Consider the following 72,089-nt stretch of genomic DNA (forward strand, 5'->3'; position numbering starts at 1 on the left):
TGACGTTCTCAACCTAATTAGAAGTGCGTCGTAACATCACAAATGTGGCGGTTTGTTCGTGAATGTTAGCGCACTGATGTGATGTCACTACTGTGTGCTGTTATTGAGCGCAAACACTAGTTGCACCCATGTGCCATCACTATAATGTGCTGTTACAGCCGCCGACAATATTTTTGTGTGTGAATATCAAGTTGTGGTTTCAAAAAATGTTACTACACAAATTGAAATTACAATCAATTAAGATAGGGAAAGATAATCAGCATGGGGATAGAAAATAGGGGATTTGGGAAGTTGTATATGCACGTGATTGGGGGAAAGAGGTATAGAAATGTCACCAAACCATTTATCGCTGAAATCCTCTAGTATTGATTGGGGTAATGTTGAGGACAAGCGTTACAGGAACAAGTAGGACAATGAAAATAAATATTTCTACTTACATGATATTTTACATATGTACAAAGCTCAGCAAGTTGATTTTTTATTTGATTAGAACCGATGTATAATTCATTTACTTGATTTTCTATTTTACTAATCTTTTGTCGATAGTTGCTGTAAGCACATATGTAAGCAGATAAATTTGATTATTTTGTCATTATTTACCATTTGCAGGTTCTTCCATATCATTCATATCTTCCTTTGGGAAATACAACTCAATCCATTCCAGAGTGCTTACCATTTCAATTACGAAATACTGTGTTTATATATAGTTATATAAAATATTCCTACTCTTAGTGGAACAAAAGAACAGGGATGAGTTACTAACAGCATCAAGAAAATCCAAAAACGAACCACTAATAGGGTTTGTCGCAAGGTTCTCTACACAAAGCAGTGGCATAAAATCAATAATTAAGAAACACTGGCAGGTATTGTCTTGTGACCAGAGAACCAAAGAATTATTCAAAGAATATCCCACGTTTGCTTATCAAGGCAGCAAACATTTTAGAGACCGTTTGGTACAGGCACGCCAGCCAAGAAAACAATTGGACACCAAATGCATCAGAATCTTCCTGTGTCTGCAGTGCAATAACTGCAGTTATGTACATAAAGGAAGTGTGATCACCCTCACATTGGTAAAAAAATCATGTTGAAATGTGTTGCCAAATGCGACACACCCAATATCATCTATGCAATCAAATGTCTGTGTGGACAGTATTATGTTGAACAGTCACAAAGTAAAGCCAAACTTCATTGCAACGAACACCGTTCCTGTATATGCAACAAAAACATGAATTCAGCTGTCGCAAGACATTGGCTTAACCAGAGACACAACTTGCTGCAAATTTGATTCCTTATAATGGAGGTGGTTCCGAAAAATGAGCCATGTGAAAACATTCAGATTAAACTTGACAGAAGCGAATGTTTCTGGATCGAATATTTGGGAACTTTGACTCCCCGAGGATTGAACAAAGAGATCAATTGGGCATGTTATTTGTAACACAACCATTAATGATATTCCAGACACAATTGCTCAAAATCTATATGTATAGCACCAATGTATCATGTATCATACAGCTCACTGTACTTCATAACATTTCATACACAACATCTGATACTTTACATATTATTTTAGTTGTGTCAGTAACTTAATGAATCTATTTCTTACATACATTCCCCCTGTGGTTCCACACTTATGGTCTTCCATATGCCCTCATTATACAATTCATTTTCCTACTCACATTACATACATCAGATATGGCAGTGCACCACTGAACCTTTTTCACATACGACACACTGCAGGATCATTCAGGCGCCTCTCCCGCCCTGTTCCCATGGAGATAATCAGGACGTACAGCGTCAGCACGAACATTTCACCTCTACTAATTGTGATTCCACATATTTACAGGCGATCCTCTTTATTTTTCATTACACACCTTTTTTTAATTTCCATACACTCACATTATACACACCAAGAGTCGCAGTGCACCATTGGACTCCTTCAATAAACTAAACGCTGCAGGAACACATAGGAGCCCCACCCGTCCTGTTCCCCATTTCCCATAGGGTACGGGATGTGAGGTGTTGGAACGTCAGCAGGCTAGCTGCCGTTCCTCAATGCCACGTTGGGTTGCCTAGACTACCATACACAAGATAATGATCTTCACAAACGGGGCGCACGCATACACGAACCAGCGTTTGTCTTGTTAATACTGTCTCAAGCATGCATCGGTAAGCTTTAATTTTGTAATTGAATACATTTGCATTGTTTGTTAGATTACGCGACCAATTCGCTTTCTATGACCGTACTAACACCACGTTACTTGTGCTCTAAAAGCATAGCTATTTGAGAAAGATGGTTTCATACAGAAGCAGTTTGAAACCCAATGAAGAATTACTAAGGTACTTTAAACTAATGGAGAAATGTGACATGTAGTACATAAAGCAAGGCTATTTTGACTGGTTTATATTGCACAATACCAACCTTAGATTCTCTACGTTTTCTTTTTGCATTTTTCTTTTCTTCAAAACCTCATGCATTCGAACACACGCCCATTATGTATGTATATTCACGTTTATCATTTACCATCATATGTCAATTTACGAACTCCTACAGTCTGAATTGTTGTGTGTGCATTATGATTTATTGTGTTACTAATATCTGCTCTTATATGTTTTTCACCTCATTTCTGGTATGTTTCCTCATATATTTTGAATATGAAGGTGTGGTTAATGCCCTGAAGATGGAGTTGTACTCTTAAATGCATTGGCATTAAAATTAACTATGCACTTACCAGTTTGCCTCATAGTATTTTGAATAGACTTACAAAAAAATACATATACTGGCTCACTGTTATCCAAAAGATTCAGTATCAATTCAATCTGAGTTGAAGCCTAGAAGTTTTTTCAATTTAATTACTCTTGACAGTACTCTTACAGCTCACCACGAGCCTCACAGAGAGCGCCAGACCAAGCTGGATAGTCTTATCCAACTTTACTTTGTACATTGTGTGGACACAGGGTCCAGGTGTCATAGGACCCTATATCAGTCCGGCTGCTCCAGAGGTGTAATCACCTAATTAACTAATTAGAGAATCTCATGGAAAACAAAAGGTGGTGCCCATCTCTTCCCCCACACCTACTCTTAGTGTAGCCACATATTATATGTTTTTAAATAAGAGAAAAAGGTACTCTTTGCCTACTCTTATTAACTTAACATAATATTTTGTAATGCATTAAAACAGTTTAATATGTTGTTCCCTTAAAATTAATATTTCTGATTTTTGTAGACTTTATGTTTCTGTTGGCTTAACCTTAACTCTTTTGTAATTTATTTTTTAAAATAATATCAACTTTTACCCATTACCTGAGTATTTATTCTGCCCATTGGTATAGTTTGTATGAAAATGTGCATTTATTACATCCCCTGAAAAGTAACATCAAAATCCTCCCTGCCTGATGTTATTTTTCAAATGTAAACTGTGCACAGAAAAATTACATCAAAGTAAGCCCAACTTTATTGTCAGTTTTCAAAAGATATACATTGCATAATCTATGAACTGTTAAACTCATACTTGGTAGAGTTTGTGTGAAAAGTGTAAATGTATTCAATCACCTGAAACTTGACATTAAAGTCAGCTGTGGCTTGCAGTTGATGTGAGGTTTTAGATATTAATTGTGTAATGTGTACATTGTGTAAACTCACACACCATTGTGGTAGGAGTATCTGTTGTAAGAGTGTGTGTCATATGACCATGTGTTGCATATGTGCATGTCGCAGGAGTGCATGTTGTAGGAGCATGTGTCCTAAGAGCCTGTGTTTGTAGTAGGAGCACGTCTAATAGCTGCACGTGTCATAGGAGTGTGTGCCGTTAGAGGGTGTCATAGCCATGTTTATCATAAAAGTGTGTATGGTTGGAACATGTGTGGTTGGAGCATGTGTCAACATCCACATGTTATGTATAATAGTTGTGTAGGTAGTGGGTGCATGCGTCATAGCAACTTGTATCACATGGGTGTGTGTTTTAGCAGAGCGTGTTATAGCAGCATATGTCATAGGAGCACATGCCTGTGGAGTGTGTGCAGTAAGAGTGCGCAGTGTTTCATAAGAAGCATATGTCCTAGAATCATGTGTCATAGGAGTGTGTATCATTAGAATGTGTGTTGTAAGAGTATGCAGTAAGTGTGTCATACAAATATGTGTGGTGGGGTAGTGTCTCCTTAGGAGATGTTAATTGTGTAATGTACAAACTGTAAAACTGGTTTGCTCCATGTACAGTATGTATAAAAAGTGTACATTTATTCCATCACCTTAAAACTGATATTAAAGTCAGCTGAGACTTGCATTTTATGTGCATTTCTACGGGATGTTAATTGTGTAAATGTATGAATTGTAACATGCATTTGCTCTGTGTACAGTTCACATGAAATATGCACATTGAATCTGTTCTGTGTACAGTTCGTATGAAATATGCACATTCGATCTGTGCATGCATCATATATAAATAGATTGAACACACTAATATCACAAAATTGGCTATGTCGATTGTCACATTATTTTTCAGTGCACCAATTACAGATGAAGTCTAGGGGCCTGCAAGAAATGGAGGAAATCGAAGCTGGCAATTTTTTGATATTTGGGCCCAAAAAGATATATGTTTTTCCCAAGAGGAAAACCCCATTTTAAATGCTGTTCAAAACATGACCAAATTAAACATTCTATGAAGCTGTTAATGTAATATTCTGAAACATTACATGCACAGACGGCTGCATCGAAATATTACTGTGGAATATTGTCAGATAAACAGAGTGCACAGGCTCATCGACAGGGTACATCCTTCCTACCAACCTGGAAACACACAGCATGGATCATTTTGCCTTACACTGCCACCAAAAGGAGCACTGCACCTTGGGATTACTAGAAAGGAGGTTATTTGTACCTGTTAACCCTGTTATAATGAGATACACCACTCACAAAGGTCTTTGGGCTTGTCAACAGCTGTGGTTCAAGAGATAATGACACCACGGTACACAGTGGAAGCTAAATCTCCTGAAGGTACATTAGGTGCACCAGCTGTGTGTGGCCATCTGCAGTAAATCAAAGCATCCCTATGTGCAGAGGCTTTACATCTGACAACATCTGCTGCTCAGCAGACACAGATGAACCTCAAGTCAGCTTTATGTGACTGAACAGCAAACGCAACAATTATCTAATTCCGTGGACTACCACATGAACTTTAAGTGAACAATCACAAGTCAAGGCACCCAACAGAGCCAGTTGATCATACTGTCTTCAAAATTGTCAACATTGAGCTTAAACCCCCAAAAGGTACATACCTGCACCTTGGGGCACAGGACTGAGTCTTGAACTTTCTGAGACTAAGCCATGCATTGTGACCATCAAGCTGCTCTGAGTCTAAGGCAATACGTGGATGCCCTAATGAAGTGGAAACAACAACCTGTCTGTTCACTGGTCCAATGTCTGTTCAATGGCAACAACTTTAATAGAAGAGTTCTTTTGTGTCAGTATAATCTCATCAAACTGCTTCTCGAACATGTGCAAATCACCCTCAAAACCAGATTGACACTGTTGAACAACCAACACGATTATAAGGTAGTGAACATGGTGGATAGGTTTCATTTGCAGACATGCTAGGCGCTCTGATTCCCAGACCTTACCATGGTGCTTAAATACTGGTTAGGTTAGTATTCCCTACATTGGCCAATGTCATGTTAAAGGGATTATGGGTTGGATTTCCATCTGATGGGGGAATCCTTATTTTTTAAGATCAGAGGTACATAGATACTTTATGAAAAAGAGTTCTGCCAAATAGCCTCACGTTATGAAACACTGTGGGGGTCCTTTTCAACTGAGTGGTGTGGAACATGAAAGCATACAATTTCTTTCATGCTTTGAGTTTCTGCTCCAGCTCATTTTGCAGTGGTAGTGAGGCATAGGAGGGGAGCATCCCTACTTTGCTTACCTCCTCTGTCTCAGGAGAGGACTTCATTTTATGCCTGTATGAGATTTCCATGCAGACATAAAACAAATGGATTGCAACTGAATATGCCTCCAATAGATGAGTCAAAAAAACACCCTTACTATGATTGGAGCTGAGCAGAAGAGGAATCTTCATGCATTTTTTTCTCACAGAATGTATAACAAATAGACTGGATCCAACCCAGGTTGCATTTGTTCTCTAAGTAGGCAATTTTCAATATTCATTCATAAGTAAAGGGAACTTGTAAAGTCTGGGCTTCATCCCAAAGAGACAATTGGAGCCTGGACTGCATGGAGTGATAAAAGCAAAGGAAGGTCATTTCAGTTAAATAATTTGTTTTCATAGAGGCATAATTTGGGCTGGACTAACAAAGCATGGCAGAATCTGAAAAGAAAATACCCCCATCACTATTCTGTAAGGTGCCAGAAAAGGACTGCAGCAGAGGGCCAACACTACTTTAGAGAGTTTCCCCCAATGGATTCCAGAAGGAGGCTTGGAAGTCACCAAGGTCCTCATATAATTAACTTATCAAAGGAGTGGGAGAGTTGCAATCTGTTGGTTCATTGTTGGAGTAATCATTTTCTTAAAGTCTCCCTCCTTACTTAGGAGTTACAAACAACCAAGGCGAGGAGGACACGCCCTTTGCTTAAAGTCCCAAGTGAACAGAAGGGAAACTTGCTGGAAAAGCTTGAGGCTAACCTGCAGCTGAAAACCAAGAAATGAGGACACATTGATACACATAGGGAGCCTTCAGGTACCTCTGTTCACTTTAGTTTTTAATTTGCGGGATATGCAACATAATAAAGGTCCAGGGGTTTGTGTATTTCTGGAAAGGTCCGCCATCACCTTGATCATCTTGAAGTTCAAAAGTGTCATTAATCATCACCCTCTGGACTTGGGGATAACATTGAGCTGCATCATAGTTAAATCAGTGCCTTTTCATCCAGCAAAACATTAATTGAGCCATCATGCCTGCTTCACCCTGTCAAACTAATAGAATGTGCTGAGTATAGCTAACTAACCATTCAATAGAAAATGTAATTGTGACAAGACCATCGAGCCTTGCTACAACCTGTGAGACAAATTCATTACAGAGTACTGTTAAGAAATCTCCAAGCATCATATGGAAGCTTGGACTGATCCAAGAAACCTAGAAGGCAAGTGCTATGCTTTTGAGCCATCAACAAGAGACTGAAGTAGCACATTTGTCTGCTAGGTCTTATTCACACACCTCCCAGAACCCTGCAACCCATGCCTTACCTTGTGCCCTATTTACAGATGTGGTCCCTACTGCTTAACTTGTCCAAATGTATTTAAGAGACTATTAGTAAGTTTTAGAAGCCTTCCAGCAGTACAAGTCACAGTGTTGAAGACCGCCTCTCACCTATTTCTCCCATGTTTTCCCTCGCAGGGGCATTCTGTGAATTCTTTAGGCATACTGTTTGTTTTTAGTGAAGACTGGATTTTTATGAAGCCTTACTTTAAGATTACGTTTGTTTGAATACTTACTGTAGTGCTGTTTTTTGCAAGCTACCACTGTTGATCCACTTCTCTTGAGAATTCATCAGGCCATTGATGCTGTTAGCACCATGGCATCATGCACAGTGTGCTACGTGTGTGTGTGTTTTTTTAAAAGGCAAACAATTCCCTCTGGAGCAAGGGTGAATGAGGCTGTTTGTCGTTTTGTTTAATGAAAATAGACCCCAATAAAGATATGGTGGAAGATTAAATGAGATTTGGTAGGCCAGTGAGGGTGAGTGAGATGGAATAGTGATGCATGTGAGGCAATGGCATGGATGTGGGCTGAGGAGATAGACTGCCACAGTGTGAGGTGGGCAGCGAAGCAGCATTCTCTCTTTAAGTTTGCAGGCCTTAATTGCTCGATCCAGCTATCTATTAGAGGTAGGTGATTATCCAGCTCCCTTACACCAGTTGCAAATATCAATCCTTGTGTGGACATTGCTTTTATTTTAGTACTTATTCCATTGATGTTGTTTGGAAGATTCCGCTGCTGTTCCACACCACTGTGATTACCCTCATGCACTGCTTCCAGAGCTGAAGGAGGTATACTACTTTATGTTGTCTGTTTTCCTTTATAACTGATACACCTCTGTGCCAGGTTGTGGTCCAAGGGTTGGGTTTGGCACATAGATGCCCCTATGACCCCCCCACCCAGAATTCAATATGGATAGAAATGCTTTTTTATCACATTAATAGAACAAAGTAACAAGGACAAGGGCTGTACAGCTCTTAATAAGATAAACCTCGCTCAGAAGTGTGAAAGTACAACATGGTCTACCTGTTAATCAACTAATTGCCAAGTATTGCAAATAATGTTTTCCAATTCCTTAAAGAAGCAAGGGTCATTCAGACAAAGAATACGATAGAAGTAGAAGATATCTTTAAAAGGATACCCAAAAGATTTGGGAGTAAAACTATTACAGGTTAAAAGTCGACAGACCTCCTCCCCATCATAGGCATAGCTGTGCAAACTTATCTCATCCAATTATTTTTGTTATTTGATTTATAAATAACTTTTTCCTGGGGGTTTAGCCCAAAAAGGTTTAGCAAGAGATTTATATTTTCAAATTATGTGTTATTCTATTGCCTGCACTTGATATGAAAGACATAATGCCTAAAACTTTTAATACATTAGAACCTTGAACTTTCTTGTCCTTGACAATTGACCTAAAATTCACTGGAATAATGAGATTGTCCCGGAATGCACCCACAGTCAAGGTGACATTCAGACTCTCACACTACACAAAGGTCTAATTCAGCACTCTATGCTCAATCCTGTGGGTGTTATCTCTAGCTTTAACAGGGTTTATCAATGGCTTCCATATAATATATTTGCAAAGCAGAATTGTTACCACTACCATGGTGATTCTGTTCCATGTGCAGCAACAGCCATTTGTTTAAAGGGGCACTAATTACCGTACGTCTTCCTGTTCCCTATAAAATGTCTCCCATATTTACTAGTGCATGCTTTCATACCCATCCAGTGCACATGTCCAGACCTGGCTTTCTCCTTTTAACATTGAGGGTTTCACACCCCAGCTGACTACCTGCACAAAGTCCCTTTGGTTTGACATCAACTGAAAAGTTTCGTTCAAAGAACAAATCTTGATTGTTCCTAACTTCCCCTCTGGTGGAAAATCAAGCCCTTTATCCAAGAAAACAACTTCAGACATGCTTTCCAAGCCTTGGTCCTCACCCACCTGGATAGTGGCAATGCTCGTCTGGAAGACCATGTGACAACTACCCAGGCACCCTTGAAATGTGTCCTACATGATGCTACACGACTAATCAAAGGACTCTGAAAACTGTATGCTATCACCCTGACCATCAATGAACTGCACTGGCTATTGCTGCAAGCATGTACCATCTTCAAACTCTGCTGCATAATCTACAAGGCATTCATCCTGAAGTCCAAATGCTACCTCACTGAGATGCTCAGCATCTACAGAGGCCTAGGATCCAAAAGAAAAAAAATATGTGCAGACTAGCACTCCACTAATACAGCAAGGAAAGTGCTAGAAGACATGCCCTCTCTGTTTCTGCCACCAGACTCTGTAATACCCTCGCTTTACTTTTCAAGGAATGGCTCCTCCCTAATAGCTAGGTCCATGCACTTGCCACTCCCCAGCTAACCAGAGACTGGGTGTTGTGCTCACCCCATTTCCTCCCTCAGATCTTTTGCTGTCAAATTGTCCACTTTCCTCCTCCTCTGATGTTTGTTCCATGCTCCCTTGTATCCCTGCTTGCTCACTGTGTCCTTCCCCCTATGCCTTGTAAAGCACCCCATAACTTCTCAAAGCTTCATATTTGTTTGTTAAATATTAATAATAATAATACAAGACACAACCAATTCCTTATTTGCATAGCACATTTTTCCACACAAGCAATGGCATGTTAGTGCACCAATGTAGCATTGTAAAGGCACCAAAAGCATGTTCAATCGCCTATCAAACAGCACTGGTGCCTTCATTATTAGAAAAAACTGGAACTAATTAAATAGATTAAATAGGTGGGATGTCCCTTGTAGGGCTGGCTCATTTTCTGTAATATGGCACATATTCTTCATCATGCTCTCGATGGAATCGGAGAGTCTAGAAATTATATGTGCATATCAAAGACAATGCCAATTTTATGGATGATAGCATGATACATGTAAAGACCGGAGGAGGCGTCTGCACTTCCGCTCTCTATATGGTAGAGGGGAGGCACAGTGCAATCAAGGCTTAGCTTCTCAGGAGGTGATGCAAACTGGTTCTTAAGTACAGTGTAGTCCCAGAGCAGCCACGAAGGAATGTCCACACACTGTATTGGTTGAAACACAGTCTTTATATAATTAATATTCAAAGTCATATACACGATCACGATAACTCACTTTGTACTCCGAAAATCAACAATGGTAAATATATACAATTCTAAAGTGGTACCACTAACGTTATTAGATCTCCTTAAAGTGCATACGGTCAGAATAACACACAGATCAAAATAAAGATGAAACCAGCAGTAGAGAGAGGAAGGAAAGCAAGATGATTGAGCAATTGGCAGAATACTAATCCTGCTACCGAGACACAGTTCTGTGTGGAGAACCCCCACCTTGGCAAACTGTAGAAGAAATATACAAGCCAGGTCCATCTATTGTTGACACTAGACTTTCCAATAGTTCTGCAACCCCAAAGTACCTTGGCGTTGTAGCGTTCCTTGTCGGGGAAATCCACAACCCTTCTTGAGTGTCCTCCCTTTCAGGCAGGAGTCACGGTTCGTCGAACGTCCGTCGGAGAACAGGTCAAGCTACGACGGTGAAGTGGCCGCGTCGTTCCTAGCAGTGCTCGTTGATGGGGGAGTGCAAACGTCCTGCCAGGAAGAGGCGTACGGGGCACCGCGGTGTCGATAGTTCTGGACCGCAAAGAGTCGAAGAACTGTGGCCCAGCAAGGGCGTCCAGTCATCGGCGTCTCGGTGGTCTTGGGGTGGCGGGAAACCCACCAGTGGATGCTCCTCGGCACGTCAACGGTCACGCCTTCTCCAGCAGGATACAGCGGCGATGATGTGGACGAGAGCGTCCTTGGATCAATGAAGTTCTTAGGCAATGGGAGCACGGCTGCTCAAGTCGGGGACGGCGGTCGGCGACAGTGGCGGACAACAGTCCGGGTGCTTCTCCTTGGAGTTCCGCAGCAATCCCTGTATCGGGTCAGTATCCTGTCGAAGGTCTGTCTACCAGGGAGCTTAGGCAAAAATCGGCTGTGCACGATGGTCCCTCTTGGCTCGGGAAGAGGGCACCTTACCAGGTCCTCTCTGGGTCAGTCCTTGAAGCACAGCAGCTTTCAGATTGCGAAGGAGAGAAACAGCAATTCTTCTCGTCCAGCAGGGCTCAAGGTTAAGCTTCAGTTACTCCGGTTACTCATCGTAGTGGTCTTCAGCTTCCGAACACGATTCCTAGCAGTAAGAGGTCCCCACATATACTGTTGATCTCCCATTCATTCCGCTGGGTCACATTCAAGTATCCAATCACGACTACGGACATTCATGCAGGCTGGCAGCCAATCAGGCACATGAGGTATTTAGGCCATTCACTTCTCTCCAGACACTCACAACAAGTTATGTGTATTGGGACAAGTACCGAGCCATTCAACACTCCAAGCTGCATTCATACCGGTTTCGGGCAGGGCTCTCTCAACCATTGTGTCAAACACCAGATACTAGACAGCCACAACATAGAATGCATATTCGTCACACACTCCATTCACGCAGGTCCCACCCACAGGCGTACCCACAACATACGGTCATTGAGAAGGCTCCAGACAGCCTGGGCAGCACTTCCCCACGCTACCATATACGGAACTTCCACCCAACAGCCAGTCAGGGGGAAGGGACAGAGGCAGGGCTTCCTGGGACTTCGGGAAGATCAAGGTAACAGGTGATGGAAGGCAAGAGGCTATGGGGGCCATTTAGTCTCCATCAGGAATCTACCGATTCCAATGACAGGGCCTGGGCATCCCAAAATAGAGAACGCTCAGGGCACCAGTCATTTCAGCACAGAGCTGCCACCAGCCCGTACCCTGCTCTGTGGGTCACACACAGGTGCCAAAAACATACACTAGGGGCACAGGGTTGTACCACTACCCATGGGTGCCATAAGGGTATCCCACGGGTCTGTTCACCAAACCAAAAGAGAGAGAGCTGCACCGCCACATGAACTCCGGCGTGGAAAACACGACAGAACACACGATAAAAAGCAGTAATGGACAAGGATACGGAGGCCCTGTCCCTCCGATGCATTTCCAGCATCACAATACAGATCTGCCCTCTGACGTTATCAATAAATAAAAGCTATGTTAACGCCACAAAGAATTAAGGGAAAACCAAAATGCCCATCACTATCTCAAGAATTGCTCACATACATGCCCAAGTTAATGTAACATGACCTTTGAAAAAAATAGAATGGAAGAGCACGTGCTATTTAAACGGGGTTATATTTTATAGGTATTACCTTCTTACACGTTGTATTTAATGCAATTTTCATCACAATATTTATTCAGAAGCACTATTTAAGCTCTTATCAGAGGGCATTTAAATGAAAAATTTCTGCATTTTGCAAACTAGTTTCGCTCAATGGTCTGGCTTCCGTGGGCTAATACCAATCATGCATTTTTATTTTACAGGAACAGGGAGAGGCTAATCTATGTTATGACCTTATAAACATATTTCTATAATTATAATGACAATCTAAAATATACGTGTGCGTGTTTAGCAGATACTGCAATAATTTCAATAATTCCAAATTATATTAAACAATATTTTTGTGGAGATCATTAAAATTACCTTGCTCAGAAATTTGAAAAAAGAAACCAAGAATAAGTGCATTTGAGGCACTTTCATTTCAGCAGAGCATCGGAGGTTTCAGCTTTGGTGCACCCACTGCCAGGTATATGTAATAGTTTATTCAAGAATATGCTTTTTTTGTGTTTAAACGTTTTTATTTAAATCAACTCATACAAGGCATAAAAGGAATCATGTTATATCTTGTATCATTTCTGAACATAGCGAAGTAACAATATAAAACGTAACTATTGAGAGATAACAGAGCCTAGCATGAGTACATGTTCATTAATCATTAAACATTTTGATGTTATGGGGAGGAGGGATACATATACAATCACAAACAAGGACAAAACGTGACAGAAACAGAACATACACAGGAGGAGTGATGAGATTAAGGAGGGGAAGGGGGAATAGGGGAAGAGTGTGCAACAGGTATTATATGAGTGACTATTAAACCACTGGAAAAAGTGCAAGAAATTCAATAAAAGTGTCAATTTTAATTCATGTTTATGGAATAGAGACACATTGGAGGCATTACACCTTTCTAGCGTGTGAGTGTTGCATATTGAATTCCACTACATTTTGTAATGAAGCTCATCTAGATTCTTCCAGTTGTATGAAATTCCTCTGATAGCCAACATAATAAGTAAATATTTTTTTTTTCTTTAAAGTCATGTCTGCTTGTAACATCTTGAACAATGGAACTTCCAGCAAAATGAACTTGAGGACAAAAGTCCACTTAAATGATGAAAATACTTTTCATGGTTTTCCAAATATGAAGCCAAAAGGAAGAGACAAATCTACATTTAAGAGCCATATGTTTAGAAGATCTGGGAGATTGATGACAACCCCAGCAATTGTCATTTTGTGTAAGGCCACACCTGAAAAGAAATGGAGTAATAAATATTCTGTGATGAAAAAAGTACATAGTTTGTAGTATATCTGTCAAAGCTGTGACCATGGACATTGCAAACTGTGTACATTGGAGTTTTGGCGAAGAATTGTATAATATAACGAGGCAGAAGTAGGTGGTTTGTAGAGAGATTGTAACCTATCAGCGTTTGGACAGTGGCTTTGTTAATGCGAGAGCTATATCTTTCAACAATTGGAGCACTGAATCCATAAACAAGTACATCAAAATTAACTAGGTCCCCTTGAACAAATAGCTGATCAATATATTTGATACCCAGAGAGAGCCATGACCTCCAACAAATTGATGTTTTATTGATTCTAATTAAAGGATTAAACCAAATATACAATTAATGAAATTGTGGCACTTGGGAGTTGGGGAAAATAAGTACATTCTGGGGTAGCAGGCAGATAAGATTATACTTGTACATTTAATTTATCTGGTTCTTAGCTTTAATATGAAAGCAATCAGCAACATTTAGGGGGAATAGCATAGCTCTCCCTAAGCATAGCCATTGCAGTGCATCGTCAGAACATTCAGTGGTGAACCATAACTGAACTTGCTTTAACACAAAGGCCATGTGATAGTTCCTAAAATCAGGAAATCCAACCCCTCCAGCTATCCATGGTAGTTTAAGTTTACTGAGAGACAATCTATGTTTCTTTTTCCCCCAAAGAAATTTCATTTTAATGGATTTTAATCTACCCTCACCATGAAAGGAAAAGATGGTACCAGGAATGTGTGTATTCTTCTATCCTAGAGAGAAGGGAAGCAGTGTTGGGTTTAATGATGTCTTTGATAGATGAAGAAATATGTAGACCAAGGTATTTGAAGCCATTTGAACACCATTTCATACCTGAAGCTATTATTTGGAGTTTGGTACAATGCACATTAAGAGGTACATTTTCCAACATATCTTTGTTCCGTTTGTATCCAGAGACAACTGAGAATTGTCAGATGATTTCTCAAATATGTAGTAAGCAAGTATCGGTATCTTTAAGATGTAGTAGGACATCATCAGCATATGCTGCCAGTTTAATATGTAGATCACCAAACCTAAAACTTTTTATAGTGATATTTTGCCTCTTCTTTCTAAGAAGGGCTCTAGGGCTAGGATAAACAGAAGAGGGGACAAAGGGCAACATTGGTGTGTGCCTCTAAATAAAGGAAAAGGAGGTGATGTATGTCCATTGATGAAAATGGAGGACCTCAGATTAGAATAAAATACTTTGATCATTCCTAAGAATGGGGATTGAAAGCTATGCCATTTACGAGCTTCAGACATATAGTTCCATTCGACCCAGACGAAAGTTTCTCTGCACCTAGGGCGATCGCTGTGTATGGAAATTTGGAGCCTTGAATGGAGTCTAAACAATCTACAACCAATCTTACGTTAGAAGAGTATAATCTACTCTTGATATACCCTACTTGATATTGTTTAACTAGTTTGGGCAGTACCAATAGGAGCCTGTTGGCTAAGATTTGTGCAAATATTTTACAATTTTATTTTTATTTTTATTTTTTTATTTATTGCATTTGTTATATGCGGAGGCCCTGAGGTATCACGGCGTAGAAGAATTTGTACATTGAATACTTGTTATGAAACTTGGCGGTTGCAGATACATAGGGTTATACATATTCATGGTTAACTTTACAGTTGCATTACACGTTGCATTACAATGAGCGATACCATGGTACTTAATATAGAAAAAGAGAGGGCAGCCTGAGGATGGATGCCCTGAGGGATAATGTGGTAACTACTAAAGCATACAGAGGAATGAAGGCAATGAGAAATAGCATGGTAATTCATACAGACAAAGAAAGGCATACAGGAGAATGAAACAGTGCTGGATATGACCAGGGGTTGGCCCCTTAAGTCTACCTGTTAGTTCCAGTCTGCGGGTGAGGACTTCAGGTGGTGAGGCTGTCAATACCGAAACAGGGATGGGCGCAGAGGCTGGCAGGCCTGTTGGGCATATGTTGGATTCAATATTTGTTGAATAACCAGGTTTTAAAGAGTTTCTTGAATTTAGTTAGTGATGTTTCATTATTGATGTAGTTTGGAAGGGAGTTCCATACTCTGGGTGCAGCTGTTGGGAAACTAGAGTTTCCTGTTCTCGAATTCTTGAATCTAGGGGTGTGTAGTAGTGTATTCTTGTTAGATCTAAGCACTCTGGTAGTGGTTTTATGGTTGATACTTTTGTTGAGATAGTTGGGTGCGTTATATGTAACACATTTGTGTGTAATTGTGAGGGTTTTGTGCAGAATCCTTGCTTGGATAGGTAGCCAGTGAACTTCTCTTCTGTGTTGAGAAATGTGTTCACTCTTTTTTATGCCGAGAGCTGCTCTTAGTGCTTTATTCTGCAGTAGTTGCAGTTTAATTAGGTTTTTCTTTGAGGTCCCTAGTAGTGGTATGTTGCGGTAATCAATCTTGGCAAGTATTAAGGCTCTGGTAAGAGTGATACAATTTTGTTGTGAAAGGAAGGGTCGGCTCAATGCAATTAGTTTGGCAGTATAAGCAGTGGAAGAGGAGAGGGCACTAATATGTTTATTCATCGTAAAACTGGAATCTAGATAAATGCCTAGATAAATGTCTTTACTTGGCTGGAGATCGGGATGTCGGTGCCGTCTATGACCATGGCTGTGTATTGGGGGTGAAGTTTGGCTAGTTTTTTTTGGGGTGCCTACTATCAGAATTTCATTTAGACAAAGGCTATTTGCTGCCATCCAGTTCTGGATGATGGAATAGATTTTATTAACAAGAATGGTGTCTTGTTCGAGGTTGCCTGAGATTGGGATTAGTATTTGAGTATCATCGGCGAAATTCGTGTATACAACTCCCATTGCGTCTAGGGATGCAAACAGAAGTTTTGTATAAGCATTGTAAAGTGTTGGTGAAAGACTAGAGCCTTGGGGGACTCCCAACGGCACCGGGATGGGGTCGGCTGAGACATCTCCTATAGCTACCCTGGAGGTATGGTCAGATAGGAAAGATTTGATCCATGTGGTTGCAACTTTGGATAATTGAAAGTTGTTTGCTAATGTTAGGCAGAGTTTACTATGATCTACTAAATCAAATGCTGCGGAGAGGTCAAGTAATAAAAGTATGCACAATTTTCCTAAATCCCTGAACGCATCCATTTGGTTTTTTAGATCCAGCAATGCTGTCTCTGTGCTATGACCAGGGTGGAAGCCTGATTGTCTTTCCCCTAACAGATGTTAGTTTTCAAGGTGAGATCGTACTTGGGTGTAGGCAATTTTATCTATGATTTTAAGGAGGAAGGGTACTATGGTGATGGGTCTGTAGTTGGTGGGGATCGTGGGGTCTAGGAATGGTTTCTTGAGGAACGGGGTCACCCAAGCTTCTTTAATGTTAGAGGGGATAGATTTAGTGGCAAAGGAGGCATTGGCGAAGTTTGTGATAGTTGGGGCTAGTGTAGGGGCACAGTCCTTGAATAGTTTTGCTGGGAATGTATCTCCTTTACAGTTGGAGGGTTTGAGAGAGGCTATTGTTTTTTGAACTTGGTTGAGTGTCACTGGGGTGAAATGGAATTCCGGTAGATTGGGAGACTGGAACGAGGTCGGTTCTGTCTCTATGGAGATTCCTAGTGTTTCTCTTTGTGTTGTGATTTTGTTCTGTAGGGTGTTTATTTTAGATGCAAGTGCATCTTGGATGGTTGTAAACCAAGCTTTGTTTATTATGTCTGTGCTAGGAGGGATAATGGGAGTTTCCAGTTCTTTGATGATGGCAAAGAGCTCTTTGCTATTAGAGGTGGCGTTGGTGATGCATTCATTTAAAGAGTTAGCTTTTTGTATATACATTTCTTGTTTGTAGATTTTGGCTATTGCTTGGAATTCTTTTCTTGCATCGATGGTAGGGTTTTTCCTGAAGAGGTGTTCTTGAGTTCTTTTTTTCTTTCTAGATTCAATAAGAGTATCATTGAGCCATATGTTATTATGTTTCTGTTTAAGTCTTTTAGATTTAAGCGGTGCTATTTCATCAATGGCTGATTGTAGGCAGGAGTGATAGTGTGATGCAATGAGTCAGGTTTAGGGCCTGCTGAAGGTTGTTTGTTAATTAGTTTGTGGAGCAGTGGGGTGAGACTTTCGGCGGTGAGTAGTCTTGTGTTTTTCATCATAGTCATGGGTGCTGGGTTGGCCACCGGGGAGGGGTCCCTCTTGGTGGAGATATTAAATCAGATCAGGAAGTGGTCTGTCCAGTGTATTTCTAAGATTTCTTCAATGGACGCTGTTATATTCAAGGTTAGAATCCAATCAAGGATTCGTCCTTTAGAGTGGGTTGGTGCATTGACATTTTTTTTAATTGCATTTCTAGAAAGGCATTGTGAAATCCTGCAGCTTTTTGATCAGTAGTATCTTCAAACCCTAGGTTGATATCCCCTAGAAGGATGAATTTAGTGTTTGGTTTGAGTAGAGGAGAGATGAGTAAGGGCAAGTCTATCTCTGGGTTGTTGGTGGTGCTAGGTGCTCTATAGAATATTAAGAGGCTGATGGTTGTTTTAGGGTCTAAGGCTAACTTGAGTGCTAGGAGTTCATAGACAGGTAGTGATTCAGTTTTACATTCCCTGAACTGGATTGTGGATTTGGAGATGTTGGTGACACCTCCGCCGGTGGTCTCTTGGTGATCTGCTCTGAGTATGGTATAGTCTGGTGGAATAGCTAGTGGGAGCAGTGGTCCTGAGGCTGGGTGCAGCCACGTTTCAGGTATTACTAACAGGTCAAGCTCATGTTCAAGTATCAGGTCATGTATATCAGTGGCGTGGGCTCCTAGGGATCTAGCATTGAGTAATGCTCCTTTTAGTGATTCTGGGGTTAGTGTGCGGTTACTACGTTGGTTTGTTTGCATATATGGGGGAGCGTGGTGGAGCTTTGCAGTTTCCTATGATTATAAGTTGAATTGGTGATGGTTTGAGGATTACTGTCATTGCTAGTGTAGGTGACGGGAATAAGTGTTAATGAGGGAGCTGGGCCTGTAGCTTTGGGAAAGTTCAGGATCTTTACCAAGTTTAGGAAATACTATGAGCATGGCTTCCAAAAATGATCTCCGAGCCCTACAATCTTAGAGAAATTGTGAAAAGAGTCAATTAAGCTTGGGTACTAAAATGTCTTTAAGGTGTGTATAGAAATCACTTGAATATCCATCGTGACCAGGATCTTTTCCTATCTTGAGGTCTTTGAGGGCCTTATGAATTTCACAAACAGATATGGGACGATTGGAGATTGATTCATGGATATGAAGAGTGAGGTATATCATAAAGAAACTTCTGAATGAGGTCATTATTAGGAGACGCTTCAGAAGTATATAGTTTCTTATAGAAATCAGAGAAGACTTTAATGATTGCGTTATCTGAAAACGTTCTTTTACCCAAGCAATTGTGGATTTCCCTTTTTTAAGTTTTTAAGTGGTAAGAATCCAGGAATTTACTATTCTATTAGAAAATTGGTAAATTTTAGATTTGTATTTTAAGAGGTTGTCACAGGAATATTGGGCTACTGTTTTATTGTATTGAATTCTAAGTTTGATGATTGAATTTATGATTACTTCAGAGTTGGTGCGAAAGTATTGAGATTCAAGGGCTTTAAACTCTTTCCAAAATGTTTTACTAAAGCAATATGCCCCGAGCGCAGGGGCATTACCGACTCAGGTAATTCCCTGGGGCCCATAGTTATAGGCCCTAGGGCATTACCAGAGTCGGTAATGCCCCGCCGCGAGGGGCACATAGCTATCAGTACCCCGGCCCGCAAAAACTGCGTGACCGGGTCACTAGGAGCTTTTTGTTGGCAAAGAAAATGGCTGCCGGGAAAGGGAAAACGGAATCCGTTTTCCCTTTCTATGGCGGCCATCGGGAGCGGACGTGCTGGAAACAGAAGCGTTTCGAGCGCATCCGCTCCTGAAATAAATAGAAGGTAAGTGTGGTTGGGAAGGCGGAATGGAGGGGAATGGCCCCGCTCCGTGTCTCCACACGGCAGGAGGCTGCCATCATCCCCCACCGGGACCAAGGGATAGAAGGTAAGTGGGGTGGGGAGGGCAGGGAGGAGGGAGGGAAGGGAAAGAAAATAAAAAATCTTACCTGAGTCCCCGCCGGGGGGCGAAGGCAGCCTCTCAGCCGTGGGGAGGCTCGGAGCGGGGATGGACCCACTTCAAGCGTCCTCATTGGCTGAGGGGCTGCCACGCCCCCCACTGAGGACAAGGCGGCTGGAATCCAGGCCGAGAATCGAAGGATTCCTCGGCCGGGTAAGGACCCGGTGAGAGCCAATCAGAATGCATGTTGCATTCTTCTTGACTCTCGCCAGGTACTAATTTACTTTACTTTCATTAATTTATACCATGCAATACATGGACTCGAAGGCTTAAGGGCACCAATACAAAGAACCAAACCAAAAAACTAAAACAAAGAACAAAGAGAGGTATTGTATGGAGGGGGGACTAGAAAAGTGAGGATAAATTAATTAAAAAGCCCTGTTTTCTATTTCTTTTTAAAAAAACTTTGGTTGATTTAATGCCCCTTAATTCAGGGGGTGTTCCATTCCAGGCTCTTGGTGCCACATTCAGGAAAGCACCTTTGCTAGTTTTGACAGTGTTATATTTGGTTACATTGAGCTGTTCAGTGTTGTTGGACCTAAGACATCTTGTGTGGCTCTTTCTTCAGTTAGGGCCTGCAGATAAGCCTGCATCTTGCCTGACTGACATTTATGCACAATTAGAACACCCTAGAAGGTGTTTGAGGGTTGTGATTGGTCAGTCTGCGGGCTATACAAACTGGTATAGCCCGCAGATTGAATACAGCTCAAAATTACTGGTGTAATTGCTTACCTGTTCCCGCTGGCGGTGCCCACATAAGCCTGCAGAGTTACTGCGTTGGTCTCCGTGTAATTTCAGAATGGAAAGAGTTAACTTTCCATTCTGAATTACAGGCTGCAACGTGTGCAACGCAGCCCCACCCACTTATTGCAAGCCACAAGAAATGTGTTCCACTTTGGTTGCATAAGGAAAGCGTTTCAAGGATTATAAAAGCGCCATGAAAGAAACACTTTTCTTTCTTATGTAACGTGGCATTTTCTTTTTTCACCTCAATGAAAAGAGGGGGAACCTTGCCCTCACTTCCTCACATTGTTTGGTTGTTTGGACCAGCATAGTATGGGAAGTATAAAGGTAAACCACAGCAGACAAATGTAAGTAGGTAGCATGCTAAGGTAATTTATATGCAGAGTGACCATGGTAATGTTTTGTTACTGTGTTTTACGGTGCATTTGTTTATGTAGGAGAAACAAATAACCATATGAAATTATCTTAATTCAAACACTGGGCAGGTATACACACACCTGATTTCTGTTTAATATCATACTCCTCCCACCCAATCACTTTCCACCACCCTATAAAAAATTGAGACATGTTTAATTGAAGTACAAACATTACAAAACAGTTAATACATGTCTGCAACATTTATTTACCATTTAGCTATTTTTTGCACTTCAATTGAACATGTCCCATTTACTCTACTTTAATTAAACAAGAGGGTTAACTCGGTCTCTAAGGCCCATAACGCCTGGTTCAGGTCTATAAAGCTATATCAACAAAAGGCGGTAAAGTAAACTGAATTCAACTGGCAAACAATGGAGGCCACGACGGGTTTCAGAGATATGATCTCTATGAGCAGTGCCTGTTACCACTCTGACTGTGCTGTTTTGAATAACCTGCAGACGCTTACACTCCCCCTTGTTAATCCTCAACAGGAGACTACAACAGTAGTCTATTTTTGCACCTACTTTCGCCCTCTCGATGGTCTTGGCATTCTGTTGGGTAATGACGGGTCACAAATGAGTCAAAGGTTTATACAATAGGCAGATGACGACACAAGGCAACTGACATGAGCCTTCAAGCTGAAATGTTGATCCAGCACAACACCAACTCCTGTTTGACTGCTTTCTTTGTGTTGGCCACAAAGGAAATAATATAATTTGTAGCAGTTCCTGTTGTTAGAGACTGGGATGTCTTGGTTTACATTTTCTGAGAAATGGTAATCATGTTGTTGCGTTATGAAGGGAGTAAATGCTTCATCTTTGAGGAGAGCTGAGTTGAATCTATATCTGTTAGAGTTTCTAAACTTTTGCTGAGGTAATAGTTGAATATGGACGGGTGCGTGATCAAATAATGCTAGACAATCCATTTTGGCATCTAAAAGGAAGCTCGCAAGGGGTTTAGATATAAATATATAATCTTATCTAGATGGGGTTTTATGAGGGCTAGAGAATTCAGAGTCAGAAGAATGCGTAATCCGCCAGGTGTCAATAAGTTGTAATTCTGAAATAAATTTAGGGATTTGGTAAGTTTATAACAACCATTGAATTTCCTATCTAAATAGGGGTCTATGATCTCATTGCAGTCCCCACAAACAATCAAATTATTAAGATTAGAGAGGAAGATATGGTTTTTAATTTTCACCCAGAATGAAGAATCCGGTGATGTAGTCCATAAATGTTAAGGACAGTAAATTCAGTGGAGTCAATTAATAGTTTTACCATCTGCCTATGTCATCAGATTTGTTTGCAAGTACTTGACAATTACATTTCTGAGTTATAACACCATTTTTCTCCCCATTAGCAGCACTTGAGAAGACTGGACCAACCCAATGAGGCTTCAGTTTAGTGGCTTCTGCGTTAGAAAGGTGAGATTCCTGTGTGATTATGGAAACATAAGTGGAAGCAAACAAGTAGGTGGTTTTGACATATCCATGTCATCTCTTCTTTGACTTTGGATGAATTGTCTTAGAGCAATGATGTCTTGAAAAGTATAAGTACGGTCATTAAGAGTCAATTTGGGAATGGCCGGATGTATGAGGCCATATCTCAAATTAAACTGCTTCAGAGCAGATCCAAGAACAAGTAGGTCTTTTCCTCTAGCTGCTGTAGCATTAGGCACGTCTTGGGTAATGAAGATTCTTCTACCATTCCATGCACGTTATCTTATAGATTTGGCTTTCTCTAGGATCAGAAGCACATCAGTGTAGTCTAGTAGAGCAAAAATAATGGTTAACGATTAATTGTTGCTGGTACTGCTGGAGGGCTGTATTGAGTTCATTGGACCAATCCAGTGGGCCCTCTGGATGCTAAGTTGAACTGATGCCAGGAGTTCTAGGACCTTTGTGAGGAGAGTGTTGAGGAACAAAATTGGATTATTTCCTGCAATGCCTTCTGGCAGTTTCCTACTGTTGCTATTCTACACATTTTCTGTATGCCTTCGCAGACATTTAACAGTATTCTCAAATACTTGAACTCTGCCCATGACATCCTCTATATATTTAACTCTCTATTCAACTTCAGTGATCCTTGCTTCAAATGCAGACCACTTGTCATCAATGTGTTGTAATTTGACATTGGTTGCCTCCATGAAGGGTTTCAAAGCTTTTATTTCCATAAGAATGGCTTGCATGGTAGAATCAGGAGCGTCTTCCTTAGGTGTCAGCGATTCACTTTTCTCTCTCTTGTTTGATGGAGAAAGAGGAATTTCTTTAACCTGATTTTTCTTTGATGCCATGTTGAGAAAGGAAATTTACGAGCACATCAATGATATATTGTACACTTGTTCTTCACTTGTCTTTTAATACAATATTTATTTGAGCAGATATCTCTTCCACAAATAGGTTTTCCAAAGATAATAATATGTCATGGCTAATACTCAATGAGACTATAATGGCATCCATTTTGCCACACTTCTCGTTCAATCCTCAATGTATCTTCTCTGAATATAACAGGTTGCAAGAGAGGTAGCCTACTAATGTCCAGCTATTAGTTAATGAAAGCACTTTACTACAATATAATGTGGAAAATATTATGTTGCGTTAATTGCACATTAAATAGTAAACGATACCCTCATATATGGTTATAATTCACTTTCAAAATAGCTCCAATGACTGCGCAGAATCATAGGATAAAGTTACTAGCTATTGTCCATCCAAAGGTTCTTGAAGGTATTTGCCTATCATACTTAGAAATGGAAAACATGCTTCCATATGAGCTTATTATAATTTACCAATTGCACATTTAGAGTAATATGGTGCTTTTATGGCAGGCAAGTCCTTAAATTCTTAATAATGCCTTGGTTCCTGCACAGTTATTTAAACAAGGTAGTCAGCAGAGGATGTGCCGGTGTGTTGAAGGCATTAAACAGCAGTGAGTTAAAATAGCACATAAACTTTAATATAAAGTGATAATATTTTACTAATTGCACTTCAAATGATTGTGTGTACCTTTAAATCCATGTGGTGAAGTTGTTTTAGGAGACCAAGCCTGTGTAGTGAAGAAAAGAGGCTCCCACTTGTTCAGCGTGTCACGCACCAAATGCGAGCCACAACAGCTGACTAGAACGTCGGCTTCAGGTTCACAGGACTTTGCGGCTTATCAGGCACAGCCCACCATCACACGCAGGACTTCGAGAGATGCAACAGCACAGCAAAAGGATATTCCACAGACCACCAGGGAAGTTAATAAGGTACCAGAGGCAAAATAAAAAGGAAATGATGAGCCGGGAGGAGGATATTAATATGTCGGAGAGGGAGTGTATGGATTAAGTGGTCATCTCGCACGGTGCTTGGCCACACCCCCTCAAGTCTATGCTTTAACTGTTGTTAACATGTTCCTGGCAGCTTTCCACTTTCATTGATCTTTAAAAATCACTTAAACTCTATCAAGGTAGGGCTCCGTGAGAGTCGATACAAAGCATAACTTTTCAGAAGTGCAGACTGTTTTTGGCCCCCTAAAGTGATTTCAACTAGCACCAAAGCAAAATCACCTCGGGGGCCCCTGGTACATAGTGTAATAATGGAGATAAGGGTTGCCCCAGATCTGGGCACGCCCCACCTGTTCCTGAGTATGCACAAAGATAGAAGCACATAACTAGTCTATAAACAGTTAGTAAAACACTAAGGGCCACGCAGAATAGGTGTGTGACAGAAGGTATTGCCATTGTTGACCATCATAATTAATAGCCCAGCTGTATGTCATTTTATCCCTGTTTATGATAATTATGACTCTGTAGAGCAATTATCATGCACTTATTATGGCCAATGGCATTATTCAGATTTGGTCATTACAATATAGAATTGAAAATAGCAACCTCATTAAACTGTATAAGACATTCAATAAATCCAAAATATTAAGCAAAATGTCCACTGATTAACTTTTTCAGAAACGTATCATTTTGACTCATTGAGCTGAGTGTATGTCTATTTGACAGGGACGAAAATGACACTTTAACCCAGAGTTGCTAGGATTAGTGGTCAATGCGAAATTTGTTGGAGCAAAAGTATCTGTTAGGATTCAATAAACCATTATCCTAATTTGCCTTCCTTCACATTATCTTCAAAACAGCAAATCATGTACTAATAGGCCAGATGCCCCAATTATATTTCTATATGCACAAACATATTATGACATCCCTGTGGTCAAAGAAATTAGGGTAGATAACTGCTGCAGGAATTTCAAGCAATGGATCTTAGAGAGGTATAGATGTTGAATATCCTTATTGGGCTTTCTTAAACCAGTCCATGTAGCAAGTTGAGACGGGATCCACCTTCCATCTTTTTCTCTTCAGGTGGCAATGAGAGAGATGCAATGTCACAAAATGTGTTTGGTGTGGACTGTGGAGTTATGCTTGATGGCCTGAACACCTTTGGTGTTCAAGTGTATTTTGAGCAATCAGCGAGTTCATTACAATGTATGTTCTGGCACTGTATTGGATTCATAACTTGCCTTGAGGGTCTTTCAGGATTAAAGGACCTCATAATTCATAATTCTTAACCTGGGCTGAACTTTGTCAGTGTAGCCTTCGAACAATGCCAATTTATGAATTATTTATTTTGGGCTTCCAAATCTTTAGACAACCATTTAATGAACACAAGCATCTGTGGAGTGAGTCATACCATATTTTGAAAAACGTAAAGGACTTTTAAATAGAATTAATTTTAAAATGGCAGAACCGCCTCTCTTCTGAGGCACCTGTTTGTAATAGCACACCATACAACTCGTAGTAGCTTGCTGTTAAAAGTCTTGCACAAACTCTCAGAAAGTATTGTGGAGAATAAATACAGAGACATCATGTGATACTCAACTTTTACTCCACATGGGTATCCTATAATTTGACTTGAATGGCGATGATTCCATGTCCTACTGAATACCACTCTGGTGAAATATTAATGAAGGCCTTTATTGCTACTTGATATTTTTTTCTTTTTCCATAGGAGAAATGTTTCTGGATATCAAGAGGCATGGTCTACAGTTACCATGATTAAACTGTTCTCAGAAAATATCTCAGGATTCACGACTGAAAGAATGTCCATACCAAAAATATGTTCTTTACCAGCTGCTATCATGCCCAACCATTGTTGGTCATGCCTCTTGACTTACCAGGTGCTGAAACATTCCTTGTTTAACCAATCTTAAGAAAGTAAAAGAAGGCATGTAACCCTATTTGCTGTGTTGGGTATTCCAAGAAAGCAAGATAAAGTAATTGCAAATTTTAAGGTAGCATAGGACCTCCATGACATGGCATTGCCTTTTAGTGGCTGCAAGTTCAGGGCCCTTGGTATTAATATCAAAACTACCACTATTCTAGTGTAACTTAAATAACCCTGGCCTTCGCTATCATTATGCTACTTCATCATACATTCACATAACTGTGAGAGTGATGTACTCTAACAGTCCATTGAGGACATCTCCTATTTATTTGTTTCCTTTTTTTAATGGGTGCCATGGAAAGAGAGAAGGGACTACTTTTTTCAATGGCTGACATGGAAAGGGAAAATGAACTTCGTTTTCATTTCCCCGGCAGCTTTTTTTGACATTTTCTTTTCTGTTCTGAAATGCCATAGCGTATTGAACCAGAAAAAAAAATGCTTTAGTACTCCGCTCTTCCATGTCGGTGTACTAATAGAAATAAGCCCCTCACAGAGGGGGCATTAGCACTTCAAGTAATGCCCCGGGGCCTTCGATGAAGTCCCTCGCTTTGCTCGGGCTTGTAACTATGGGCCCCGGGGCATTACCTGAAGTGGTAATGCCCTCCCTGCTCGGGGCTTATTAAGTGGACATTACTTATATGATCCTGCCAATCACTCTGATTTTGAGGACTTTGCTAAACATTCTGTCATACTCAAGTGAAGACAAAACCATCAGCAGCCTGGCAACCTCTATTGGACCTGTCAGCTTATGTTAAACAGATATTGCTGTAAATCAACAAACCATCACTTGGGAAATTATGTGCTATCAGATTAAGCAAAACAACATTAAAGGTCGCCCAAATATATTTAATGAAATCAATGAATAGTGATTGGGCAGGCCTACTAGGTCACTTTGGTGGCATTTTTGAGGGAATGATAATGGCCCTGTTCACATTTTCCTGTGACTCTTCTTCAGCTAACCCCATCAGCTTTTTCCTGAGCACCTTTTCCTAGATGTTTATCTTCCTTTCCCATGAATCTAATAGTCTACTTATCGAATTTGTTGATATTTCCAAATTATACTCCTTGCTATTTGAATTCATGAAACATACATCTCGACTTTCACATATGATTCCATGGTATAACATCAGGTCCATGCATGTTACTGAAACTGCCACCATTATGAAACATGGTGTAACCTGACTTCTTTGTTTGACTTAATTTCATTTCTGCAGTGACATATTGCAAACATAAGGGTCATTTTAAACATGCCTCCTAATTACACACAGGATCGTGTGGACTAATTAATTCACTTCTGGTGTGCCCGCTGTGCAGTTTTGTAAGATTTCAATAACGGCTGTAAAAAGTGAAGGGTAATACAGTCCTTGGTCATTGTGTCTTTTTACACATTCATCGAACACACCTGATAATGTCAGCCATGTATGTGCAATAGGAAAGGCACTACAATGCACTACCCTATCCATGACCAGGCAAGTCAGCGCCATTGCCTCTGCCTCGGCCAACACCACAAAGCTCATAAATGTGATTAAACCCTATCTAACCCCAAATGTCCCTCAATAGCCAGAGCAACTACTGGTGCTAAATTAGACTATTGCAATGCCCTCCTAGCAGGAACATCTGCACAAAATCTAAACAGACTCCAAATCACACAGAACAACGCTTTACGGGCAGCCTTAAGCATTCCCAAAAGGGATCATATTTCACACGCTAGGCAAGCAGCACATTGGTCCCCTGTTAAAGAGCACATTACATTCAAAATCCTCACCCTCACACACAAATGCCTCACCCTCCCAGCTCCGTCATACCTATCAGAGACTATCACAAAATCTACATCTACAAGACCCACGAGAACCCGCTATTCCAACCAATTGTACACTCCCCATATCAACAGGGCCAAAGCGGCAGGATCGGCTTCCCCTATATAGCCGCCAAACTCTGGAACTCACTCCCTAGAGATATCAGAGCAGAGAACTCCCTCCCTGCCTTCCGGAAAAAACTGAAAACCTCTCTCTTCAACTAATCCTTAAATGCACTGTATATACTTCTTGCCTGTACCTAAAATGCAAATGTATTACCGCTGCAACTAAGAATCATTCTGTAACAAGCACCACGATGCCCCCGGGCTGTTTGCGCGCTCTACAAATGCGGATAAATAAAATATTTAAATAAATGGATTGCTGTGGATTCTGCCTAATTATACAGGTGGTGAAACAAACCGAATTCCCAGGGATCCAATCATGTTTGAGCACAACTAAATTAGATGCAGGCAGCAATGTTGACACATTTTATAGATGGAGCTGGTATAGGAGGAGCGTTCTAATATGCACCAAAGCTCTATGCTTAAAATGTCCTTAAAATGGCATATCACAATCTCCCAGTGTGTTCAACTCGACTAATCACACCGAACATGGCAATTTAATTGACCAATATCAAGGTGGAATTCCCTTCTTCAGTGCTGCGTACATATCACACGCAACAATGTCAAGTGCCTAGCATACCAATCACTTGCCAGCGACCACTATAGGAATTTTAATTAGTATCACTTTCTATTTCTGGCCATATTCACATGGAACACTTCTGAGACATTTTGTTAATGTGTTTGCCAATTGTTTTGCTCATTTTGAGGTGTATAAGTGCATGTTCAATATATGTCCCCCCTGTTCCAATTCTGCACCCTTTGCTGTCTTTGGTTCAATATAAAGTGCAAGTTGCAATATCATTCTGCTGTCACAGCACCTTTGTATCATATCCCATGTTTAAACTAGAAATTATAGATTAGATTAGAGATCAGAGGCTGGGGTCACTACCAGCTCAATGAAGTAGACCCAAGAAGGGATATGTTTCACAATGCCAGGCTCCACAGTCCACAGTTCCTAGACTCCTCAGCCCGAACAATGTTGCAGTCCCTTTGAGAGTGCCTTGCCTACTAGTAAGGGAGGCCCCTGTACCAATCAGAAAGGACTTGCTGTTAGTAATGAGAACAACATTTCTTGATAAACAGAATGGATGTGCAGAGGACTGGTTTTATAAAAGGCACAGGTCCTGAACGATGCTTCACTTATAACTCAGCAGACCACTTTAAAGATAGTCTCAAAAATTAAAGAGTTGTTCTTGGACCAGCTCTAATAGCATCGGCTGAACACTGCACACATCTTAAAAATCCATCACTTACCAACCACCAGACTTGAGGAGAATGGCACATGCCATTAATATGACCACGGCTAATGGAGGCACGATTTTAGACTTTAGAAAATTTCAATCAGATAACGGTTGTATAGTTTCCTCACATGCAAGCCAATGCCCAAGCATGCCCACCCCATTGACCCCCTGAGAACCCTCAGATTATTGGCCCTTACAAGGGTCCTACTACGTGAGTATAAAAGTGATTAGGCAAGAAGAAAATCTGCTGAGAAGTGGCGGAGAGGAGCATTAAGGAGGTGGAGAGGAGTATTGAGGGGGAGGATGGGAGAAGACTAACGAGAGAGGAAATGGAATGGAGCAATGAGTATATGACATCTATGTTAACCCCGGGAACCCAAGCGCATAATGTGATCTTGGAAAACATCTCAGAGTCTGATGCCTGAACCATATTCAGATGACCAAACACACAAGGTGTACCCCACACTGATCTGCTGGATTTTTTTAAAAGTAATCTGAATATTGTATTTTGCAGGTCTCACAGCATGGAAATGATAGGGGTCCTTTTACAATTACCAACAGTAGGGCCAAACATGTTCTAGTTTTTCCATTTCATCATTGGTGACTGCCGGTTCATGCCCATTTTACAATGTCTCCTTTATGTCAATGCTCTGGTTCTCCACTGTTAGTCTCTGACTCTTACTCAATACATTCATATGCAGCTGCAAGATTCTTCTGTTTTAATCTGTGAAAGTTCAAAAAGTGTTTGGATGTGGCATATTCGGTTCAACATGTCTCCCGTTTAATATGGGGACTTCTTTTTATTGTTTTATTGTTTTGGTTGAAATTAATCAACCTTTAAATATTTATGGACATACAGCTCTCACCAGTCATATTGCTGCTTTGGGCCACTTATAGAGTGTAATTACCCAATCACGGAATTCACTGAACTGCACCCTAATATTATAAGTATGACATATCACCAGATTCCTCAGTAGTTCATTAAACGGGCAGTGAATAGGGGAACAGGATGGATTAGTTCTAACCCGATCAGAGCTCAATAATTAGGTGGTATATTCTCAGCCAATAGCCATGCCACCTCTCATTGATTGATGGCTACTTTGCATCATGAAGCAATGCATCCCCACCACTCCTTAATACTAAGGGCCGGACTAGAAGGGAATGTATACTTATAATTATAAGTGAGGCTGTAGGAGGACACATTGAGATGCTAAAAGGTACTCACAAAACATGCACGTGATTTATATGACATGAGTTCCCCAGTTTAATTCCAAACAGCCCAGGAGAGAGGAACCACTCTTGGAAAAAAGCTCTACATTGGTTATAACATCTGAGGGGCTACCCATCTTTTATTAGATATGATATTGCTGCTGTCACAAGGGGATGAGACCCAGTTAAACACATGCGACTATATCATGCAAATGAGCCACCGAGATGGCTTACTAGCAATTGCTCATGTGATATCACCTCATTATATGTGAGTTTTCAGTTTAGAGGAGTGTTAAACCTGTTAGGAAGAAATCGGGTTCGAGGTGATTCTTACAATGAACGTAGCATCCAGGGGCAAATTGTACATCAAAATTAAATTGCAGAATGGCATTGAGAGGCCCTTCTGCCAGCTCAACATCACCTGAGGAGTAAGCGGCTAGACTCTCATCTTGGAATGTTGCTGGTCTTTTATCCAAATACTTAAATCCAGATTGGAAATCATTTTGACAAAACTGAAATCTTTTATCTAAACGAGAGACAATCAGTAAGGCTTTCACACAGCTTTGAAAGACGCACGGTTATTTGTCGTTCTGTATGCATCTGCATAATGAAGGAAAAAGCCAATGTTATAGAGGTCTACTGATATGGGTTGATGTTATTCTAAATACTGTAAGAATGATGAGTTAAAGAGGTTCTCGTGATATTCAATGATTGAATATTTCAATCCCAGGAGTCTGTCTTGTAATACTTTATGATGTATATATTTGATATAATTTATTTAAAGTAAGTAGATTTGCAAACATGATGACTCGTTAAAGACTGAGCAAAGTATGACAGATGACAGGTTTTTATGTAAATTAATTGTGGGGGATTTTAACTTACAAACGGAATGACAGGCTGCTTACACAGTGATCCTGGGTGATGAAATGAAGTGCACAGCAATCCTGACTTATCAGCAAAGCTACTGGTAGTCGCAAGGATGATGGTTACTATCGGCATGGAACCATAGCCAACACTTCCGATAGGTTGAGTTCTATATATTATACTATGATTAATATGCTGTAATGGTATCTTGCAAAATATTTGGCTGTGGTTAGTAGGATACAGATTGACTATGATGCTCTTCTTCTCCAGTTCGATACTGCTATCAACAGAAGGGATATAAAGAAACCATTGAAGGCCTCTGTCTCATTGTCAGTAAAACATAGTCACTAAAGTCTGGGATGATCAATGATGGAAGAGAACAATGTAATGCTTACAATCATATTCTCCCCATTCTAACAGAAATCCTAACAATGAGAATTCTGATTAATCCTGTTTCAGGCTTCCTTTACTCAGGCCTCACCACTAGTAAGGACACGCAGAACCATTCTTATCTTCCAGATGATAATGACATACCAAATTCTGGTTTGTTGCAGACTGTAAGACTTGCTGGTTCAAAATTGATTGAAACATTGTACATTTTAGGTGGTGAAACATAGGTAAGGGTTAAGCAGTATAAGAAAAGAATGAGTACAGCAGAAAAAAAATGCATTGGGCCTCATTACAAGTTTGGAGGTAGCCTGCCTGTAATACAGGCAGGCTACCTCCAAACATGCGAAAAAATATGGCACCCGCAAATGGACAATTACCGGGTCATGCCGAGTTTGGCAGACCTGGTAATTGCCCATTCGCGGGTGCCAGTGATAAGGGACGCCCCATCCCCATTCTGTCCCATAGGACTGAATGGGAATGGGGAGGGTGGTAGCACCGGTACCGTTAATAACGGTTAATAACGGTACCGGTGCTACCATCATGTTCTGCTCATGGGTGCCGGTACGGCCACCAGGTCAGACCTGGTGGCTGCAAGGGCACCCGTGAGTAGAACTCGTAGTATGGTGGTACAGTAGCAGCAGTGCCGGTAGCGATACCAGCACCGTTATTGCCTTACCGCCATACTTGTAATGAGGCCCACAGGGTTTAATGGAAACGCCTTGCAATGAACAATTGAAAAGGTAAACAAGAGACAATTTTGAGTTTAGATCTATGAGTGATGTGGAGACAGCCTTGTCACCATTTCTTTAATTGTAGGTGCAAATTGACAGATATGGCTAATCATAACGACAAAAGTAGCAGCACTATGGAAAGTATAATGCTCGCACTACAAGAGGTTCCAAAATCATTACACCCTCAGAACGCTAGTAAAGCACCATACAAAATCAACTGCTGGAAGAAATCTGTAATAATGAAACCAGAATTAGGATATGATATATGATAGTTTATTTATATTGCGTCTATACACAGTGTGTTTCAAAGCGCTTCAAGGCAAGGGAGGGAACAAGGGAGAATACAATGACATTCTTACAGGCCATGAACAGTAAGGATGTGAAATTAACTATCGTACTCGGCCTGACGACAATTCAGATAGTGCAAGAGCTAAGACATAGATAAGAAAAGGGGGGGGGGAGTCGGAAGGAAATGGAAACAGACAGGCTACTACTGTACTAAGCCTGACGACATTTCTGGTAGAGCCGGAGGAAAACAAAAGGTTAGGGAGAGGGGTGCAGAAAGGGAGGGGAGGAACAAAACAAGTGACTATCGTACTAGGCCTGACAACGTTTCAGATAGTGCTGTGGGGGGGGGGCAAGTAAGGGAGGGTGGACGAGACAGACGAGGTCCTTAACGAAGGTGTTCAATGTTGTATGCAAGAGTAAGTCAATTACTGACTCTAACAGACAAGCTAAGCTTGCATACATTTTCAAGATGGGTTGAGGGATCTCCTGGCAAATTATCATCCACTATTCCTTACTGATAATTTTACAGTCTAATGCATTTTATGAAAATTGTATTGTCTAATGTATTTTTAAATGGAAAATGTATATTATTAAATACGTTACAATGATTGGGACAGGTTTTAATGGAAAACCAAAGCAAACAAAAAAAAAGAATGTAACCACATATTAGGCATTGCATGGCATTAAAATCCATGACTAGGCGATGTTTCGCTTTGTTTGGAAGATGATGGTAGAACCTACACATGTGAAGCTGTGCGTTCAATATGGCAACTATACCAGGGATATGAACCATTGACTGGCCTTCAATGTAATATACATACAATTGGCAGTTGCACTTGGAATATGACTGAATGTACCTTGCATATAAGGACTGTGAGGCTGAAAATGTCGGACACTGAAATGATATGCACATACAAGGCTCCACTTGGCAAATTGATGGAAGTACTTTAAAATGGCAAGATGTACCTTACACTTTATAAGTATACAAAACATGGACTGCTATAACATGCATACAATGACAGTATCTGCATACAGGATGGCATACGTAGGCATACCCTGGCAGCACCTGGGAGTGTGGGAGTGTATTACATGACTATATTTGGTGTGTAGTGATACAACTATGCATATGGCTGTAAAGGCATATGAATGCAGAGCCCCCGGCCTATGTTATTTTTTTTTCTTCTGGTGTGTCTACTGCCAAATCATTAAACATCTAATGGCATCAAGGCAGAAACATTGGACAATGTTGGTGTTAACTCAAATGGTATTTTGGGTGCTTTGTTAACTAGTTGTTAATTAAGTAATCATACTTTTTTTATACACCTCATCACTTCCTGTTTTGTCTTCTGTGTCATATGGCATATATGCCACTTCCAGTGATATTATTAAGATCAAAGGTCTTGTCATTCAGGTTTGCTCTGGAATGTGGCATCGCTTCCAGTGTTCTGTTCAGATATGTAATGCCTCTTCTGCTGCCCAAGGAATGTTGGTGAATTGGAGTCCCTGGCAGATGGCAGTTAGATGAGGGCTCGAGTTGAAACTACACAAATGTTACCTGTACAAATGTGGATATGTGCTAGTACCCCTATCATGATCACCCACAAATAAAATGTTATAAACAGAAATGTCCTGTTTGGCTGACCACATTCAGAGCCCATCAAAAACAGTTTAATGTAATGTGAGTGAAGCTTTCTGCACCAAAAAGCATTAACCATAAATTGCACAGAAACAATAGTAATGGCCTGCAACACCAGAAGGAGCCAGAGAGTAGATCTAATTATTTGCAAAGATCTCACTGAGATAGTGGAGAATTACGATAAACTGGGGAGACAGATTAACCAAAGAGGCCTCATTCTGGGTAATTTTCGGACAGAAAAGATGGCCTTCATTCTGCATATTGTTTTTCTTATGCTAATTCATGAAGTATCCAATCTTTAAACAATACTTCTTGTTTCAGTTTGCCAGGTTGTACCTGTTTGTACATTCTCTTCTCAATGCACCACTTGCTACTATGAAAGACACTCTAATATACCTCTTCCCAGGTAGCAGTCTACCCACGATTACAGTCTACATCCTACTAGTGTCCTCCCTCCTTTTTCCAACAATTTTATAAGTTGGCTGTTGTCCTTGGGTGTTTGATCGCCAATTCCTGGATAGAAGGTAGTGAAAATTGCCCACCTTACGTTTCATCTTGGCAGCCGTTTCGCTTTGCACACCGGTTGCCTGGAATGTGGATTTTGCCCCTGTCACATGGTCTATTATCATCATTATCTGTGAGGACATCAAAAATAAGGTTTAATAAAGAAAAATCAATAAATAATATGTGAACACAATTTAAATATGCATGTAGATTAATTTCTTGTTTAGCCCCACTTTGAAGTTTTTTTTAAGGCAGCGATTTTATTGGCTTTTTAATTGGCTTTTACACCTCTTGAAAAACTACTCTCCTTGTTTATTGACTAACTCACCTTGGTAAATGCGTGATGATTAAGCCCTGTGTATCCCCTGTAAAAGTAGTCATTTCTGCTGTTTAATTCCTCGTTTAAATCCCTGTTTAAATCCCCGTCCTCATATAGTGGTTAGCACGCAGTGTTTAATACTTAATGATTAATACCAGTTTACCACATGTTAAACACGTTTATGCATCAGCTGTTAAATCCCTTGTTTAAAACTACCCTGTGTGCAATGGTTACAACCACGCTGGCCTTTGATGCTGATAAACCACTGGCAACTCCTCTGTGACCCCTGGCTCTGCCTCTGTGGTCCCTGGTGTCTGCAGAGGCAGAGAGAAACCGAAAGTAAAGAGGGCTCTCAGATGGTAGACAGGTGCAGTGTAAATGAGCATGTGAATGGTGTGCTTGTTTTCAATACCTATGTTACCTATAATCTTCATCAATCCTAGTCCTACTCTGCCTCATCCCAGTACTTGCCTTTGAAGCACCTTTGTCTCATATGTAAGTGCTGGGATGAGGAAGAGGGATTGGGAGGTAATACTGGGAAAAGGGGTTAAGTTTTGGTTTGCAGGAGGAGCTTTGGAGGGATGGGGGACTTGTCAAGAGGGAGGAGCAGCTGGGGGTGCTGTCACATAATGGGCATCCATGATAAAGCAGGCATTATATGTGAAATTCGTTTCTAGACTCACATTTTGGTTCAGTGAGTCTAATCGTTTTTTAATGTGGCTTGACATTTTTTTACTGTGCATCTATGATAAAGTAAGCATGATAAGTGTTATTAACTGTGTAGACTGGAAATTGGATTCAGCAAGTTAAGTCATTTCTTACTGTGGAATGACATTTTTTACAAAGCACCTCCAATAAAGTAAGCATTATTTAGTTTAGTTTAGTTTAGTTTATTATTTGTATAGCGCTGCCTGGCCCAGGGGCATCCAGGCGCTTGGTACAGTTAGATAGTAGCCAATATGTTACATCATATATTTAGGTAGATAAAAACAGTTATAGATAATATACACATCATACATATTTACACGCTTTGGGCTAATACAGTTTATGCAGGCAGCAAATGCAGTAGTCGGGTAAGTTGGAGTTTTAGACTTCTTTGGTCAAAAGCCAGTTTTTGGGAGTGTGTCTGAATCGGTGATAGGATGGTTTGGATCTGAGATCGACTGGTAGTGAGTTCCAGAGTTTAGCGGCGAGCACAGGGAAGCCGGTGCCTCCTGCTTTTTGGAGCTTAAACCTGGAGATGTTTAGGCAGTGTGTTTGTGCTGATCTGGTTGGGCGAGATGTGGTATGGTGGGTGAAGTTGTCTGATAGGTATCTAGGTGCTTGGTTGGATAGGCATGTGTGTGTGAGGGAGAGTGTTTTATATTTGATCCTCTGAGGTATGGATAGCAGTGGCAGGAACGTCTGGCGTCAGAGATGTGCTCGTGTTTGGGTATGTTCATAGCTGCTCTGAGAGCGTTATTTTGAATAACTTGCAGCTTGTTGATGTTCTTTTGGCTAGTGCCCAGGTAGAGGGCGTTGCAGTAATCTGCTTTGGAGAGTACTAGTGCTCTGGCTAATGTGGTGCAGTTGGAGGTGGAGAGGTAAGGTCTACGGGCGTTGATGAGCTTACAAGTGTAAGCAGTGGCGGATGAGATGGCGTTGATTTGTCTTGTCAATGTAAGGGAGGAGTCAAGGTAAATCCCAAGAGTTTTGACATTGTTGTAGACTGTGATGTTGTTTCCGTCAATGGTGAATGCCTGGTAGAGTTTGTCGAGTTTGTTGAGTCTGGATTGGGAGCCTAGGAAAAGAAGTTTGGTCTTGTCGTCGTTGAGGCAAAGGCTGTGTTTAGCCATCCATTCTTGGATAATGGAGTAGATGTTGTTGAGAACTGAGTTGTCAGTGGCGTAGTCACCTGTCAGTGGGATGAGTATTTGGGTGTCATCTGCGTAGTTCGTGTAGATGACACCCAAGTGGTCCAAAATGTTGAAAAGAGGTTTAGTAAACACATTGTATAATGTGGGGAAACACAGGAACCCTGCGGGACGCCGCATGTGACGGGGGCTGGTTCGGCAGAGGCTGTGGGAGTGAAGACCCTCATAGATCTGTTGTTCAGGAAAGACTGAATCCAGCCATTGGCCTTGTCAGAGAAATTAGCTGCTGAGGTTAGGTGATTGCAAAGGATGTCGTGGTTTACCAAGTCGAAGGCAGACGACAGGTCGAGGACGAGCAAAAGGGCTAGTTCATTGTCTCTGAGATTATCCATTTGTGTTTTAAGGTCGATCAAGGCTGTCTCAGTGCCGTGCTTGGGGCGGAAGCCTGACTGTCTTAATCCAAGTAAATTGTTTTTCTTTAGGTGGTTCTGGATCTGAACTTAGGCAGCTCTGTCGAGGATTTTTAGGAGGAAGGGCACAGTGGTAATGGGTCTGTAGTTTGTGGGGACACTAGGGTCAAGTGTGAGTTTCTTGAGAAGGGGAAGAACCCAAGATTCCTTTTGGTTCCCAGGTACTGTACTGGAGGTGAAGGATGAGTTTATGAATGATGTGATGAAGGAGGCGAGATGTTTGGCCGCTTCCTTGATGACTGGCGCGGGACAGATGTCACCTTGACATTTGGAGGGTTTCAAAGAGTTGATTATGTCTTCGACCTCTTTGGTGGTGATGGTGGAGAATTGGAATAGGTTGATGTCGTCCGTTCGTGAGGTGAAGGTGGGAGGGGTCGGGTTTTCTGTGAGGGTGAGACTTTCTTTCTTTGACTCGATTTTGGCTTGTAACATAGCAATGTTGCCAAGGAGTGCTTCTTGTATGTTAGAGGACCATGAGATATCTTTGATGCATGTTTCAGGGATGGGAGAAGGGGACTCGAGGTCTCTTAGGATGTTGAAGAGCTCTTTGGTGTTGGATTTGGCATTTCAAATTCGCTTGTTGTACATGTTTGTTGTAGTTTGGATAATTGCTGCCTTGTAGGTATTGGAGGCTAGGGAATAGGAAGTTTTGTTGTTAGCTGAGGGTGACTGTTTCCACGCTACTTCCGCTTGTCTTTTGATTTTACGGAGAGTTTTTAGTTCGGGGGTGAACCAGGAGTTGAGATGTGCGTGTGGTTTGGCTTTTCGTATTTTGAGTGGTGCTGTAGTATTTATGGCCTTGAGAATGGTAGAGTTATAGAGGTTTACTAATGCAGTGAGTTTGGTCATGGTGGGTGAGAGGTTGATGATGGGTTGGAGTAGAGGGAGGAGTTTGTCGACTGTGATATTTTTGCTGTTTCTGGTGAGTGTGGTTTAGTGTTATGGAGGGAGGCAGATTTTTGTTTATCTTTGTCGATGGTGAATGTGATGAGGTGGTGGTCGGTCCAGGCGCATGGTGTGTTAGAGAGGATAGTGGTATTGCAGCTGAGGTCTGCTATCCAATTGAGTGTGCGGCCTTTGTTGTGTGTGGGTTGAGAGATGTGATGGGTAAGACCTAATTCTGAGATTATCAGTAGTATTACCTGTCTAGACAAACATTTTAGTGCAGCCTGTCTAGCCAATTCTTACTGTGTCATGCCATACCTTTCTGGGCATTTATAATGAAGTAAGCATTTTACTAGCATTTTGCTGCAGCTAGAATAGCCATGTATTACTGTGTCTTGACATGTTGGGCATGTTGTACCGGGCATCTCTGATAAAAGGCAACATGATAAGTGCAATTACCTGGCTAGATTGGCATTTGGTGCATCCACTCATTTCTGTGGCTTTGTATATTTTTCAGGGCAGTTATGATAAAACAAGCATTATAAGTGTTATTACATGGTTAGATTGGCATTTTGGGGCTGCCAGTCTATCTATCTATTTCTGTGGCATTGTATTTTTTACTGTGCATCATCAAGGCTAAAGAAAATATGATAAGTGTTATTATGTGTCTGGCCTACATTGTGCAGCCTGTTTTGCATGCTTTCTCATGGCGGCATTGCATTTTTAATAGCAAATCAGTAAGATAGATGAGTGGTTTGAGTGCTTGCTGCTGCGGTCTGTGTGATCTGCAGGTCACAGTTTCAAATCTTGGCAAGGTCAACTCAACCTTTCATTCTTCAGAAGTTGATAAATGAGTACCAACTTCAGCTGAGATGATTGTTTTTTGTAATTGTGAGCTATGTACAACCTTTTGTCATTATCATTGCGCCTTGAAGCACATTGTGCATAGGTGCATTATAAATACCCAATACATGATTATAAATAAATACAGCATTAATGCTCCTGGTCACTGAAAGTGACTTTCATCTACTGGATTTTTGGATACTGTATTATCGCAGAAGCTAGCAATGTAGGGGATGTACTTTTCATATAATGACAATACCCGAACAGCATGTATAATCAGAATGATATGGAAGTAACTGGCTATGCAACATTGAAGTGGCATACCTATGGCAGTGCCTCGGCCTATTTCTTTTTTGTTTGTATAGTTTATTAAAAATGTTAATACATTTTTAATCATATACTTCCAACTCTTAGTTGATTACAAATGGCAATAAATTACTTCAGGCACAACATTCTAAACATTACAGACATTGGGCCTCATTATGGGTCTGGCGGTAACTGTGCCGGTTGCCGCCAAACCCATAAAGAATTACCGGAGCCTCACTTCCCGGTAACACCGGGATATTCTGGCTGGGAAGTCAGGCGCTGGTAATTTTGTCCCATAGGACTCCATGGGAATCGGTATTCATCCATGAAACTCTGCGGGCAGATGCCATTCCACCCGCCAGGTCTGACCCTGGTTGGCAGGATGGCAACCGGCACAGAGTCCTACTGTGCTGGTCTGGAAACACTGGTGCTGGTAGGCTTATCGGCGCCAGTGTTTCTGGTTTGGCACAGTTATAATGAGGCCCATTAACTCATTCAACACAATACAATATAATCCCATCCCTACTTCATTATGTGGAGCAATTGAGAGAAACATTTTCTGGCAACATTTTGTGTATCACTATTAAATATTCACTAACGCAGTGGTCAGTGAGGCATAGTATCCATACAAGAGCCTAGCCCACTTGACTTCATTTTTACATCCCCTAATCTCCTCATGGACTTTCCCAACCACATTTTCCTCTCACCTAGTGTTGCGCTATAGTTAATCAGCCAATGTTTTAGCGTTTCTGCCTCCCCCGGCATTTTACAGAGCCACCAATTTCTTTCTTGTCAAGGGATCCCTAATATGGGACCCTACCTTTGTAGTGGAGCCTAGTAAGTTAAGACAAAAGCACATATAAATGTAACACTATTTTGGCCCTGGGAATCTCATCACAGAGACATTAATCTTCTTATCTGTCCTCAGGTGTGTGGTTAGCACCATTTGTTGTTTCTAAAATGGCTTTCTCTGTATGTCTTTCCCCATTTGTATACTGCATATTTTTTATACAATTTGTACATTTTACACAAAGAAAGAAAAGCATTTTCAATTCCCATACCAATATACTGATTACAGATTGTCATAAAAGACTAGAACTATATACAAAAAACAGTTTCCCAAAAAATAATTTCCATATTGCTAGGCTGCAAGTAACATTTTTAACATAAAGACATTTTTTTTTACTTTTAGGATACAGTACAGAACTAACTAACCATTGCCAAGTCCATAATGCCTTGCTCAATAACCTTAACAATAGCTGAGAACATGTTAAATAACAACTTTACTAATGATAGCAGTAGTGACAGTCATGAAGTAGTCATTTGTCAATACCATAACTCATTTGGCAGAACAGTGGAGGATGAGTGAATGAACCATTCCAGATACCTTATCCTATGGCTCAAGAAGGTAGGGCACTCCATTACCAAGTGGAATAATGACTCAGTCTTATTAGAGTCACACATTGTACACCTTCGCAAGTCACAGGGTACTCCTAGTTTTGGGCCCACAACTTCCAATGTTGGCAAACAGTTTAAACTAAATTTTAGGTACCATTCACGATAGTGGGAAATAGGGAATTTGGCTAAGTAAGATCTTAAATTGGGCTGCAGAAGGTACAGTAATTCCTTACCCTCATAAAGTTTTAGGTGGCTTAACTTCGACAAATCCATCTTTTGATTTTGTTCTAAAGGGTTATTTCTGACACAGAGCCATCAAGATTGATCATTATTTCAAAACTATTGCATCTTTTTTTCAACTTCTTTAAGTAAGGGTTGGTATTTTGCTTTATCTGAATATTTAATTAAAGCCCTATAGAATTCTGGTCTGATTTGGCTATGCTTTTAGGCACAGACATATGTCTAGTGATGAACTGGGCTCACCAAGACATTAGACCCACTTCCAATATAAGTACGCTTATAGGCACAGAGGCTGGGAGCCCCAGTACTTCTTTAGGATTTTCCCTTCCAGTACATCGAAGAACTGCCTGTTAGAAATGTTCATGAGTTTGCACCCATAAACAATGATAGGTGAGATCTTTGTGCTATAAAACTCTATTAAAGGTGCTGCCGAGTAGGCACATAGTTTGCTTTTACCCTCTTCACCAAAGACAGGGACGAGGCGATCTTCTCATCTAGTCAAGCCTTATCCATTTCAGTTTGCTGTTTTACTGATATGATGTATCCAAGGTATCTAATTGAATCAACTTGTCTGATTGGGCTGTTGTTCAGTTCCCACATGTATTTCTTGCCCTTCTTTTGGTAGAACCCACCGTTATGTAGGATTTTGCAGTATTTATTTGTAAGGTGTTTTCTTCTAGATATTTAAAAAGCCCATTCAATTGGTGCGGCATACCCACTGGGGTATAGTCCATTAAAAGGATATCGTCCACAAAGGCTATGCATCTTAATTTGAGAGCTGACCACTTGGGTACATATCCCCCTCTTTACTGGCCTCCCACAGGTCAGCCAGATAGAAGTTAAAAAGGGTGGGTGCCAACACACAACCTTGCTGTATACCTTTATTTAACACAATTGCTCTAGATAATTTGCCTGCAGTATTAAGTCTCACTCTTGTTGAGTTGTTTGAATACAGGAGACGCGCTAATGCTAACAGAGAAGGATCTATGTCCCATTTCCTCAATTTAGACCAGAGCTTAGAGATATCTACATTGTCAGGTTAAATCCACGACTGCCACCTCAACACCCACATCTGACAAACATGCTTTCAGTGTTAAGCCGCTGATTATTGTGCCCACGCCCTGTCTGTACCCCTTTTGCAAGGGGCTCAGAAGATTGTGCTGGGCTGTCCTTAAATATTCCATTTGTTATTCCATCCCGGCCACTTGCTCTGGTGTTCTTTAGCATATTGATTATTATCTCTATGTCATGATAGTCAAAATTAAAGGATACAGGTTTACTGTACTGGTCTGAGGAATCATATTTATTTGAAAAATTATCCACCCAGCCCCCCTCACTTACTTCACTAGATTGTACAACGGTCTGTTGGTGGTTTTGGTTATTTAATTCCCATCAGATGGTTCTTGTGTCCTTCTTAATGATTTTTTCAAGGCGCGCCTGATTATAAATAATGTATTTTCGTATTTTTTATACTGTTTGCACCATCTCCGGTGACATCGAATTAAGACTTCTTTTTTTTTGATTTTTCATCATTCTTCAGACTAAGAGATCTAGATGTTTTTTTAAAGATCTTTTCGTAGTTGACATTTATGAATTTTTAGCATACTATCATACATTTGTGTTTTTGGTACAAATTGAGTTTGTGTTGGTCTTTGTGGCAACCCACTCTTAGGTTTTTTCTTTAACCTTTCCAATACATTGGGAAAGTTCTCCGGAGATGTTTGTGTCATGATGCATGCCCCCGGGCATCCAGACCACATCCATCAGCCCCGGGAGCAGGCATCATGTTGCCTTGAGAAAACCCAGCAACCCCTGCTAGGGGCTGTCTGGGTTCAGTCCTGGCGCCTATGGTGCCAGGCTCATATGGGACATCAGTCCTGGTGCCATAGGCGCCAGGCTCATAAGTGCACCCTTACGTGATGCAGTCCATGCTGCAAGAAGATCCAAGCCCATGTGTGGCCTGGAAGGGACTACTTTACCTTAGGGACTATTTTGTTACTCGGGTGTGGTCGGGGAGGAATACCTACCTGGGACTACTTTGAAGGCTATTTAAACCACGCCCGAAGAGCAACACACGCTTCGCGTTATTCTGCATCCAGCAGCGTAACGTTCACTGTGCCAGCAGCAGCATCCAGCCTTCTGCCACGCCCTCCTCGAACCTGGAGCACCTAGAAAGAAGGAAAGAAGCAAAGGTTAGAACAAGAGTATTACCTGATTTCTTAACTGATTCCAGATTCATCACATCTTCAAACCAGAGGAAAGCCTTTGTTTTAAAAGCGTTGCATCGCCAGCAGCAGCGCAGCGCCATACTCACCGTTCCATGCAGCACCTCTTGGATCCGGCGCTGTCTCCATCTTTACATCGCCGAATCCCGGCACCTAAGGGGGACAAGAAACAACAAGGTGAGCAGAGAGAACAGAGACAATCTCTTTAGCCGCCATATGCTTACCTGATTTTACCGCCTGAGGTATAATTCATCAGCACGCCACATCTTCTTATGCCGCACCTGTAAGATAAGGAGAAAGCAGCAAATTTAACCCTTGCCATTATTTACCGGACAGTTTTGGGTAACACAGACTTTTACCGGAGCACTTTCAGCTGTCAATCTTCTTATTGGGTGAAAGCTGCAAGATAAAAGAGGAATTGACAGGAGTGAACTCCAGACATTTTTAACTCGTACGAACTATATACGTACGGCTCTTCGCCAGGACCTTTTGGAGTCAGGATTCGTCTACAACTCTTCCAATATCCTCAGGCCAGTGAAGTAACTGGTCATCAACGCGCCCCTGCGTGCTTCGCAGGATGGAGGGCTCATCCTTCAAAAATATAAGGTGAGATTGCTGAGAGGGCGCTTCAGAGGTGATTAGTGGGGAGGACAGTGGGGGTGCTATCACTTGAATCCACAAATGGCTAAATCCATCTCTCCACTTGTAGGAGAATATTTCTACGGTTCAAGCTGACAAGATTAGGAGGGCAGATCCAGTCAGTCATCGCTGCACTACGCATCACGTGGGTGGATGCCGCAGCAGTCCAGGTGAGCATAACAGTTTGTTCCTGTTTTTCACTATCACTAAGTCTGTTGCACCACACCAGAAGGTGTTGATTTACCTCTCCCAGATTTCGACAACGTTGGGACACCCTGTTGCCAGAATTAAATACCACTATCATTTCATCATGCTTAAGAACTTTGATTTTTGTTAGATCCTCAACCATCAGTGTCATCTGGAGCATAGAATCGTCAGCGTGTGATTTGATGGTTTGAAGGGGGCCTATATTTTGCAGGTCAGAATTTCTAACAAGGATATAATCGATGCATGAAGATGTGAAAGAACTTTGCCAAGTCGAAGTATTTTTTCAAAGAATCCATTTAATAAATAGGTTTATCTGAAATCTCATCAGGAGAGAAATTGAGACCAACCCCTCCCATTATTTGATTTTCCTTTGTTATGAGAAATGGACAAAACTGTCCTCTTTATTTGCAACAGATCCCTTTCTCAATCACCCACACAACACTGACAGTTGCTACAACCACTCCTGTGTTAGGATTTGCCACTGTCCAGTCTACCAAAATATCCTCGATCTCGTTCAAGGTGCCCTTGAGAGAGGCATCTATAGGGTTGAAATATACATTAATCACCAACATTAGAGGTTTGGTAATGCGTTTCCTACTATTTGTGATCGTGGTGATTAAGATCGAGTTGCTGTGTGTAACATTTCCGTTACACCTATTCCATTCGAGACATTGATGGCAGTGATAAGGCCACCTTTAGGCCTCCCCTTAATTCCATTATTTGCTAGCTTTGATACTACAGTGAAGCTGTCCCAGAGAGGGATATATGTTAACCATGTTTCCTGCAGAAGGACAAGATTGACATCTTTCCATTTCCCTTAGATTTCCCTGTTCAAGAAGGAGTTGTCACCCCTAGAGTTCCAACTAAGAAGGTTCCAGGATTTAGATGAAGCCTGGTCGGATTTGCCCTGTGGTAGATAATACTGAAGGGAGAAAGCCCCAGTTCCTGTCTTCAGATTTGGAACCGTGATCATACTTGAAGTCCGAGTCAATGTGGCATATGACTGTTATCCATGGTTTGTCTGATAGTTTGCTGTGGCCTTCTTTGTTGTGTCCATAGTAACATTCAAAACCTTCTAAAGGGAAAGCTTCCTGTTGTTCAATGATGGATTTCACAACCAATTTTGAGTGAATATGTAGAGTGCATTTTCCTAGATGAGTAGGGTCAAACAAATGCACAAATTTAATATCGGCTGAAGTTATGGACTTCAGCTACTGGATTGACGACAGAAGTGATAACAGTCTGCTCCTGTTAAGCGGAATGTTGTTGTCACACTCACTGATGGCTAAAAAAATTTGGAAGTATTCCTTTCCATTTTGAAAACCACATTCTGTCTTTTCCTCAGATTATGATGTTATTTTAGGTTTTACAGCCATTTTGGTTAGTTCAGGGTTTTCTTTGTGTCGGCGATCCGGATGCCTTTGGGTATTGGTGAATAACACTCCTTTTTAGTCAGGTCAATCAACAGAGTCTGAGTTTTTAGAAAGATTGAGCCAGGTGTACATTTTGTTCCAGGTATTTTATTTTTATTTCTACGATCATGGGTCCAAGTAAAACTTGGTTTCTTTGCTCGTTTGGGCTCAATATTCCTTTGAGGACTCAATTATGCGTGAGTGAATCGATTAATAGATCCTGTTTGGGTGTTGTTCAGAAGGGCCATTGAGCCTGTTTTTCTTTTAGATGTCAATTTACCCACTATAGTAGGTGTTCTCAATACCTCATCAATAATACTCAAAGTGTTACTCCCGATGTCTAAATCAATGTTATGTTGAAGGGCCTGTTTCTCTCCCTGTAACATGTTGCAAAGAAACGTGTGGGATCCCTTATTTGAGGTGTTGTGAGCTCCTCTAATATTTTCAATTTTTTTCTTTTGTGTAAGTGGCTGTTTGTTAGCCTTTGCCTCGACTTTTATCTCATGTTCCATTAGACACTGGGACGATACTCACAGAAGAATTCAGCTCGCCTTCTGTTGGTTCTTTGCCAATAGTCTTAATTTCTTGTGTATATGTACACTGTTGATCATCGAATTGCAGTCTAGTTTGGTGGAGGTTAGCAACATTCACAGTTAAGTGAGGATTGGGTAGGGCTAGTTCTTGCATGAGTAAGGCTTTAATTTCTTTTAAAGACTGAGAATTGATCCATACCTCGTGTACCACTTTATCAAAAATCCCGGATGAATGACTGTAACACGATGTAAAGGGCTGCCAATGTTAAATGTCCCCCTTCATATGTCTCATTGTTAGATGACATATTTCCGTCAAAAGGTAAAGAGGGGCAGTCATGTGAAATTTTGGAGTCGTCCATTCCTATATTCGCAGGGTGAAATTACATTTCTGACTCAGCAGATCCATTGACCTGGGTATGAAACAGTTTGGGTGACATGCTTAGCCTTTCTTGAAGGTCCTCAATTTCCTGAATCTCCTTTTCCAGACTGACACATGCTTCAACGATAGTGGTATTTGCCTGTTGTTCAATTTCCATCAGAACCTGATCCATGATTGCTATCTCTGGATTTACTGGGCATGAGAAGCTAGGTTGTATGGCCATTATCAGAAATGCTGTGTTTTCAGAGCAAGTTCCTCCCTCCTTTGTCACTTTGCTGAACAATTTTAAGGATTTAGGGGGAAAAGAAAGCTGAAATCTTTCCCAAATACTTTTTCATTCAGGTTTGCTCTGGATTGTCTCAATGTTGGGAGATGGATCACTCCTCGATTGGGAATTAGCGCTTCGAAGCACGTAGCTTTTTGTTTTTCCTAGCATTGTGTTGTTGTGAACTCAAAGGATTAAAGGGAAACCCTGCAATCTCCTTCGAATTGCACACTAAAGTGTTTGAATTACTTGCGAGTGTGAATGTATTTAAACAGCTGTGCTCCCGTTCACACGCTGTTTATAAGTTATTGCCAGAGAGTTATTCTTTTTCCATGATTGATTACAAGGTAACGTGGAAATGGGATGCCATGACCCCACCCGCAGCACTCACTGTTAGTCGACTTAGTGAAGACTCTACTTGCAGTAGCACTCCAACAAAGGAAAGGGGCTGTTTTGCTGTTCTCCTGCTCGGACTGTAGGGACTGCCCTGCAAAACACTGTACCCCACTCCACTCAGCGGACCCAGGCATAGTTCGTAAAGAGAGCTCTGCCTCTCTCCAACAGCAAGTGTAGACAGACCACAAAAAGGATCAGCAGCAGGGACTGTACTGCAAACCACTCTGGACCACTCCACTCCGCTGACCCAATGAAAGTTTTTAAAGAGAGCTCTGCCTCTCTCCAACAGCAAGGGTAGACAGACAGCACAAGGATTATCAGCAGTGACGGCACTGCAAACAACTGTGCTCCACTGTGCTCTGCTCCATGGACCAAGGGACAGTTCTTAAAGTGTGCTCCGCCCCTCTCTCCAACAACACGGGTAGACAGACCACACAAGGATTAGCAGGAGGGACTGCACTGCAAACCACTCATATTTTAACCAGGCTTTCCATAATGTAAGCTTGTCTGAGTCAATTTCAGCAAGAATCAGGTCACAGCACTCCCAAAATTGCTCAATGCTGTGTCATAATTGTTGCTTAAAGATATATTGAAATCTTCAAATAGCAAACCCGATTGTTGAACTAATATTGCCTTGGCCTATGTTGCACTACTGGTTCTAAACCTATTATATAAGGACCCCATCCATGGCATATGAAGGCAGCACCCTTGATAAAATGTGGGTGGTATCTATAATATTCTTTTCTGCTTCAGTACGTATTTGGTATTTTAAAATGTTCACGTTTATGCACTTGTTTTACTCCTGCAATACACTTTTGGTAATTTTATCAGGGTTAAAGAGGAACTGATGTCATCCTGGTCAAAGTCCAAGTGACAACACTTACTGTGATGTAATCAGGTCGTTGATGTCACTTCCAATATCTCAGGCATTTTGGTGAATCAACATCGTTGTCCAGCCACCCCTCTTTTATTGGTTAATCTCCTTTTCTTGATGTTGATTAACCCTTATTTAACTACTTATAAATTAGTCATTTGAACTGCTGCTTAACCACTCCTCTTATGACAATGTTAACCTCTCTCTTGTTTTATGCTGATGCCTCATTAACTCTGTTTAACCTGTTAATGTTGCAGTCATTTAACCCTTGATTAAATCTCCTAACTAATTTCATGGTGACCACCCTTGATTAATTCTTTATTGACCCATGTTTAAATCCTTGTCTATCAAGGGGACGGTGCTCATCTTGGAGGAAGTTTCAATCTTATTTTAATTTCTAAAATGTCTAAAATAATAAACACTGCTGCAAAAGAACTGTTCTGTGGTGAAGGTTTTTCCCACACTCAATGGGTAGGCATTTGAGCCTTTGGTTTGCAGTGTACAATATCGTCCCATGTGTTTTGGGCCTGTCGCACATTGTTCCACACTCCTGTGGTAAATGATGCACCACCTTCATCCACAGTGTGTTGTGCTGTTCTAATGGCTCTATCCATCGCTCTAGGCAGGTAGCATAGCACATATTGGATCTGTAATGCCTTCTCCTTATGAGAAAACTTTGAGCTTTCCGTATGGCAACTCAACTTACAAAAGTATGTTTCTTCTTTCAAGGGTTCTGTTTCATTTGTTTTAACACGAAAAAGAGGGCAACACACAATTATATGTAGTTAAGAAACGGCAGTGAGGAGGTCCCGCGAACACAGAGAGTAGCGCATGTACAGTGACCAAGGAGATACTGGGTCAATGAGAAAGACAGAAAGATAGATGAAAAACAACTTCCTGTCCCTGCCTAATCCCAGACGCAGGAAAACGTTCCTTAGAAAATGCTGGTGCAACGCTTACAAAAACGGGGACAGTAAAAGAAGGCAAAGAGAAGCCATTCTTGAAAAAACATAACAATTTAGAAATTGTTAGAGCACTGAATTCCACGTAGAGGAATATGGTAAAAAAAAAAAATAGTGTTAAAAAAGAGTTCACATATAGGACTGAAAAAAGAGGACCAAACTGTCTACTATGGGTCCAAAATGCTTTAATATACCGTAGACAGATCGAGTCATCCCAGGGTAGCTCAAAGTCAAGAACTGATAAGAAGCTCAAGACAATGCTACAGTTTGTAACTATTATTCTGCAGCAAGTACTCCCTAATAGAGGTGAGCTAAATTTCAAGTGAAGACAAACAAAGCCCACGTGGCCTGTCCTAAGAAGATGCTAAATAGTAGGGCGGGACGTGGGACAATAGTAAAACACATATACAAGGTTGGTCATGGTATAGGTAGAGCGAGTTTATGGCCTCCACCATGTAACAACCGCTGTCTACCGGTTTCAGTGGTGTGCATTTTGGTGGAACCACTTTCATCAGGACAGTCTTCTAAAAACAGGGATACTTGGTGATTCTCAATAATCAGTCACCATTTTTTGACACAAGGTGCATACTTTACCCTGCTTCTTAGCGCCAATGCAGGGAAGTTCAGGAGGAGAACCTATGGACAAACAAGGAAATATATTCCATGGTCACTCCCCAAACACTATAGGCTCAAGTGCTCGGAGACAACAAAGTATCTGTGTCTCCCTTACAGTTAAAAGGAACTCGTACCTATCCATTTTACACACTAGAGATCAAGTACAACCACCAGCTAGTTCTGCTTTGAGGGCTAAATATTGTGCAAAACTATTAATAGATGATAATATCTTAAGTTGTATCTATGCTGTCAAATGGTTGTTAAATATGTGACAAACCTCCACCAGGCAAAAGACACACACACACGGGCTTGACCACTACAAGCCATTTACTGACCTTCCGGCTGCAGTGGGTATGTTCAGCAGTATTAGATAGTAAATGGCAGAGTCTTATTGGCATGTTTGTGAATCCATTTCTGGAAGGTGTCACAAACAACTCACTATAAAGTAAAGAAAAAAGGTCAGTCACTCATATTGTGATCAATGTTGGCCCCACCTTCACTCCATCTCCTTAGTGTACTTGGGAGAGTACCCAGCCGGTAACATGCATTTCCACAATGTCACTGCCTGGGGTAGGAAGAAGCACGTCTGCATTCCGAAAAGTCAGGCTACTGGGTCATGGGGCTAGTGTGGTGCAATAGAAGCCATACGCTGCACCGATGTGCTCTACCCCTTAGTCCAATCCAGCAAATCATTCGTCAATCCAAACTGTACCAGCAACACTTACTTGCTCTAACGAATGCGGCCAGCGTGTCAATCCACAGCGGTCTGAGGTCGCTGCATCAGAGCCAACTAAAGGCTAGACTGTACATACATCACGTATTAAGATCGCGTGTTTGTAGAGTGTGTTGCGTATCCGCGCAACCCAGAAAACTTGTCTACGCACTGTCCGGCCTGATAATGGGATACATACAGTTGTGTGTTGCCCTGCTTCATGTTAAAACAATAGCCTGTTTGGGCTTCACTCTGTACATTGTACCTCTAGTGCCCCCTGGGTTATAACTCTGTTTCATTTGTTCCAAATTTCAGGGGGAAATGAAAGAAACAAAATAAATAAATATGGGCTTCAATGTTTCTTGGGCATTTGGGCAAAGTACATTTTTGTAGAGGTTGGGAAATGCATGCACATTTCTGTGATATAAGATTGATGCAGATCTGCCTTGCATAAAAATGTAACCAAATTGTGTAAATTGAACTAATTGTACATTTATGAATTTGGTAATGAAATAAATGTGCTAATCTACTCTTTTCTCCATGTCACAGAAGGCACAATAATCTCTGTCCTTCTCAGAGCTGCTTCAAGGGTTTTTTCTTCCAGTTGGTGTGAGACCGATCTCTCTCTCTTTCACTCTCTCTTCTTGTGTCAAACCTCAATTCTAACCCATGCATCCCTAACCACAGGTTATTAGATGCAGAAGATTGTCCACTACTGTCTAGTTCTAACTAACGGTAAAAACTTAAAGGCAGCATGCCTCATCTTGCTAACCTTTTTCAGGGATTTGAGGATTGTGCCTAACAAATACCATGTTGGATTCACACCCCCATTTAGCGCACTCATTCTTAACTTTCCCTCTCCTAGTCTTTCCTCTTATCGAATGCACATCACTCCTCCCACCAATCTCCTGCCCCTTCAATGTTATCACTCCTCCTAAGTCTTGCCTCCACTCCACCCTTTGATGTTACTTCTCTTTCTGCAACTCTACTATGCTCTGCTCCATGCATCTAATCCCCTCCTCTGCACTTCTACACTCTCCACCACACTACTACTCCTTGCTCCACATACTGTTCCATCCTCCAAAACACTATTCTCTTCTTCAAACTATTTCCCGCTCCTCCACACTGTTGGTTTCACCTCCAGAGCACTAATCTCTCTTCTACACTACTACTCCCTCTCTACACTATTCAAACACCTTTCTTTCACTCCATATAATTCACTTCGCAATCATGCCTTACCCCCGTGTTTCTAAAGACAATTGGCACACAAGCACGTGCGCCTACACAGCAGTACCACCTCCACACACATCACCTGCTCCAGAAATTTCCTCCACTGTCCATTGCTCCTTCTCCCCCACTCTTAGTGTCTTGGCTGTGCTCCAACTCCACCTTTGACCTTAGCATTATAACCTACACTTGCTACCTTGTGTTTCCTGCTTATATCACTCCCTCTCTGGATCTCTCTTCCTGGCCAATCTTGCCCTGTCTTGCCTACCCAAGATGTGTATGTGTAAAGTGAAAAATCATAATTAGTAGGCTAAACCCCACTCACTTTCCCTGCATAGTTCCAACATGCAATATCAATGACGGCCTGATAAGGCACGTGTCTGTGCTTCTGTTTTGGGTATCCCCATGGTAGGTTGTCTGGGGAGAGGGTAGGTACTTGTACCATTTTAGTGTTCTGTGTTCTAGGGGGCTAGCACATTGTTGCTTTAGCTTGCCGGTGTCACTCAGCAGCTCAGTGATATCGTCATGTCTGCTGCATATGGAGGCTCACCCTTTCTTTGTCATGGATTACAGCAGCACCTGGGACACGTCTGCATTGATTAGGCTTCTTTGCAGCAGACTTCTCTTTCTCTGCAGCCAATCACTGCTGCTGTCTGGCAATAATATCTGTTGGCTTATGCTCGGATGGTTTTACTTGCTTTCTTACTTGTATGTCGTGTCTCTAAAAGCAATAGAAAGAAAAAAGGTAAGTATATGACATTAAAGGTAAGGCTTGAGATAACAGTGGTTTGCATGGAAGCATGTGGACATAAGAGGTGGGGCATAAATGGGGCCTTCTTAATTGCCACCGTCCAGCTAAGTGGTAGGACTGGCTCTGACGTTTTCCCTGGTAGCCCTAACCTTGTCACGGAAGGCAGGATTTCAATTTCAAAATGTTATACTTAATTTTAAAAGCTGTGTTATGCTATATATTCAAACTCCTCTACTATTTCATTTTTGTCATTTGACTTAATCATTGTTGACATCTGTTGTATCATATTCTTAACCTACGCAAGAGTGTATTTTAAGGTTTTCATTTACCTCAACTGAAACACCCAGTTTCTGAGGCTTTCTGACATTCACGTCCATCTACACAGGAAATACTTTCAGAGAGTTTGTCATAAACAGCCACACAAAGAGAGCGCTCTTGCATGTTGCCACCAACAACACCACTGATAAGAAGACTGAATAAAGAGAAACTATGCATACCTCGGCTATTGGCAATCTCTGCACTGTCCCTTTTTAAAATATAATAACAACCTCACAGACGAGCAAGAGAAAGATCTACAAAGAGTGCACCCTGACCCAGCTACACAGGAGAGATGCAAGATAAAGAACTGTGATGGATGTGCTGGGTACAGACAGGCATGTCCCAATTGTCCTTGCTTTACTGGTATTACACGGCCCACGGCAGTGGCCGTGTAGTTATGGTTAAATTGCTAATCCCATAGGAAGAACACTTTTTGGGTGGCTTATAACTTCGCTCTCCCTGGATGAATTCTCACTACTTTGCAAAAAAAAGTATATGGCCCACTGTGATTTTTTTTTGTGCAAAGTTTAGTGAGGCTTGGTGCAGGTGGGGCAAAGTTATAAGGAGGGTCCCAAAATGTATTTTCTTCCCAATGAGTGAATGGGGAAACATCTTTGCTCATGCCTACAGCTCAAACCGCTGGGCGGATTCACACCAAATTTGCGGCAGGAGCAGCGACTTGGTCCCAAAAGCGTGCTTTTGTTTTGATTTGGTGGAATCCCGTCCAATAGTTTTTTTTTTTAAATGACCAAAAAGTAGGTCTAAAAAAATTAGTGATATCGATGACACATTTCCCTGTTCGCTCCGTGGACAGGACACCGATTGGCTAATCGGCTTGCGTCATGTCCGCGCACATGTGACATGTTCGCTGATTGGCTGGGGTGAAGCGTGAGGTGCGTTACATTGTTTTGATGCGCCGCCATCTTGGATCCGCCGCATCGAACGGGTGAAAAATACAATTTCGGGGAGTGTGCTGGTGTTTAAGAGTGCTTGGGGAGGGTGGGAGAGTAAGAGATGGGTCAAATGCTGTATTTGTTTAGGTGGCGGGTGCCCCTGATGTGTTTGTCATGTCTGCGGGTTCATGGCTGTCCGAAGACATAAAAAATGCACTAATGCCTATTTTACTTTAGTATGATATTGGTTTTGGGTTGTTAGTAGAGCGTTGATTGTAATTAATATCCCGTATAAGTAGCCCATATACCACAGTTAAAATGTTTGATTCTATGGGTGTGTTATGCTGCGATGGTTGTGGCCAGGGCCTAGAGTCTTGAGTGCATGGCCGAAGTCCGTAGCCTTCGGCCATGCACCCAAGACTCTAGGCTCTGGCCACAACCACCGCAGCATAACACACCCATAGAATCAAACATCCATCAAATATCCACAAATGAAAAGTTTTTGTACTGTTTGAGTTGTAGAGTTTGTTAGTGAAGTTTTGGCTAAGTCATGCAATTAATATTGTAGAGTTTGGTAACAAGCACTGCAGTATAACATATCCATGGAAGTAAACATTTTGGATTGTGGTGTATGGTTAGATGTTTGCTTGAATGGTTGTGTTATGCAGCAGTATTTGTGAGTAATTCCTCATTCAAAAAACCCATCCCCATTCCCATTCGAGCCCCCATAGGGCTCAATGGGAATGGGGAGGGAGCTAAAAACGGGGCCGTTAATAATGGGCCCATTATTAGCTCCCTGGTCCCCTTGCGGGACCCGCAAAGGACGCCTGGTCTGACCAGACGTTCTGATCGGGTCCCGCAAGGGAACCCCGTAATAGGGCAGAATGGGTTTACCGGCACCATTACCGGTGCCGCTAAACCCATTCCGCCCACCTCGTAATGAGGCCCTATGTCTAACTGAAGACATGAAGTTGTTTACTTTACCTATTGTTGTAACTGGTCTAGGGAAACCAAAGCAGCATTTTTGGTGTAGTATTTCCCTTTGTTTTTATATTTGCGACGACAATATTTCCAACATTTGTGTCTTCGAAATTGTAAAATTTGTGCATGAACGTCACTATTTGTTGTTTGTGAAAGAATTTCATATTTTTTGATAAACTGTAAAACAGTGGCATCACTGTCTTGACCAGATTTAGGAGCATCTTTAATCCATAAAAGCATGTGGATATGTGGTGCTCCTCTGGCTTGGTATTCTTTCCTCCAAAAGAAGTGTTGCACTTCTCAGAGGGGAGGAACAGTTTTATTACAAATAAAGTGTAGCATAGCAATGAAGCGATGATGGGAATATCTTGAAACGTTAACAGGATCTAGAGAACAGAGTTCTCCGGTGTTAGTATATCTATGTTTGTTTTGTTTTTGTTTGCTATGTGTAGGAAATCATGTAAATCTTTCCTTGCATATTCTGCACAACTTAATGTAACAAACCAAGTGGGTGGGCCAAGGTTTCTTATCATACAACGTACATCTCTGTGACATTGGAACCAGTATTCTTTTGTACCATGCATGTTTGCAAACACATTTGTAATGCTTGATTGTAGAACCTCATCTTTTTCTTGCACTTTTTGTAGTAATTGTGTAGCTGATATATTTTGAAAATGGGTAGCTGATTTCAATGTGTGTGCAACTCCATAGCATAGAGTTGCCAGTTGACTTTAAAAGAGTAGGTGGAATATGTATTCCACATTTTGTCTAAATCTGGGATCTTCAGAATACATCCGTAATGAGCGGTATTCTGAAGCTGATATTTGAATAGGTCTATCATCATACCTTCCTCCTTTGCCAGTAGGAAAGAGTAGAGGAAAAGCATGTGCTTCTATACTTTTTTCCCATATACTGATTGGCGATCCTTTTGTTTGACGCCTTTCGGTAAGTTTCTAGTACATCTTGTACTGTGTCATTACAGTGCAAAGGATAAATTGTATAATGGTCTAAAGTATTTGATATTGTAGCAGGATCTAGTAGCTCAAATTGACCAGCTTCTTGTGTTTCTTGAATTATTTCAGTTGTATCTTTCAAGTTTTCTTCAATATTAATTTCTTTGTAATATTCATTATTCTCTTTAAGATATTGGAAGACTTGTCTAACTTTATATAAATCTACCAGCTGTTGCCATATTTTTTTGTCTTTTGTAGGTACTCCATTTACTAATATAATTAAAGATTGCTGCATTGGACGTTGCACTCCTAGAGTATGCACATTTTCTTTTAGATTTAATGGTAAATAAACTACTTTGTCAAAATGCTTTCACTAATTCAGAGGGAGGTAATTTTGCTGTTTTTGGTTGAAGGCGTATTATTGCTTGAAAAGGGTGCACTGTTTGAATTATGATGCTCTCATATAAATTGAGTTGTTGCAGGGGTTTTGGGCGTGGGAATAATTCCAAGTTATTTGTGATAGCACGTGAAGGAGTTTGCAAAGTATTAAGGGGTCAGTCATTTCATATTTGTTTTCGGCTATAAGGTAGAGAGCTAATTCAAAACATTTGGAACCTTCATTGTCTTCTATTTTGTATGTTATGTCTACAGTTTTTGTGCTACTTTTATAAAAAAAAGTTCTTCGGCAACACACACACACACATGGTTTGGTACTTCAGCGGATGTACTTTTAAATGTTAGTATTTCATTTTTGTATGTGTGTAGTAGAAGGTTGCCATCTGTACAATTGTTGCTAGTCTGTTGTAAAGCTATTGCATTTTATAAGTGGCTTTCACTTCCAAAATATTTTCTCTGGATATGCTCTGTTTCTTCGAGTAGGTCTTTGGCTGTACCATGTAGAAGATTGTTATTTAAATTGGCTAGTGCTAAAGCAGGACTTTTTACATAGTACACTTTATGGACTAGATTTCTTATAGTTGAATGATGTGTTGATATCATTTTGATATGATGGAAAGTGCTTTTGCAAATAGGTCCTGAAATGCAGGCTAATGAATGTCCTAGTAGTCCTGTGTATTTGCGTACTGGACATGTATCCATATTTTGTAGTAGTTTCATTTTGAATTTGTCTTTGCCTTTCACATACTGATTGAGGAACTGGTGCAGAGATTTGAAAGATTGTTTGGCAATGTTACACATTGACGTGCACAGCCATTTGTACACTGGACGTTTTGGTTCAGTTGAATGGAGAGGTGATACTGAGTTTTCTGGGGATATTTTTGTAAGCATCATTTCTTGTTCCATTAAGGTATTATTAAGTTTTTCATACCCTCGTCTACTCTTATGTATGGCAATTGTGTTTTTTTGCTTTTGTTTGTATGCTTCTTCATTTAAATATGGTTCTGTGCTCGTGGTGTGACTCCATTCACCGCCACATATAATTAAGAGGTTATTTTTGTTGACATTCCATTTATTGAAAAGTTTTTTTTTTGTAGTTTGGTAGTTAGTTTTGTTAGTGGTTTCATTCTGTTTAAAACTAAAAGAAATAACTTCCTTTTGAGAAGGATTGCACTGTCTATGGGATCTTCTAAGATTGATTTTCTATGGTAGGTTGTAAGGAATGTGCATGATTTCTATAAGATTCTGAAGGACTATGTGGCAGAACATGTTTTGTAAAATACTTTTTTGGTATGGTTACTTGTCACTACATCAAGATTTTTAGGAGCACTGTTAGCTGTAGTGGTGGGTGAATTCTTGTTAATCACTTTCTGTTTTGTTTTACATTTTGAAAGAGGTGGCAAAGTTTCTGTACTGGAAGCTTGTTTTGTTTCCCTTAATGACTGTATTAGTTGTTTTGTTTGACATTTTTGTACACATTCTGCTAGAGATGGATGCTTATTTTGGACTCTTTTTTTTTAATTTTGCTTTCTACGCTTTTTTTTGGTAGGCATTCTTTGGGATCTGTTGGAAAAAATAGAAGGTATGGGTTGGGCTGTTGTGCAATGTATGTGTGCTGTGTGCTGTGTGCATGAGTGTCTGAGTATGATGGTAAGGATGTCTGTGGAGGTGTGTGATTGTGCAATGGCCAGCCTACAACAAGTTGGGAAGGCTATTCTTGTATTTGTGTGTTACAATACTGGGGTTCAGATGACAATACAAAGTAAGCTAGTGGTGAGGAAAAGCACTAATACTAAATCTAATGGTAAGAATTAAAATAGTTATTTGTTCTGCAATACCGACATTCTAGGGGCTGATTCATGGAATTTGTGCACCTAAAAACGGGGATTTGTCTACCATTCTGCCCGCAAATCCCTGTTTAACAAATGGGGATTTGTTGGCAGAATGATGCACAGATCCCCGTTTTTTCGGCGCACAAATTCCATAAATCAGCCCCACAGTGTGTTTGGGTAACAGTTAGAATATTATGGTAGTATTGTACTTACTTTTTTTATGGAAAGAGTAGGTTTCTTCTATGTTGTTATTTGTACTTCAGATGCTGCTGCTTTTCAGGAGAGTGGTCTTCACTGCAATTGTAAAAGAAATCAGTTAGTCATTGTCTGTGTTTATAGCACTGTTGTTAATTTAGACGTTGATTTTTATGTTTTTGTAGTAGTAGTGTTTTTTGATAACTGAACATAGTGCGTGCAGGCAGTTTCCTTTGCCTATGTGCAGCCTGTATATTTTACTTAGAATCTGTTGAACATGCTTTGCAAATGAGTATAATACTAAGCGTATGAAACTCACTTGGTTTCTTAAGGCTGTTTTATTGGATGTTAGGAAATAGAAGAATGAATCATATACTTATTTTGCTATTTTTGTAGGGTAAATGGCAGAAACTGTATAAAAAAGCATGGAATGTATGCATTTGTGAAGGTGTGGGTAATAAAGCAGATGATGTGATGTAGAGGCAGTGGTGTTATTTCAGCAGGGAGCTTTTCTAATGATAGTGTATATCTGTGTAAGTCTATAAAGATGCATGAACTCATCCTGGCTGTGTGTAATTTTATAATACTCTTCAAAGTGTTTTTCTACAATGATACTGTTATTTCTCCCATCTTTTAATATGAAATTACACTTTTTTAGATAGCCGTGTGCGTAAAAAAAGAATTTAGAAAGCAGACAGGTTTGCAAGTGACCCTTGATTATAGCAGATGGGAAAAATGACAGTAAGTTCATTTTGTAGGTTATACAGGTTAAGTGGTTAAGTGGCAGTTACCCTGTTTATATGCATTTATACAAGAGCTGTACATGTACTGTGCAGAAAATATGCATACCTGTAGTTTGTATTCATGCATGTGGATATGCATGAAGTTGCAAATAGAAATCTTGGAGACTTGTACAGTAGTTTTTTGTGGTAGGTGCTTTCCAATGACATGAGATTTGTACTCAGAGTGATCAAGAGTACATTTGAAGTGCTGAACTATGATGATGGAGTTAGATGTAGAGTTTCTAGATGTGATTGGTGGATGGTTGTGTGACTGCTTAGCTGTATCCAATGAGGGAATGGCACAGAGAGTGAAGTGGAAAGAGTAGTAGGCTGTCCAAGAGTTACTAGTTCTGTGGACACTGCTGCTGTCCGTGGACAGGGCGTCCCACATATAGGGTTTTTCAGCAAGTCCAGCATGGAAAGGGGACTGTAGGGATTAGCCATTCAGGTTTTGAGGTATTAGATTTGTGTTGAAAGAGGCTGTGTGTAGTGAAGATGGCAGAGGTGGAGAAAGTCAGGGTGTTGTTGGATTGAGATATGTTTGTGCATGGTTTGGAGCAGTTTGCTAAATGCAGGAATGTGGCAGACAATTTTGATGTTAAAGAGTAGATGTGGTGTGGAGCACTGTGCCTGATTTCAATGTGCAGGGAATTAAACAAGTTTGTGAAGATATGGGATGAACAGTCCCCATGTGGAGGTTTTACACTGTGGTGCTTTGCATTTGGGCTATGTCAGTGCCCCTACTTAGTTGGCAGATTTGGAACACTTGGTTCATTCAGTAATGAAAGTCCTTCCAAATGACTAAGTATTTTTTCTGGTTTAGTAACTAGGGCAATATGGGACAATAGTTCTGTTTTTTGTCCTCAGCAAAACATTGCTAGGTGTGCAATCAACTGAGGCATGGTTGCTTCCATGCTTAGAGCTGGTATGTTCTTTTGTAATAATGAGAACATTGATTCTGTTAATGCTGTTTATTTTAAAGAAGATGGCATTTCTTTATCTTTTATGGGAAATGCCATGCTGTTTTCGAACATAAGGGTTGCTTTGGAGAAGCATATGTGAAGATTTCAGGAGTACAATAAAAATATAAAATACAAAATAAAAGGTGTCTCTCAAGCATCTGCAAAAAAACCCCAAAAAGCGGCTCTTTTCAGAGTCAACCTCAAAGGGTTAATGGGGCACAATATTTAAATTTACATTCATCAAGCTCTGATTTCTCGATTTGTCTGCAAAGACCGTGGTTGTCCGCGGACAGTGCGTATTACATACAGGGATTTTGGGGTTGGAGGCATGCAAATGAGAATGAGCAGAGCAAGGGATTGGTCAATAAGGTTTACTGGGTGTGTTGTGTAAGGAGAGAGTTTGTCAGAAAGTCTTTTTCCTGAGAGAAGAACAGCTAGCTATGGCTGTGTGTTTCAGAAAACAGATTATCTGGATTATGGGAGACTCATGGATAAATTGGTTGGAGGTGCATGCAGAATGCTGTGGAGTGGCTGCACATTTGGATTCCCTCATGTGGAAGTGCACTGGCATTGAGTGTGTGGAATGAAGTGACTGGACTTGGTACCTCTCTGTGCTACTTTAATGACACAGCATCATCCAGACATAATTATTATTCATTGTGAAGGGAACAGTTTAGGATATGTGTCTGGAATTTCTTTGAAATTTGCAATTAAGGAAGGACTTGGGAAGGTCAGGGACTTGTTTCCAAATTCCCAATTAATTTTTTCTCGTATTGCGCAGAGACAAATGTGGCTGCCTTCTTCTTCATTTAGTCCACAAATGGAGAAAGAAAGGCACAATGTGAATACGTCTGTTTGTGCCTTTTTAAGAGATGTTGGCATGTCCTCTTTTCACAATAAAAATATTATGTTTTGTAGCACATACATTTTTCGCTGAGATGGAGTACATCTTACTTATGCTGGCAATAAGTTTTTCTTCAAAATATACAATATGCTTTGCAACCTTTTTTGTAATTACAATAATACATTTTGCGGTAGGTGGTAATCATTTGAAGTTTTTGAAACACAAAAGAAAACACAACCAAAAGGCTCTTTTCAGAGCCACCACTTCTTCCCATAGAAAAGTGCCATGGTTCCGATAAGGCAGCACCCCCAAAAAATAAATGTCTGCGGACTTCTAAAAAAATACACAGGGCTCTGCACTATTTATTTGTCACATCGATTTTTAAACTGTGAAAGGCGGCCCTGAAAAGAGCCTTTTTTTTCTTTTGTTTTTGTAGTTTTATATTTTTTTTAGGTTTTTAAACAAGGATAAGAAAGGGCAGGTAGAGAGAGGAAGATGTGGGGTGGGCCTTATTCAGGTAGGTAGCAGACCTTCTCATGCACCGTGACCACCATCTCAAAAGCACTCCGAAGGTTCTCCCCCCTTCAAAGGACTGTGTCTCAGTATATACACAATATGGTGACCTTTGAAAGGTAAGGGTCAACAGCATCATGAATGGCCTGTGAGGCTGCTGAAGGGATGCGCTGTCCCACTGGTGACAGGAGCGGAAACAGAGGATGCTGTAGAGGAACTCAACCTACTATGTTTATCACAAGGTACAACCTTGCGAATAGCCCCACTGTGGAACGACCTTAGGTGTTGCTTCATTGATGTCATACCAAAGCTATACGAAACAGGCCTTCCATGACTCAGCACCATGTGGCACTGATTGCAGGTGACCTTATTCGCACAAGCTTTTGGCACTCCATCAAGAGTTCTAAATAACTGCCACACCCAAGACTCATGGTGAGTGCTGGTCATAGGGACTTCCACTACCTCATCCTCTTCATCCTCTTCACCCGTCTCCTCTGCATCTTCACGCCTGTTCCCCTCTGTAGGCCCTTGGGGAGGTGGTGGTGGTGGGGGGGTGGGGTGGTGATGAAGCTGAAGCAGCAATGGTTGCCATCTGGAGGACAGCAGGCAAAAGTCAGCAGTAATGCTGTGAATGCAAGTAGAAGCAATGCACTGTCAGGTAGCCAGAAGCAAAATGAGGAGCAAATCTAGGGTGTGGCCTTTTATAGGTGTGCTAGTGCACGCTTCACAGACAGCCGCACTGTCCACGGACAGATCGAACACCAAAAAAAGGCTCAAAAAGTTCCAAAAATTATGTAGATCACCAGGGACATTGTCTGGGACATGTGCAATGGTGAACCTTTACTGTAACATACTTTGGATTGTCCAGAAAAAGTACTTTTAAAATGTTCGGGGACACAGACAGTGTCCGCAAATAAGGTCACATGCTCAGCGTGGGTGCGGTCACATGATGACATCGTGGAGACATTCGCAAATGGGACCGCTGTCCGTAGGACACCGAATGTGCAGGGACCATTGTGCGCATGCACGCGGGTGTTCTACAGACAGTGCTCGAGTCCGCAAACTAATTAAAAGTGTGACACACATGCGACGGACAGTTGCGGACAGGCGCGATGTTCGTTGGACCTATGGGTGTGGTGCGCATGTGCCTAGATTTTCTACAGACATTGTGGACACTCCCATTTTAATTACGAACACTACGAACAGGTATTGTGTCCTTAGGACAACTCCATTTTGGTTAATTGCAGACATCCCAGACATTGAGTGTGTTCTATGAATAGTTCAATTTTGATTGCGGACAGTATGGACAGGCATAGTGTTCTTAGGACACCTCCATTTTGGTTAATTGCAGACATGCCGGACATCGAATGTGTGCTAAGAACAGTCCCACTTTGATTGCGGACAGTACGGACAGGTATAGTGTTCTTAGGACACCTCCATTTTGGTCACAACTGGACATTCCGGACACCCGTGCTGTCCACTGACACCGTAACTGCCTTAAAAAAAAGACACAGAGAAATAAAGTAACAACACACATAATATTTTATTATTATATACAAATATAAAATGTATGTATACAGGGGAATCAGGGGTTTGGAGATAATGGATGGGAGGGGATGAAGGGATGGAAGTATCATCATAACGTTTTTCTTGGTGGTGAGGGTTTGGGGATAGTTGACTCGGACATGGAGAGGGGGCACATGTACATGTGGGACAATGATATTTAATGTTTTCTTTATGTTGTCCTCCACAAAATGTTTTAAAAGATTGACATTTTTCATTAGCATATCCATTTTTGTTCCATTCACTGCAGAGCATTTTCTGATGTCTCTTTTGCTATATTATTATATATTTTTTCACTGTTTGTATGGTCTGTTAAAAAAGAAATGTTTTAAGTACACATAAAGTAATGGTTATTCATTGGCTTATATAGAGAAGTGTCTACCATTAGTATCACTGTCTTCACTCATTTCATCCCGTGGGAAATGTTCTTCCAGCCATTCCAAAGTACTGGAGATTTCTGCGTAATAAAAATATATTACTTTTAGTGTACCTAATACAGAAAATTTAGAAATATATAAGAAAAATTAAGTTACTTACTAGTTTCTGGTATGTTTTGTTGTTACTGTTGTGTAGGTCTGCTGTTGCTTTTTGCTGTGCAGTTTCTGTGAGGTAATTATGTTGGAGGCATATCTTTTTTGTTTTGGTATATTCCATTCTAGTATATATGCTATTTAAATGGACGGTTGATATCTTACATATATAGGTTCCACTTCTTATTTATTATTACATATAATGTGTTCATATGCTGCTTTTTGAACTTGTTCAGTGTTTATATGGCATTATACAACAATCTAAGATACCCTCTGAGTTTTTGGGTAGTGTTGAGGTTGTCCGCGTCTGTCCGTGGACATACGCAAAGTCTGCGGACATCAAAATCACTAGCTGGGGGTTCAGTATATTCTATATTACATGTATAAAAAGTAAGGGAATCCTAGTAAACACCTATCAAATTCACACTATGTACATATATATTCAGCAAAAAAAAGGGAGGTTATGGTTAAGTTTTGCTATTAAAAACCTATGAAATTCAGTAAAAAAAACATTGTTAAAGGGACATTATGGTAAAGTTGCGCTACTAAAAAGCTATGAAATTCAGTGAAAAAAACGTTGTTACAGGGACGTTATGGTTCCAAGTAAAACTGAAAAATGCCAGTTATGGTAAGCTAAGCTACCATAACTCGCGCCACCACCGTGCACTGATAAGACTAACACCCAGGACATCAAAGATGACATCACAAATGTCATTGATGACATCACATGATTTCTTAACATGCATTTCAACTTGCCTTCATGACAAACTGGAAGTATGCATAGACATCTGCAGCCATCTCATATTTTTCATGTGCCCCAATGTTGCTTTCTAACGCTAAGAAAAACAAATCTGCAATTTCACAGTTGAAAGGATCAACCCCCCCAAAAAACTTCTCTTTCTTACATTTTTAAGACCTTAACAATGCATGCCATATCCATATGCCTGCACCTGAACATGAGATATCCCTATCCCTGACCAGACACCCTCATATGTTCAACAAGTACCTTCAGTACATGCCATCCGCCTCACATACAAGAAAACCAGCCCATCTGAATCCCCATGTAAAACACCCAGGGAATCTCACTGCCAATATCTGAAAATAGTGTCCTCTCAGTCTCCTTAACATACATCCTCGTCTTGCTATTCTGCACATCAGTCACCCAGGACCTCTCAATATTCATATATTACACCCAGACCACCCAATCTCTGTCAGAAATACAGGTTCCCCCACTCCCTATTAAACACCATTGCTGCTCTCACCATGTCATTTACCCAAAAAGAAAACCCACTACTGTCCCCGTCAGTCATTGTGACATTGTACTCTATAAAATGAAGTTCCTTGCCTTGATCTAAATATCTCAAGTGGAGTGACCAAGGAGACTGTATGCCTCCCCAAACTGCCAGATGATGTGTTTGAGGTTTATATGATAAACAACAGTGTATTATGTGCTAATGCGCCTGTATCTTCAAACAATCATACGGGATATCAATTCTCATAGGAACTCCCATTTAGGAAATGACCTGAAATTAGATATATTATTTATTATGATACTATACACTTGTGTTATATTAATCTCAATTGCGGACATGTGCTTCAACCATTCATTCTTTTCCAAGGCAATACATCCTGTTGTGCTGTAAGCACACATCCTAATATATGTTCATTATTTTGTTGATGCCTGATGGTTAAATATTCTTGAGCGTTATTGGCTCAATTTCCTGGATTATGTGCAATTCAAAGTGGATAGGTACCATGGAGCAACACACATCAATGTGGGATATTGTGCTGGCAAGTCACTCCTATTACGTGCGCCTCTCTCTGGTCATCGTGCCTTAAACCTACACCCTGGGTAGACTCTGTTCATAACTGTATCACAAGTGCATAAGTACCATAGCGCAACACACATCCAATTATAACCTTGAAGTATGACTTGATCTCATGTTAAGTGGAGGTTGCACATCCTGGCTGTATTCAGCACAAGATTGTATTCAGCCCAAGAAAATCAGGCTGAACACAACCAGGATGTGCACCATCCAATTAATTTGAGATCAACTCATACTTCAAGAATAGAATCATATGTGTGTTGCTATTCAGTACTTATATATAGACTTGTTTGTTTCCATTCTTGGGCTGTGGGGATGAAACTGTTGGTTGAATTTCTTTTGTTCCGGCTAGTTATCTTGTTCAACATTGGGAGGCCTTTGCAAGGTGGAAGTTGCACTTTGTAACTGTTTTACCATACCATACCATGCATGATACCTGCTTGACCAGAGGTGTGTGGAGAAGGGTGACCATGGCTGCCAAGTATTGCTTGGTACAGTGATAAAGGGCTTTTAGGTGGTATGGCCAGGATTTTGTGAATAACCCAATAAACCCTGCTGTAGGAGGCAGGAATTATTCACATGTGCAGCGTGGGGCAGTTGGCCCTCTGATAGATTGTGCCCCAGAGAATGTAATTCTGCATGTGTGTTGCTTGCATTTTCCACAATATTTGGATACAGAAATATAAAATGTGTGTCATGCCCCGGGGTTCCCATCATGGCCCCCAGGGCCATCTCCATGGGTCATGGAGGCTGCCATGACACCTTTCACAGCACCGGTTTGGCCGCGGGCTGAAAGGGATTACGGTTCTCAACAAACCCAGGGCATCCCAGTGATGTGAAACGCAGCCGACGTGCCTTCCGTGTCATCCGGAAGATGTCTATTTACTATAGCCATGGCAAAGGCGCTTCACTCCTAAACCGTTGCTTGTTCTGGCTCGGCTTTTTGCGTTCCAGTGATATCTTCATTCCATTGATCTCCCGACTAATTGACTTCTGGACTGTTACCCATAACTTGCTTATGTTTTTGTCCCTTCCTGTATCCAACGTCTAGCCCCTAGGACTGCCTTGCTGGTTCCCCAGACTTCTCAGCAACAAACTCTGACTATCCATCTGGCTGCTCTCATTCACTCAGCGTGTTACCTTTTTATCTCCCGCGGTTGCTTCCATCGCACGCTGCCTACATACACAGCAACTGCTTCCCAGTCTATTCACCTTTGGTTAGCTAACGGACCCTCTGCTGCACCTAACCTTCGGCTACCAATTGGATTTTCTACTGTGGTTTGCTTTGGGTTCTTTTTTCGACGCTTTGCTGTTTCGCACTTACCCCGCCTGTTGAACGCTCTGCTGCTTTTCACTACAGGCCAACAATAGGATACTTCACTGGATACCTCCTTGGACTTAACTCTAGGACGCTCTGCTGCCAACCTGTCATGTTTGGTCCCCAGAGACTCGAGCATCACCCCTAAACTGTGCCCTCATGCCATATGAGTCAGGGTTCCCTGTGTTAGGTGCTTCCTTTGGGACTTGGTTCTTCTTGGTGTCTCCCCGCAACAACTGTTCAGCCGCTGGCTGCTTGCTGGATCAGCAAGTAGGTTTCCAGTTTAACTACACAGAACAAAAGGTAAGAGTGGGGGTAAGTGAGGGTGGTGCGGCTGGAAAGTGCAGTTCTTCTGCAACGTGATATTCATTATATCCATTGTATTCTTTTTCCTAGCTATGCTGTTGCTCCTGCTTTTTCACTCAAGCCCCTGGCCTTTCAGGTGTTCTTATCGTCCTGCAGGCTGCGCTCTTGGGGGGAAAGACTTTCTTTCATCCATTTCACACAGTCTTGAATACCCTCCAAGAACTGAGATCGCACTGGTCCGTAGTCTCGATACTACAGTCCATGGCACGTGACAATGCCTCAATGCTCTCTGATGCAGCATGGGTGAACTTAGATGACAGGAAGCTGCTTGGCTAGCTGCAGTGCTCTATGACACCCAGCATGGATCTCACGCTCATATATGCATGCACCCACCTTCAAAACAAACCAATATGGATTGGGCCATTAAAGACTTAGTATGCAAAATGCAGAATGCCATCATACGCACAATAGTAACATCTGTGGTTGAAAAAACATGTAGAATCCACCAATCCAAATGCTAAAATCAGTATGAGATGCATCTGCATAACTTCACCAAGGCCCTGCCACAGGGTGAGGGAAATAGGGAGTATACAATCTGATACCATTAAAACAAAATGTGGGAGTTTGGACAAGGTGAAGATGTGATTGTATCATCGGTTGGAGAAAGGGGAGACTTGTGGAGCAAAAGAGACTGGAGGTGTTGGCAGGAGCAGAGAAGAGGAGGAGAGGAGAAGGGTGCACGAGTGGAGGGTCAGAGATGGAAGGATGAGTAGGCGATCATACAGAGTAGAAGGAATAAGTAGTAGGAATGGAATGGAAGGAGATGGCTGTCAAAGGAGTAATAGCAAGAGTGGGTATGGTGAAAAGATGAGTAACACAGGAAGAGGAAGTGGGGGTAAGGTCTATGGTGAAGGGAGTTGTAGTGGAGTTGACAAAGTATTTGGTGCAAGAAGAAGCAGAGAACAAATTAGTCAGAGTAAAATCTATCGTAGTATGAGAAGCAGAGTTGAAGAAGGAGGTGGTGGTGAAGGAGGACGTGAGGAGCCAAAAGTTACTAGAGAGGGAGATGCACAGCACATATCTACATGGTATGTAAGGAAGAAAGAGGTACACGTATGTGGGGAAATATGAAGGATGCTGACAAACACTAGTGAAGTTGGAAATTGGGAGAAGGAAAGTTCAAGTAGGACTCTTACGAATGTGGTTTTGTCAAGACAATGAGGAAGAAAGTGAGATTGAGTTGAGTGGGTGAGTTAGATCCAAGACCCTTGGAATGGTAGGTAGAAAAGAGCCCACCCAGAAACCCGTCTTAGCATCTGGAAGGAGATGTGGGTCATCCGGACAGGTTGGGCTGCACACATCAGCACCCACAAGAGGAAAGAACCTGAACTGGTACAACAAAAAAGGATAATGCATACAGGACTGAAATTGACATTGGTGAAAGATCCAGAGACACTTCTACGAGGCATTTCCTCTTGTTTGACCCAGAGAGACATTTATGGGAAATGTACTTTTGTTGGACAAAAACCATTCTGACAAATCGTTTGTCAACTGGCCCCTCGTTGTGTTGAACCTGTAGTAAATACTTTTGCTAAATGGAAATGGGCCCTGTGACTAAGTGGAGACACTCTGATGTTTGGCAACATCCACACCGCTATCCCTATAAAAAAAAATATTCAGCCCTTGACACCTCCTACATGAACACATCTCCCTGGACCTAGCCCTTTTGCCACCAAAAATCCCCATTAGACAAAACCTGCAAGCACTAAAATAACCATCACCTAATCTGACCACAGTAGTTTACCTATTTTCTTTCATGACCTGCCTCAAGCCTTAATTATAACATTTTAAAGCTAAATAAAAGATGTGTTAGATGACATTATTTTGCATGCCGTTAAATGTACTTGTTCATCCACAATGGGAACAATAAATTCAACCCCTCATTATATGCAACGTTGTTCTGCTGAATAAGCCCACAATATATGTCAGCATTGCCACTGAAGAATTTATAATCGCACATACAATATATAACAGAGCTGCCACTTTAAATCACATATTTATGATACCTCTTTCTAAAATATATGCCATCATCTCCCTATAAAACACTTGTTAAACTGGCCAGCCCAAATACATATCACCATACCATAATAATACACTGTTCTGATGGTGTACACAATGACACAATGGGCCTCATTACGACTTTGGAGGTAACCATGGCGCTATTGGCGCAATTGCTGCCTCCAAAATCGGGTCCGGGTTCCCTGAATGGGGAATTACCGGGCCATTCCGAGTTTGGAGGGCCCCGTAATTCCTCCTTCAGGGAACCCGGGCCCGGACCTTCCCCATTCTGATTTGAGCCTCCATAGGGCTCAATGATAATGGGTGTGGGAGCTAATAACGGGCCGATTACGACCGGCCCGTTGTTAGCTCCCTGGTCCCAGAGCGGGTACCGCGAGGGGACCTCGTAATCGTGCGGAATGCATTTAACGGTGCCGGCACCATTACCGGCGCTGTTAAACGCATTCCGCAATAGTTGTAATTTGGCCCAATGTGACTGTAACCCTGTTCTTGTATTGGTGCAGACCCCCTGCCCCAATAAACAATTAGATATGTAGACATTGCACTTGCTGACACACACACACACACACACACACACACACACACACACACACACACTATATGCATTCACAGCATGCATTGAAACAAACAAGTTCATAATTGCTATTCTATTTTACCTTTCCACATAGTGATGAACGCCTTTCTTCTCTCCCTATGGTGTGAGGGGTGAGGTGCAAGGTGTTTTACAGTGGCAGAAATCAAGAATCAAAATGCAAATAAAGGAAGCATGTTTTACTGTGGATTCTCAAATGACATGAGACAGCTTACTGTCCGACATGAGATAAACTGTTCAAATATACAATGTCATCATCCCCCAGGCCAAGTATCTCATCAGTTACCTACTCTCATACTAGACAATTTGACATCTGCTCTCCCTCACACTTACAACATGCCCCCTTCCCTTGTCAACCCCCACACTCCTACCATACATCTACATCACATACACACATAATTAGAACCAACAAAACCCACTCTATTATACATCAACAGACACCTCATGGATCATCCCTAAACAGAGACCTGCTCACCCTCCATTTTTACTTAGCAGTGGGCACTAACAGCTTACATGAAACACAACAAGACAACAAAGCACTGCATCGGGCACACACAGCGCATCAAACACCTCCTGAATTCCAGATATTACATCACACATACAAATCAAGGACCCTACCCAAGACATGTTGTACTCAGGCAAACCAGACACTCTTATGAAACGCCTCGATCACATCCCTCAAAAGTCTATCAGATGCCCAGCTCCAATCCCCCAATAGACTCCCATCTCCTTCGCCACCCTCATCAGACACCAAGACATACTACTGCCAGACAACCAGTTCCATCACCCTTCATTAGAAATGCAACCCAAGCCAGGACACCCAGCACCACCCCATCAGACACCTGTGCACAGCCACACCCCAAACCACAAAGCCCCCAAACCCAATCGAAAACAAGATGTTCCCAACCTTATTCAAACACTTAGACCATTACAAATGCCACCATAAGTCACCCCCTTAAACACATAAGACCTTCCTCACAAGTCATCCAGATCCCCAATCCTCACATCCCCCATTACCCTCCCATTAAATCGGACATGACTACATCCCATCAGATGACATTCAATCAGGCTCTCATATGCCCAATTCTACACCTGCAGCCTTCTCCATCCCCATCAAATACGCTAGCCATTCCCTCATCAGAAACCTAGATCCTCCCATTCACCAAAAGACACCAATGTAATTCCAGTCCACGTCAGACACTCTGACCATCCCAATTTTACTTTTGAAACCTGGGCCCTACCGATCTCCCTCAGAACCTAGCTGTTTTTCTCCCCACATATCAGAAACCCAGGTTCTCCCAAGTCCGATATCAGACACCAAGAACCTGCCAATCCCCATGCTCAACTCCCTCTCCTTCTTATCATCATATCAGACTCCTACATCCACTTAATACTCATATCAGAGATCCACATCCACCCAGTCACTGTATCAAACACCAAAGCCCTTCGAAACTACCTCACAAATGCAGGCCCTTAAAATCATCTCAGAAGCCTTTTCAATTCCAATATGAGGCACGCATGCCCACCCATCAGACTCCCACGCTCATCTAATAATCAGACACAAACCTAGCCCTCAAGACCACCACCCATCTATCTACTAATCATTTGCATGCAGGGCAGATATGCATTTGGTTAGCCCATTCGTTCTCCACGCCGCTATGTAGACATAATGCCAGACATCTCATTTCCTGACAACAGATTAAGGGCATCCTGATGATGAGCAAGGCCTGTTTGGCTCAGTTATGTCCAGATAAGTTAAAAGGCCGACCAGACATCCCACCATAACAACCATATATTGTGGTATCACTGCAGGACCACCATGTGTGTCTCATTTCCAACAGCTCTGGAATGTATTTATCATCTTGTGCTTGCAAAATACATTTGGGTGACCTTGATTTTTTAAGCTGTGAATATTGGGCATAATTCTGAGATGTTTACATTTCATATTTCGGCACCAAGAACCCCTTGATTTTTGTTATCACATTGATTGGTCACCTAACATCTCATGATTTCTTTTTTGTATACAATTGAATACTTTGGCCACCCAACAACATGTATATTTAAATTGCTTGGTTTGGTCACCTAGAACACTGGGATTTCTATATTGGGTATGTTTGTCATGTGGGCCACTGTGATTATTTTAAATGTAATTCTTTATTTGAAGATGTATACAAATGTATCCAACATTACATACAGAATGACATCCATTGTTGGTTAACAAGTTAGTATGTTCACTTCATGATAAAAGTCATTGGGCCTCATTACGAGTAGAGCGGTAAGGGATACCGGGCACTGTTAAGGAGACCGGTGCTGGTAATCCCTTACCGCCCTACTACGAGTTCCCTTAGCGGGTCCCTCCTTCAACGCCTCGTTTTACCAGGCGTTATGGACGGGACCCGCTAAGGGACTAAAGAGCTAATAACGGTACGGCAAATTGCGGTATCGTTATTAGCTCCATCCCCATTCCCATTGGGCCCTATGGGGGCTCAAAAGGGAATGGGGAATGGTTCTCGGAATGGGGACTTACTGGGTCCTCCAAGGTTGGAATGACCCGGTAAGTCCCTATTTCGCCAACCCGGACCCGGAATGCAGTAAGGGGGTAGCCATGGCGCTAATAGAACCATGGCTACCGCCTACCTCGTAATGAGGCCCATTACATCCAATAGACAGCCCGCTGATACAATTTGCCTACACTGCACACCTTACAGAACCATTCCAACCTCACTTAAGGACCACGGCACCAACATGGACAACACCAAC

This window comes from Ambystoma mexicanum, chromosome 5q, assembly GCF_040938575.1.
Source record: "Ambystoma mexicanum isolate Mex_15411 chromosome 5q, UKY_AmexF1_1, whole genome shotgun sequence".
In the NCBI taxonomy this organism is placed as follows: domain Eukaryota; kingdom Metazoa; phylum Chordata; class Amphibia; order Caudata; family Ambystomatidae; genus Ambystoma; species Ambystoma mexicanum.